This window comes from Acomys minous (assembly GCF_964271855.1).
Source record: "Acomys minous genome assembly, chromosome: 3".
Taxonomy (NCBI): domain Eukaryota; kingdom Metazoa; phylum Chordata; class Mammalia; order Rodentia; family Muridae; genus Acomys; species Acomys minous.
Window position 1 is genome coordinate 101752721 of NC_140485.1, and position 72089 is coordinate 101824809.

General features: G+C 43.4%; 1 protein-coding gene across 4 annotated transcripts; it reads left to right on the forward strand.

Annotated features, from left to right (window-relative positions):
* The first annotated feature begins 3604 nt into the window (after window positions 1-3604).
* DSE (dermatan sulfate epimerase) lies at window positions 3605-57781 on the forward strand. Of its 4 annotated transcripts, none has more exons than XM_084775373.1 (6): window positions 3605-3743; window positions 29787-30255; window positions 48365-48618; window positions 50356-50595; window positions 53011-53218; window positions 55169-57781. In XM_084775373.1, the coding sequence occupies exons 2-6, from the start codon at window positions 29840-29842 to the stop codon at window positions 56928-56930; spliced, it is 2880 nt and encodes a 959-aa protein (XP_084631499.1). In that variant the 5' UTR covers window positions 3605-3743; window positions 29787-29839; the 3' UTR covers window positions 56931-57781. The 4 variants fall into 4 exon arrangements, with proteins under 4 accessions (XP_084631499.1, XP_084631500.1, XP_084631498.1 ...); XM_084775374.1 differs by lacking the exon at window positions 3605-3743 and adding an exon at window positions 4620-4806; XM_084775372.1 differs by lacking the exon at window positions 3605-3743 and adding an exon at window positions 16093-16192.
* The last annotated feature ends 14308 nt before the right edge of the window (window positions 57782-72089 follow it).

A 72089-nucleotide genomic window follows, 5' to 3' on the forward strand; every position in this document is an offset into this window, starting at 1 on the left:
AGGATACAGCTTTCCCCTGAACTGAGTACTAGCTGCAGATAGGGTGTTATGTCTATGAGCACTTGACTGCTGTCAAGTGGCTTCGTGGGTTTGAAGTCAGCAAATGGCATCACTGGTGTTCTGAGCACTTCCATTTTCTGAATCTCTGTTTCTTCATTTTGTTTTCCTTGTTGATTCTGGTCCAACAGAACCCAGCTACTACTTCCCTATTGCTGCTATAATTCACCAGTCTGATAGCATGATGCTGACACCAGTGTGAGGACAAAGTCAGACGCTCATGGCCTCATGATTGTGGCTGGAAGTGGCTATCCCTGCTTTGTCACGATGAAGACAAAGCTCGGGAAACTTGAGTGGGCCGAATTAGCAGCTGCCGAAACGGGGCTGACAGGAGAGCAACAGGTCAGGGATGGCAAAGTCAGGCCCAAGTAAGAAAGGCTGGAAAATGCACGAGGTGGGGCAGTGTGGGAGGGGGAGGGGTCTGGTCAGGACCAAATGCTTGGAAATGGAGAGGGCAAACTCACAGACATCTCCACGCATATTTAACTCCAGGCAAACATGGCTCCAACAGTCAATAACAATGCTACTTTTCCAATGACCCAAGGATAAGGTAGCACACAAGTTTATGTTAGGACAGTTTACAAGTAGAGTAATTTTCACCTGGGAAGGGAACCTGTTGGAATAATTGAAGCAGAGGCTTGGACCCAGAGTGGTCAGTGAAACCTTCAGAACAGATTTCAATTTAACTGAGTGGATTAAACTCAAGGTAAAAAATAGAAATGACGGACCTACAATCTGTGTTATATATTGGTTGGTGTCTACTCGTCTAGGACAACAAAAGAATACATCTTAAAATATTTTATTCAAACAATAATGCGGAAGGAATGTCTTTGCCGGGTATAATGGATGTCAAGAGGAGAACAATTCTCTTTTCCTGTCTTGTCCACAGTGAAGGGGGAGGGAGTGGGGGGGTGCAGGGGAAGCCACAAGCACTGGAGTTAACTGTGAACAGAGAGGGATGAGGAACTTGCAAGGGAATAATATATTTCTCTAAGGCTTAACTTCTTTTGATAAAGCTGAAGTTTACACTTCAGCAAGAGGATTATAGTAAGGACTTTTGGCTTGAGTCAGCAGAAAAGGCAGTGAACAAGGAAGGCGGAAGACAGACAAGCGGAGGGAAATAAATAAATAAATGAAAATAAGAATTCTCACAGAAGCAGAGGAAGATGGATGCACTGTTACTAAAGTCACCCATGGTCACTTAAAAAAGGAAGGGGCAATTTAGTAGAATTAGCAAGAATTCACTAAGTAGTCATTTCCTTTTTTGACAATGTTGCTACACCAACAGGGCAGATTTCTGATGGAGAAACCACAGGCTGTTGTTTGCAGCTATATGGGAGGGGCCAGGATTACTTTCCGCTAATCTCTCACCCAGGAGGGTCCTTTTCTGAATCTATAAGGATGCAATGACCCACCACTTGTCTTTCGGCAGGAGATGAAAACACAAGAAGGTAATGTAGGGATGGAAATATTCAGTGAGAGGGCTGGAGAGATGGCTTAGAGGTTAAGAGTACTGGCTGTTCTTCCAGAGGTCCTGAGTTCGAATCCCAGAAACCACATGGTGGCTCACAACCATCTATAATGTGATCTAATGCTCTCTTCTGGCCTGCAAGTGTATATGCAGGCAGAGCAATGTATACTTAATAAAAAAATTTTTTTTAAAGAAAGAAAAAGAAAATACTCAATGAGGATCCATCTGCATTTGTGGTTGCTGCCCCTGTGGCTGCAGCCACCACTGCTGCTCCTGCTGCTGCTGCTGCCCCTAGCCAAGGCTGAAGCCAAGGCAGAGTCTAAGGAATCAGATGGGGATCTGGGATTTGGTCTCTTCGACTAAATCACTTCTCAAAGCAACCAATTCAGCCAGCTTAATTTGAGAAACACGGGAATAAAGGCATACTTCTCTTAAAAAAAAAAAAAGAGAGAGAGAAAATACTCTGGTGAAAATGCTCAGCAAGAGCATTCGTACTCAGTGTGAACTGGAAGTAGAACATGACCAAGAACTTACAGGATGATGTAGGATACAAACTTTCTATTCCATTGGGTGGAACATAAGTAACCATTATGTTCCCAGTGCTGACCATGCAACAAACTGAAAGAACAGGCCGACTTCAACACAACAGAACTCAATAGAATAATATGGAGTGTTAGACACAAGCTGCAGTGAATGTAGGTTGAAGAAAGCCTGTGGTAGCATCAGCTATGAAAATCAATCACTCAGACCAACAACAACAACAAAAAACAACCCAAAACTTCAGTCAACAGAAATACAGAAGTCCATGCCCCATGGCTACTTCAGAACAAAGCCAGCACACAGCTTCCTACTCTGGCTTTTAAATGATCCTTTGGTGCAGTTCTAGGAATCAGGCTTAAGACGGACATCCAGCAAGGGAAAGCTAACAGAGATGGGTGTGGACTCAGACAACCTGAAGCATTTCCCAGCAGAGTCAAGAACAGACACGTTGCTGCTGGAGAATGTGGCTAAGAGTGCATACTACTCTTGCAGAAGAAGACCCAAGTTCAGCTCCGAGTCCCCGTGGTGGGCAGCTCACAACCACTCTACATCCACCTCCAGGTCATTTAGTGTCCTCTTCTGGTCTCTGTGGTCATCTGCATTCACATGCATATACCCATAGGGAGACATACATGTACACGGAATTAAAAATGCAAATAAGTCTTTTTTTTTTAAAGTGTGTGGCTTATGGACCCCAGAAAGCAGAAGTGTGGATCTCTTGAGAGGTACCACGGTGTTCTTTGCAAGTTAGTGTCACCCATAGATTTCCAGAGCATTGCCATCAATCAAAGGCAAATGGGGGCTGGCAAGCACAAGGCAGTGGGTACTACTTCCTTTGAAGAAATTTCAGTCTTGTTTGCATATTATGATCAATGGTCCAAGTCATCCATCAGGTGTGGGGTTCCATAAGAAAGAATGGATTAAAACTCTACACAGAGAAACCCTGTCTAAAAAACAAACAAAAAACAAAAAACAAAAACAAAAACAAAAAACCGGAAAACAAACAACAACAACAACAAAACTCTCTTTAATGATACTGAGGTATTATTAGCGGGGCATCAGTGACTATAAGATGACTTGCTGGGAGGTTCAGCAAGTTAAGGGAGATGTCTTCTCTAACGCCACTTTCCTATTTGAGAAGACAAATGGAAGTGAACTCAGAATTATATACTACAGTTAGGTACTGACACAGTTCACTCTACTAAAACAAATACCTTAGCACGGTACCTGGCATATAGCAAACTTTCAGCAAATACTAGCCATATTGTGTCTTCTGTTGCACGGTATTATAGTGACTTTATTATACAGACCAGATATAGGCTTTGAAGGTGGCTTAGCTTTCTAAGGCCCTCAGTAAATGACAGAGTAAGGATTTGAATATTATGTCACAGCTAGTGCTAGGCTAGCCAGATCCTTCTCTCCCCACAGGGCCCATATCAACACCAGGAAGTTTATGCAAATCAGTGATTTATCCGAGTTAGGATTTTCAAAGACTAACAGTAGTGTTTATTTTCTTTTCCTTTCAAATCTGTGGCGAGGAAGCTCTTCTGATTGCAAAATCTGTACCCTTTCCTAACTGGGTTTGCCTGGAAGCGCCCTCGGGTCTTCAGACCCTCTCAGGATGCACAGCACTTGGTAGCAGAGAGCCTAGCGTGGAGCCCTTTCTGGTGAGCCAGTAAGTAACACACACCCTTGCCATTTCATAGAACCTAGTAGGTTAATTACCTTAACGCTGGGGAAGGAGATCCAGCCGGTCCAAGTTAGACAGCCGAGCTTGAACTGGATGGCTACTTTTCATTGAAAGAATAGACAGAAGTTGGGTGCAAGAGCACGCGCTCTCTCTCTTATACACACACACACACACACACACACACACACACACACACACACACGAGATAAGATAAAGTTTCCCTCGTGAGCTGCAAGCTCCAAAAGATCTGCCCCCAACCCTTTATCTTTGATGATTAAAATCAGTTCAGTTTACAGAGTTCCGAGCGGTAGGATTCCCTGTGTTTTGTTGCTCCACTCTAGGCGACAAATGCTTCGGATTAGGTGATTTTTATCCCTTCTCTTACAGAGTAAAACTGAATTCAGGAAAAGAGGGGGTGGGGGTTGGGGGAAGAGAGGCGACGGGAGTGTAACTATTTTGGAGCCTGGAAAGTGGATTGGGCCCTAGCGTCGGTAGTGGGATTCTTTAAATTCTCAGCTTTCCTCTTCTAGCGCTTTGCAGACACCTCGGCCCCTCCCCCCAAGGCCTCCAGAAGTTATCTTTCCTTTGGGTGTGATTCCAGAGTAGAACCTGAAGCTCACGGGTCACGAGAAACCAGAGCAGTAGAAGCCAAAGCGGCGGGGCTGGGCAGTGTGTGTGGGGCCCCGGCCGAGGCGGCGGGAAGGGCGAACCGAGTGCGGAGTCCAGTACAGGGGCAGCGGAGGAGTGCTCAGGCGGAGGTCGGGATTGGGCCGGGCAGGGGTCCCGTTCTCCCCCTCCCCATCCTCGCCTCCCGGGCTCTGCTGACGTTGCGGCTTCCTCCGCCCCAGGCCGAGCCCTGCCGCGGCCCGCCCTCCGCCGACGGTCTCCGCCCCGTCCTCACGGCCGCCGGAGGCTGCAGCGGCGCATCCCGGGCGCGGCGCCCTGGGCTCGGATGGCGCGGCGCGCACGCTGAGGGCCGGACTCCAGGGGTCCGGAGCCCCGGAGCTCCGCGGGGACGCTGAGAGAGGACGCCCGGGAGGACGGAGCGGTGAGAACCGGGCGGGGATGGGCGCCGCTCTGGGCCACGCGCGAGTCTCCACGGGATGGGTCCCCAGCCAAGCTGCTAGAGCCACGTCCCCCATTGCGCGTCGATTTCTTGTGGACCGAGCACGCCTGGCCGACTAGGATCGCTCCCCAGTCTCCCACTCGGGTGCCCAGCACAGAGCCCCGTGCGACAGGAGCTCAGATCAGGAGCGAGTGGCGGGGACTAGACAGGCACCTCGGGCTCCCCGTTGCCCCGCAAGTTTGGATGGCACTGCCTCCTCTTCCTTTGGTACACCAAATATCGTGTGCACCCTTGCTGGTTTTGCCTGTCGGACCTCGGGGCTGCAGGACTCCAGAAGGCCGGTCCCGAGCCCCCGCCACCCCCACCTCCCCAGCCTCAGGATTCCAGCGCCCCTGCACTCCAACACTCCAGGGTGACTGGGTAACCTCAGCCCAAGGCGGCCAGGGCCGTACGGGGGCCGAGCGAAGGGCGGGCTTGACGCGCGGGCTGGGGCTGGGGAGCGCTGTAAGCGATGCCACATGGGCTCAGAATCTGTCGCGGCTGGATCTTAGCTAACTTTGTGAACTGAGAACTTTCTCATCTCTCCTTTGAGGGAGCAGCCTCCACTTAGGCCAGCTGGCATCCATAGTGAAACCGAATCCCTCGCTTCCAATGCAAGAGGCCAGCCTCATTCACCTGGAATTCTTTAGGTCAGGAATTGACGCGTTGGATTCTAGAAACTTTCTAGTAGATTCTTGAAAACATTTGGTGTTTATTGCTGCTTAAACAACGATATATTAAGGAAGGAAAAAAAACCCTCTTCTAGGAATATTTTCATTATCTTTCACGTTACAGAATTTTCACTTTTGATAATTTCTGTATTCTTCAGTTTTTACATTTAATAAATGATAACATTCATGACGTTTTAAAAAAATTATTTATTTTATTTGTAGTGCTGTTTTGCCTGCATGTGTGTCTGTGAGAGGGTGTCAGATTCTCCGAAACTGGAGTTACAAACAATTGTAAGCCGACATGTGGATGCTGGGAAATGAACTCAGGACCTCTGCAAGAGAAGCCAATGCTTTCTGAGCTATCTCTCCAGTCCTGCATTCATGAAGTTTAAAAAAGATTTATTTAGGCTGGGCATGGTGGCACACGCCTGTAATCCCAGCACTTGGAAGGCAGAGGCAGCGGATCTCTGTGAGTTCAAGGCCAGCCGAGTCCGCAAAGTGAGTCCAGAACAGCCAGGACTACAAGAGAAAACCCTGTCTCGAAAACCCAAACAATAAACAAATAAATAAACGATGTGTCTATCTGGGAGTATGTGCCTGAGAGTACGGGTGCCTGCAGAGGTCAGAAGAGGACATCAGGCCTGCTGGAGTGGGAGCTACAGGCTGATGTGAGCTTCCTAGTGTGGATGCTGGGAACTGAACTCTGGTCCTGTACAAAAGCAGTACCCGTCCCTGACCACTGAGCCATCTTTCCACCCCCTATGAGTTGAAAATTTTGGGATAGGTATTTTGTAGAAGATGTCACACTGTACTATTAGAGAGAACTACAAAATGTAACGTGCATGGGAAAAAAAATAAAGCAGCATCACCCAAGTATTTGCTCACGTGTTACTGTTTTCCTTTAAGGTCCCTGTACAGATGCCCCAGCCCCCTCCTTTTTTTTTTTTTTAAGTGTAGTAAAATCTATTTTAGGAAAGGGAGAAAAAGTTGGACTTAATATGTGAACAACCCTAGTGGCCCCTCCTTGTGGGCTTAGCCCTGTGCCTGTTAGTGGGGGATTGGGCCTAGGTACATGAGAGACAGCCCCAGCTTTCTTAGAGTGCCTCTGGCTGTAGAAAGGGAAAATATATGACTAAGCAACATGGAGAACTTAAGTGTCAGGAGAGTCATTTTACTCTTTGACTAGCGCATGATATCAGTTTCAATAATTAAGGGAAAATGCGGGCCTATAGAGCAATTGTAATATTCGGACCAAAAAGATAGTGAAATCACCTTGTAAAGGATTTGTTGTTGTTGTTGTTGATGGTGGTGGTGGTGGTGGTGGTGGTGGTGGTGGTGGTCTTTTTCAGGCACCTTGACAAGGAGGATGACTTGGCAGCAGGATACAGTAGGCCTTAGCGTGTGGGGTTTTTAGGTTCTGCTCCTGGTCCTGCGGCCTGGACATTGTTTCACAGTTCTTACTTACTCTGAGGTTGATTGGACCCTGAGAGAGAGAGAGAGAGAGAGAGAGAGAGAGAGAGAGAGAGAGAGAGAGAGAGGAAACACATAAGAAGTCAGCTGGGTTTGCGTTGTAGTAAGCGATACCTGTGGGTCTACTTTAGTCTTAAGCAGTAGTTCACACGTAAGCCAGTGCGGCACGTTTCAGTGAGAGAAGTCATGTGTCTGGTGCGGAAGGTTGCAGCACTGGGCTGGAGGGACCCGCAGGTCATCCTGACACGAAGTACGTAACTTCACATAGGTTTCTTACTTTCTCATTATAGAAAACTATTTCAGTCCCAGAGATAGCTTTGAGACCTATGAAAAATCCGTTCTGGAATGAAAACAAAGATCTTTTAAATTTTTTCTTTATATTATTTGTGAGAGAATATTTTGCTGTTTATTTCTTCTTGCCTTGGCTCCTCAGTGTTGCACGAGAGAAACATTAATTCTCAATCTTATGATTTTAACAAGTGGAGAAAAAAGGAGGGGTATAATTTGGGTAAATGCACTGAGAATCTTTGTTTTCAAAACAGTCAAATCAGCAAAAGCGATTGCAGCTTAATTAAAAAAAAATTTTTTTTCCCAGCCATTAGGATGTCCCAGTCCTAACTATGGTGTTTTAACATTCCTAACCCTTCCATTGTCCTACGTTGGTTGTGTTTGTGGCAGGCCTTTGAGGGAGACCAGAGCCTGTGATGGGGCAGCGGATGTTTGTTTCCATTCCTGAGAGGGGCTGGCTGCTTGCTGTTTTGAAGGCAGGGAAAGGTACCTAAGGAGACAACTCTATTGGGGGAAAAACATGTCTGCCACAGGGCAGGCCTGTTCCCATTGCTGTATATCCTGCCCTGGGATTTTCTCATAATTGGAATTGCATTATCTCTTCTTCTTGTGATTTGTAGACTCAAAGGTCTCTGGAGGGCACTCAACTACTAGCAGATGTTTGGAGTTCACAACCCAAATCTGTATACCTGCTGCCGGGGTGGACATGGGAATGAAGCCGGTGTCTAAACCCAGGGTAATCGCAGGAGACATTATCTTCCCATCAAGTCCAGGTGATGAATTAGTGTCAGAGTGGGAAGCACAGGGTAGACTCCCAGGCTCCCGAGACACCGTATGCAGCTGCTTGCTGGTAGCAAGAACTGGAAATGGATGTTTCCAACGTCTTTCTCTACTGTCCTGTTCCATGTGGAAACTCTCTTTTTTTTAAAAAAAAAAAAATCAGACTTGTTTTTCAGAGAAGGTATTTCTATGTGTACGATAAATAAGTGTAGCACACAGGCTGCACTTTGTGGTGTCCAAAGTTCAGTATTATGTGGAAGGGTGATTTGATTAGCTGATTGTGAACTCTTTCAGAAATGGAAGAAAACCAGGAAATATTGGACAGTTCTGGCATTGCTTTTACTCAACTGTCACCTGCAAACTCATAAGCGTTAGTCAGTTGAGGGACTGACAGACAGTCCTGACTGATCAGGCACCTACCTGCATATTGGATGTGTTCAGATGGACCAGCACTCTTGCATTTGCTCAGAGTACCCTAATTCACACTTTAGCCTAGTGGAGCTGGAGCGAGAGACACTGTGCACGCCTTGTCTTCATTTTAGTACAGTGGAAATGCTGAAGGCAAGAGACTCAATCTTTCATCTTATAGGCAACCTGTACCTACCTTAAATTGAACGACGCAAACATAAGTTGCACGCATACTGCTGCGTTGTCCTCTGTAACTCCAAATCCTTAAAGGCATGTTTCCTATAGATCTGCTTTATTATATTTTGTAGTTGCTGCCCATGAAGTGTCAGCTCCCTGAATGCGTGCACAGTTCTCAGGTTTCTGCAACTGTTTACGGATCCCATTTTGTCCTCAAGCCTTCCCCTTCCTCCCCGACCCCATCTCTGCTTGGGAAGGACCTCAGCGCAAGGCCTCTGTGAACGCCTGCGGAGCCCCTGGCTGCTTGCTCAGCTCTCTAAGCAGCCTTGATGAGCTATCAGAAGTGACTCCAGGTTCTTTTCCACACAGCTTCTCAGAGACTGTTAGGGTCAGAGAAGAAAAAGGATGATTTTCAGTTTGGAAAGAGAAGAAAAGATGGTGGGGCCGTCTGTTTATTTCTTGAGTGGAGTCGTCTGTTCAGTTCTTAACTCAAGAATAACAACACTGAATTTTAATGTGTGTTAAGATCATCCCGGGGTTTCCTTCTGTGTGTTTCAGTTCTCTTAGAATCATTTGGAAACACGATCTTGGTAGAAATGATAAAAGAGCAGAACATAGAATATGTACACGTTCTGAAGATAAGCATGGTTCTGTATTTGAGACTATTAGTTGGGTGAGTCGTTATCAGGCGACGAAAAAGATTGCTATAAAAACATGACAAATAAATATACTGTTTAGATGGGTGCTGGGAAATCTGAACACAGGTCCTTAGGCTTGTGTGGATGTTTTACTGACTGAGTTCTCTCAACTGGCCCCCTCATTAGCTTTAATTACACACCCCACATATCAGCCATGGGCTATTTGCGTCTATCAACTTTGTCCTAGACAGGAGTTTGTCACTGAATGTATATGTCTGCAGGCCAAAACAAAACTTTTTGGGGGCTTATTTGTAGAATTAATAAGTGACTGTCCTCTTCAACTATTGTGGAATATACCAGCTAGTCATATTAAAATACCCAGTATTTTACTTAACTGGTATTCACACTCTTTTAGCAAAAATTGAAGACTTGTGTCATGGTGATGATGCTGATGCGGGAGGATTGCCTTGAGTTCCAGGCCTGGGCGTAGAGTGAGCGCCAAGTCTGCCAGGGCTACTATATAGCAAGACCGCTTCCCAAAAGTCAAAACTAGACACAGATTAAAAAAGACTTAAAACAAAACAAAACAAAACAAACAAACAACGCATTGACTAGGCCCCAGCCAATTTAAAGAGCTATCACTGGACTCTTTCTGCTAAGATAGTCACATCATACTCACGTGTCCTAAGGTTGTAAAGTCATCTCCCTGTCCCCACCCCTCCCCCTCGGGCAAGAACAGTAAGTATTTAACACAGACGCTACTAAGTAGTAGATGTGCGATAGACTGTAGCACAGATGGAAGAACATACTCTGTAGGAGAGTTGAACCAGCAGTTCGAAAATCCTAGGAGGACTTTGCGAAGGAGATGTGCTCACCGCTCGTTTGTCTATGCAGGTGATGGTCCTGGGCAGGTGGCCGTCTCGAAGAGGGGGTGTGGGGTGTGTGTGTGTGAGTGGGGGGGGGTTGCTGACAGCTCTAGTGTTAGTGCCGGCTGTATAAATCTTGTGGAAAACCCAGCAGTGTTCAGATAATCTGCCTTTAATACAGTAGAGGTTGTTCCCTTGCAAAATAACTGAGCAGAAATAGTTTACAGAGTTCTCGTCTATGCTCAGGTTTGGAAGAGGGGGGGCACTGCGTTTCCGAAGCTACTTATATCCAGAGGTTGCCAGTGACAAGGACCCCAAGAACTTAAGTCACTGAGGTAGGTCAAAAGCATTCAGTGCCAAGGTTCACTCCAACACACAGACCCGGAGTGGAACCAGGGGCCCTCAGCACAGTGCTGACTGTAAACTGTTCTTGAGGCGCTGGCGGTTTTATTGTTTGAACATATCTGTTAAGCAGCGGGTTTCTAGAATTCCACAAATTCTTGGAAGAACCTTTCTTTTAGCAGTTTAGTGACATCATTCCATGGGGTGTAAAGTAGCCTCCTTTCTCCAGCCCCAGGGACAATCCAGCAGGGGCCAGCTGGCCCTTGGAATCATCTGCTGTATTTCTCTCAAGGGATGGGACGGACCAAGCGGGAAGGAAAGTCTGAAAAGGGAAACTGAACAGCTATTTTTCATCTTCCCCTAGGAAAGAGAAAGGGAAATGGACACAAGGCTGTCCACAGGGGTTTCTGCTGACCACAGCAAGGCTTTCCTGATGTTTTTATCCTTTTGGATGATTTCTTGAGGCCTTTGAATTCTCTGGGAACATTTACATCCTGAAAAGATATGAGGTGTGGTCTCTGGGACTAGGGACATCTGCTCATTTGAACTTGAAAGTTATTGAAAATAAAAATGATTATTTATATGAATGTAATAAAAAGGGTCAGTTTTACTACTTCAAATGAAAGTTGCCACTACATTATTTTTTCTTAGCATTTTTTTACTACAGCCTAGTAGTAATAGGCTGGTTAAATTAACCCTGATTTTATAAGGTTTCTAGAGCCTTCATTCAGGCAGACACTATAGACTATGCTTTATTTTCTTCCTCAAAGAGGCCATTTTTCATATTTAAAAGAATTTAAGTAATGTTTTATTAACAAATATTGACTTGGTAGACACATTGCGTGATTTACCGCCACAGTCAAATTGTCCAACTCACCCATTATTATCATATACCAGAACTTTCTCACATTTCTTGCATTTTTTTTTCAGTTGTTTTTAAAAGTCTTAGCACCAAGCCCCACTGTTCCGTTGACCTTTCATTTATGGCTTCTACTTTTCTCTGCTCCATTTCTATATGGGAGTTTTTGTTTTGTCTTGTCTTTGATGAGTGTTGTGTTTTAACAGATAGGATCTCTAAGCCAGGCATGGTGGTGCACGCCTCTGATCCCAGCACTCTGGAGGCAGAGGCAGGTGGATCACTGTGAGTTCGAGGTCAGCCTGGTCTACAAAGCTAGTAGAGGATAGCCAAGGTTACACAGAAAAACCCCAAACTGGCCTGGAACTTGGTGTGTAGCAGAGAAGGGCCTTGAACTTCTTCTGACCCTCGTGCCCCAGTTCCGGAGTGCACACGCCACCATACCAGGCTTATTTGTACTGCCTCTGGTAGACTCATTGGCGGCAAGGAGAGAAGTCATCTCAGTGGTCTCATGGGCATGTGGGACCTTCACCATTCTCGTGGTCACATTAGGGAGCTTGCCACTGTCAGAATGAGCCTCTGGAAAGTTCCTGTAGAAGGGCTCTTTTAAGCTGGGCGTGGTAGCGCTTGCCTGTATCCCAGCACTCGGAAGGCAAAGGCAGGTGGATCATTGTGAGTTCGAGGCTAGCCTGGTCTACATAGTGAGTCCAGGACAGCCAAGGATACACAGAGAAACCCTGCCTGGAAAAACCAAAAGAAAAAAAAAGAAGACGAAGACGAAGACGAAGAAGAAGAAGAAGAAGAAGAAGAAGAAGAAGAAGAAGAAGAAAGAAAGAAAGAAAGAAAGAAAGCAAGCAAGCAAGAAAGAAAGGCGGGCTCTTTTAAGGCCAGAAGAGGGTGTTCGATCCCCCAGAACTAAAGTTACAATGGCTGTGAACTGACTTGTGGCGCTAGGAGTTTAACCCAGGGCCTCTGGAAAAGCAGCCAGTGCTCTTAACTCCCTCTCAAGACACCATTGAGAGGTTCTTAGAGTAGTGTTTATGATTAAAAGCAAACAAAAACAAAACCCCAATAATACTAGTTTTTAGAAACATTGTGAATTTCCCTTCATATTTAAAAAGATAATTTTTAAAAAATATTGATTCCATGGCTTCCAGGTGGCATTTCTAATGAAGATGTAATTATGTGGAAATCAGCAGTTTTTGTGCATGTCTCTTTTTTTCCCTACAAAAAGTGGGAACTATGCAGTCAGCTGAGTTGAGCTCAGTTTGGGGGACACCGAGGGCTAAAGCAGGTCAGCACTTGCCCTACGTACTACCGTACTTCCGCTGAGTGGCAGAGCCTGTGCTTGCCAGTTTCCCTTTTCCAGGAGGGTCAGTTCCTGGAATCATGGAAGCCCTCCCTCCGTCTCAGTTCAGAGTACCTTCTTTGGGTCTCCCTAGCTTTACTCTTTTTGCCTTTCTCTGTTTATGTCATGTCTTCCAGAACATAAAGCCCCTTTCCAGGAGACTCCAGTACCACTAAGGACTGACCTGTTGACTTTATTTAACTGTCCAGTTATTCCTTTTTAACACACTCATTTGAAATGTCAAGATCTGCCTCTCCCATCCAAGGAAATTACTGTTATGGGGGGGGGGGCACACTGTGATCCATGCGCTAGGTTTTGGTCTGAAGGCTTTTCATCATGGAAGTTTGTGGGTCTAATGTCATTTGCACAGAATTAGTCTATAGATTTCAATGAAAAGTAGCTGGATGGGAGATATAAAAGAACAATTAAGCTTTAACATGGTAAAAGTTTCATCTTTGTAGTTTGAGGTCATTGGATCTCTTCCAGGATCTGTTTGTTGGGGAAAGCTTGTATGGGAGCGTGACTGACTCGCCCTGGAGTGATAAGCTCCGTGGCTGTGGTACAGCTGGGCCAGCAGCTCTGGAAGGAGGTTATAAGGCAGATCCTTCTCTGTGTGTCTGCATCCCTCCCTCCCTCCCGACCCACCCACCCCCAGCCAGTCGGTGAAGCTACTCACTGTTGATTCAGTGACTGCACGCTTTAGAAGCAATGGGTCTGTGTTATTTGGGAAAGAACACTTTGATGTCTAATTTGTCCAGTGCACTTTTGAACTTGGAGGAATCGGATGAAAGACTGTGAGACCTGTGGGATAAGGACATCCATCGGAAGGCCTTAATCCTCAAGCAAGGATCAGCCAGGAACTTTGTGTGTGTGTGTGTGTGTGTGTGTGTGTGTGTGTGTGTGTGTGTGTGTGTGTGTGTGTGTGTGTGTTTGAGGGGATGTCTGGGTGGCAGGAACCGAGCAGGCGTGCAAACTGGATAGACTGTGGATTTTGGCCTTGAGGAATTTAAAGTCTGCTTGGCAGATAATGACTCTGAAGCTTAATGAGGCCATCTGAACACTGAGCTCAACACCAGGGTGACAGGAAGGAGGAGACTTGAGGAGATGACAAGGCAGACGGATAACATCTGCGAAGGGATAAGGAACTGGGCCCGGAAGGGTTTTAATGCAATAAAGGGAGGGGGTAGGACAGCGCTGCAAGCAGATAGGAGAAGGAGCCAAGGGGCAGGAAAAGGAGGGAGCGGAAATGGAATGGCCGAGTTACAACTTGTTATCTCCTGGTTTGTCATTCTCGGTTTCCCCTTCTGCTCATATGCTTCTCAATGTTTCCCGTACATATGGTGTGTGTGTGTGTGTGTGTGTGTGTGTGTGTGTGTGTGTGTGTGTGTGTGTGTCCCCATGTGCACTCCATAGTGTGCATAGAGAGGTCGGAGTGCAGCTTCAGGTGTGGGTCCTTCCCTTACACTTTGTTTGAAGCCATGCCTCTTCTTGGCTCTTTACTACTTCCTGAGCCTGGGGTTCCCTTGTCTCCGACCCACACCGTCTTGCCGCAGGAGCACTGGGAATGTAACCATATGCTCCATGCCTGGCTTTTAATGTGACACAGACTCAGGTCCTCAGACTTGTGCAGCAGGACCTTTGGGCCATTTTCTTAGCCCTGCCACACAGACCTAAAGTCCCCTAGATCCCAGCAGCATGTCCCTGAGTAAGTGAGATCTGCCTCACATTCCTTTGGGAGCCACAGAGGACAATGTGAGGAGGAGAGGTAATTACAGATGTAAAAATACTCAATATGTATATAATTACCCATAAGCGTTTACCAGAGACAGTTAAATCTGTGTGCATTCTTGCTTAACCCCTTGTAAGGCCCAGCCCAGATACCACTTCCTGAGTGTGTCCTTTCTTCCTCATCCCTGCAGAGTGCCAGTCAGTGTCTGTCTCCTGCTTGGCCTGGACCTGCACCACTTTCCACATAGACATAGACAACCATGCCAAAGAGGGCCTTGGGGGGTATAGGCATGCTCCCATTTCCTGAAAGCATCTTGTGCCTGTCTTCTTTTTAGTGTGGCATGCTCTGAGACTTCTTTTTGTTTGAGGTTTAGTTGAGGATAGAGTTCTTAGTTAAGGTTTCTATTGCTGTGATGAAACGCCATGACCAAAAGCAACCCGGGGAGGAAGAAGGTTTATTTCCTCTTGCAGCTTGTAGTCAGTCACCCAGGGAAGTCAGAGCAGGAACTCAAGGCCACACAATCTGGAGGCAGAAGCTGATGCAGAGGCCATGGAAGACTGAAGCTTACTTTACTGGTTTGTACCTCACGGCTTGCTCAGCCTGCTTTCTTACAGCGTCCAGGACCACAAACCCATTGCTCACAGTGAACTAGGCCCTCTACCATCAATTATCAGTCAAGAAAGTGGACTTAGAGGCTTGCCGTACAATTTTTTTGGTGGAATTTTTTTTAATCAAGGTTCCCTTTCTAAGAATGACTCTAGCATGTGTCAATTTGACATAAAACTAGTCAGCACAGATAGTAAGATACATTTGTAGACATCACACCTGAACTGGATACTCTGACACGTCACTGTCCACATTATAGGTGACAGAGGGAGAGCTGAATGCTTCTGGGAAGGGGCAAAATAGGAAGAGTCGGTGGTAAGGCTTTACTTAGGAGATGAATTAGTAGGTCGGTTTGCAGCTGTGCAGTAAGAGAAGTTGCTGCTGGGCGCACAGTGGTGCACACCTGTAATCCCAGCACTCGTGAGAGGAGCAGGCAGATCTCTGTGAGTTTGAAGCCAACTTGGTCTCCAAAGTGAGTACCAGGACATCCATAGCTACACAGAAAAACAGAGAAGGGGGGGGAGGGAGAGAGGGAAGAGGAGAGGAGAGGAGAAGAGAGAAAGAAAGAGAGAGAAAGGGAGGGGGAGAGAGAGGGAGAGAGAGAGAGGGAGGGAGGGAGGGAGGGAGGGAGAGGGAGAGAGAGAGAGAGAGAGAGAGAGAGAGAGAGAGAGAGAGAGAGAGAGAGAGAGAGAGATTCCTGCCTTCCAGTTCCAGCTTATAGTTTAGGATTGAGGTTCCTTAAACAAATTGAAGAAGCTGGAAATATCCTTCAAACAAAAAAGTTCTTATGAAGACTAAGGAGAATATGCAGACAAATGGCAATTTCACATGATGAAAGTGGAAGGGGCCCTTCTAGCATCACTTAGAGAACCAAAGTGTGCCCCCTGGATCCAACTGGCTGGGTCCAGCTTGCTTGTGGATTGGGAGAATGTGACATTGGCCTTTGACTCGAGAAGCAGGACAGGGTATGGGTGTCACTGAAAGAGTCAGTTACTTCCTTCCTAGAGCTGTGTCCATTTGATCGCCTTTCCCACTTCCTCTCCCCACTGAAAAGAGGTGGTTTATCCAACCGTTGCACATTTGAGACAGAACCCGAGGAGAGTCTGAAGAAGGGAGTCTCCTTCAACACAGGCAGAGAGGATTTCATCAGGTTTGATCAAAAGAATTAGCTGGGGGAGCAAGCTGTGAGTAGAGGTGGGGTCTACAGGGGAGCGTGGAAGTTTGGGTAGACGAGTTTACAGAGGAGAATAGACTAAGAGGAACAAACAATGGCGCCGACTTTGTCAGAATAGGATGCTAATGACATTACAGAGGAGGGTTGCCTCGTTATGATGGAGTTACAGACACCAAGGCCACAATGGCTGACCTTGTACACACCCACAGAGACATATGTATTCACCATTTGGCTCTTTCCCGCTCTGAGTTGGACTACTTCTCCTCCTCTTCCCTCTCTGCTCTCTCCTTCTTCTTTTGATCCCCCCTTCTAATTCCTCCTTCTTCTAGCCATAACTTTTTAGTAAGCTCCTGCTGGGAACCTGGCTCATATTATCACTGCGCTGTGGCAGGGGCATGTCAGTCACTGCCTTACAGACAGGGCACCGAGCTGGACCATGTCTGAGGGACACGGACATCCAGGTCACTCATCCACCCTTCTTCTACATTCCTTTGTTGCCTCAAAACTTGTTTCCTGATAGTAACGTAGCTGTAAATATCACAATAACGTTCTTAGCACAATTTAATGGTAGTGAGGATGGATTCTCTAGCTAGCCCTTCCTGAATCTAAACCTTGAGAATAGTAACAGTAATAACACCTCTCTAACAAACCAGTAAATGATGGAAGTTATCACTGGAGATAGAGTGAAAGGGGCTGACTTTAAATTTCAAGTTAGACTAATGTAAATAAAAGCAATTAATGCCAAAAATCATTCAACGGAGAGCCCATTAGAAGGCAACGGGCTGTATTAAACCTCTGCAATGGGTTAAAAAGACCAGAGGAGACTCATGAGAACCCCCTGTAGGATGCAGGGAAACAGGGAACACTATGGAAGTGAACTGTGGTCATGGGCACAGCAGGCTCATTGTTGATAGTGTGAGGAGACATAAGGGTAAAGCCAACCACAAGGCAGCCTGGGGTGGACTCACTGGGACCACTGGGAAGACACTGTATGACTTTAGGAAACTTCGGTGATCATCCCAAGTAACCCTGGAAGTCCCAGCCTTGTGGTTACGTTTTTACCCCGAAATGGTTTGTTTTGATAGTCAAAGATTTTTATTGCTTCTTTCTCTAGAGTTCTATTTAAGTAGCTGTTGAGTTATATAAATAGTTATCTTGGAGTATTTAAAGGCTTACTTCTTGACACACCAATTAAATGTATCTACTCGGTAAATTGTTGCTGAGTGTTTCCTAAACGCTAGCGACTCTGAGGTACACCCCCCCACCCTCACCCTTCACCCCACCCCCACCTCCCACCCCATGATAATCTAATAACAGGTGAAGAAGCCCTGGGAAGGCTTCAGGTGACTGTATTGAGAACAATGGCAGGAGGGAAGAATTAAGCCTTTTTAAAGCTGGTGCCTGTGAAGCATGGGATGGGCCAGGCTGTTACAGCAGTGGTGAAAGTGGGTGGACTTGAAAGAGCCAACAGAATTTGCTGTCAGTGTACTTACGAAAGGGAAGGTGTGAACTGAACTAGAGGGGAGTTTAGCCTGAATTCCTTGCAGAATTGGTTCCCTGCAGAATTGGCTGGAATCGCGGGTGGAGATGGGTGAGATGGGGGCACGGCTGGGAAAGTAGTGCTGTGGATATTGTTTCACAGACGGAGTCTGTGGAATTCGGAGTTTGATTATGATTCCCAGGAGAGTGTTTGCAAAGTGCTTGGGGATTTTGAGATTTAAAGAGCTGTAATCTGATGGAAGGGCCCAGAGGGTTCAGGAGCCTCACAAGGAGATTGATCATCGAGGCGGGTGGATCTGGACTCAGGGGACCTGCACAAACTGTTGCATCAACCAAGGACAATGCTTGCCGTGAACCTAGACCCCCCTGTTCAGATATAACCAATGGACAGCACATTCTCCACAGTTGTGTGGACTACCTCTGATATAAACTCTGGTACCCCCAATTTGATCACTTCCCCTTGGCGGGGGCCCACAACGGGAAGCAGGCTAGCTGGATGAGACCTGATAGGCTGTGGTCATATGGTAGGGAGAGAGGGCCCCTTCAGCCAGAGGTTTAGGGGAGGGGTATAGGGCAGAAGAGGGAGGGAGGGAGGGTGGGAACAGGAAGATACAAGTGAGGGGATAACAATTGGGTTGTGATCTTGCTTCAGCAGCACATATAACATTTTAAAAAAGGGTTAACATTAATAAAAAAGAATTTTAATCTGGGAGACAAAATTGAAAATGAAAACTCAGTGTATGTAAAAATATTTAATATAAAAATGTAACAGAAGAGGCAAATTTATTATTTTATTTTTAAAAAATATTTATTTATTTATTAAATATACAGTGTTCTGCCTGCATATGTGCCTGCCCACCAGAAGAGGGCACCAGATCTCATTATAGATGGTCATCAGCCACCAAGTGGTCGCTGGGAATTGAACTCAGGACCTCTGGATGAGTAGCCAATGCTCTTAACCTCTGAACCATCTCTCCAGCCCCCGAAGCAAATTTATTATTGATAACTATTTGAGGAGTTGGGAGGGAGGATTGCTTGATATGGCTTAGAGGATAAAGGTGCTTGCCTCCAAGCCTGACAGTCTGGGACCCACCCACCTGCCGGAAGGAGAGAACTGACTCTCAGGTTATCCACTGACCTCCACATTCACATTTGGTCTCCTAATAAATAAATAACAAATATGCTTTAAAGATTTTCTAATGACAAAGTATTGGGGCAAGATGCTCAATCCTAATGTAAATAATTCTACCAAAGGGATGAAGGAAGAACACGGCGAGCATTTGGAGGTCCTTACAGCACCATTTGGTTCAGTGGCTCATTTGCTGGACAGTGAAATTTATTATAATCATAGTTTTGTTCAACATAACCAGTAGGTAGAGGCAATTGAGCATACAGAGCATACAGAGCAAATTCCCAGAAAAGCCCAGGACAGGCTTCCAGGTGCTCTCTCCGCTGTAGCACCCTGTGCAGTGTTGCCGGCTGGGGAAGGGCGGGTTCTAACCAGAGTCCTGTCATCTGTGCTGCAACACCTGTATGCTGATCCCAGCTCCCCGGACTCCATCCCTCACCCCACACCCTTGCAGCACAGCTATCTGATCAAACTAGTGTCACTTGAGCACTAAACGTCTACAAAAACCGAACCTTGATATATCAGGGAGAGTAATCCAGGATCCCGGAGCTACCTCCCATGGGCTGTTCACAGGTCTGGAGTCTGGCTTTCCTCCAGATAGTGTGAGCTTTGAGCAGTTAGGGTCCCCGGGGGACTTAACCCTTTCCTGAACAGCCTGATAGGCCATGATGTCGTTGTTGTTGTTGTTGTTGTTGTTGTTGTTAGGGGATAAACTGGCAGATCCCAGAAGAGATGCAGACATCATTTGCATATGTAGCAAAATTCATAAGTGAGTGAACGTAAGAGAGGTTAGATGTGTTTCACAACATTTCCCACGAAAATCTGTCATAGAGGAGGTTATGACTCATTCATACAGTTTTGAGCATTCTAGCTTAGAAGAAGGGAAACCTGCCCTGCACATATGTATGTGCGTGCGTGCGCCATTGACTGGATTCAGGAAAGAGCCCAGAAGATGGGAGTCCAGTCTGGAAGTTGATTAGTCCTGGAATGGAATTGGCATCAGGAACCTTTTTTTTTTTTTTTTTTTGGACAAAGTGGAACAATGTTGAATGTAAAACTGGGTGTAGAAGAAGCTGGTTTCGAATAACCAGAGTGAGAAAGCGTGGTAAGTGAGTTTGTTTTGAATGGAAGATGAATTTAGTTTTAGTTAATGTATGTTCTCATGGACAGATGGTGGAAAATGCATTTCAATTAAATGTGACATCTCTAAAAAAGCAAGTCTCTCTCTCTCTCTCTCTCTCTCTCTCTCTTTGTCCCCCCCCCCTCTGTGTGTGTGTGTGTGTGTGTGTCCTCTCTGAGACAGAATCTCTTTCTATAGCTCTGGCTGGCCTAGAACTCACTACATAGACCAGGCTGGCCTTGAACTCACAGAACTCCTTCTGCCTCTCTTTGTAACTGGGACTTAGGGGCTTGTTCTGTCTAGGTACATACATTTCAGCAATCTTTTTCTATAAGCTGTGATTGGTGAAGTAGCACTAGATTTAAAAACCTCCATTTCCCGTGGATAGATTTAGTTATTAGAATATGAGGCCCCAAAGTTGTCAATGTGCAGTTGAACAGGAAGAACTAACTGTCTTGGAATCAAATGATTTATATTTGCCAAAATATTTGGTTGTTAAGTTCTTGAGGAAACTGAAGATTTTTAGTAAACAGGCACTGTACCTATTTTGGGAGTAAAGCTCTCTGAGTTTTGTGAGTGCTTACTTCCTCGTGGGTCATGGTGCACTTCCTCCATTGTGGCTGACATTAATATTCTCCTAGAGAAGATAATGACTGCTCGTATTCATGAGCCCTTTCTGAATTCTGCACATCCTTTCTTATTGTTGTTGTTTTGTTTGAGAAGGGTTTCTCTGTGTAGCCCCAGCTGTCCTTGAACTCACAGAGATCTGCCTGCGGGCCACGCCCCACCCCGCTCCAAGTGCTGGGATTAAACGTGTACACCAGCATGCCCAGCTCCTGCGCGTACTTTTGGTACTTCAACTATGTCAGCCAATTAAGTCTACCCAGGCACCTTGTGATCTGGTGTAGATGCTGTTATTTTAAACAGGAACATAGCTAAGGATGATGCTAAGTTCAAACCAGCTCTAACTTAGACCCTCAGCCGTTCATGTGTTCTGAGACGGCTTAGAACTTGCTTATGTTAAAACACTTACATGGAATAAGAATTTTATAGATATTAGTTCATTTAATTTCACAACCAGTTTAGGAGTGATAGCCCATTTTATATGGAGTAGGTCTAGATAGGTTGCCTTTAGCAAGCCATGTTGGCCCCGCATGAGGGCTTTCTCAGTCTCTTCTCTACCCTCGTGAATCTGTGGGAGGGAGGAAGTCTTTACTGTAGTTATCCTGAGCATTTCCTGGCTTAATTAAACTAGTATTTGAAACTGTAAGTTTAGCCTTTGGCTTCATTGTCATTGACTTTTCTGCCTGCCCATTATTTTCAGCCCATAACTCACTGATGCGGCTAATACCGAGAAAGGCAGAGCTGCTCGCCCTTTGAACTTTTCTACAAAAATCTTTGGTTGTCACTTACAGAACTTTAAAAAGAAAATAGATTGTGTTTGCTCTTCTGCAGCTAGGAATGATGGGTGAGATAAATAAGTTGCTTTGGATTAAGGGAGAATACCTATTTTTCTTGACTGCTGAACAGGAATGCAAGCACTGCAGATTACAAATCCCAGAAATGCTTATTTCTTTGCTTTTTGTTTGGGGATGGGGTGTATTCACTAGTTTTCTAGTTAGCTGTGACATAGTGCCCGACTACTTGAGGAAGAAAGAAAGGGTTCAATTGGCTCCCAGTCTGGCCAAAGGTGCAGTCACTACGTTATGACTGGGAAGAACATGGTGGCCAGAGAAAGGCACTGACTGTGTAGTTGGAGTGGGGGGCCAGTTAATCACACTGTGTGCACATTTGGGGAGCCGAGAGAGATGGATGCTGGTGCTGAGCTCTCTTTTCTCTTTTTTCCCCCTTTTTGTTCAGTCTGGGCCAGTGGAAGATGCTCAGGACATTCTGGGGAAGCACCTAGGGGCACTCAAGAGTGTGCTTCTCTGTGGTTAGTCAAAATCTATGCAAGCGAGAAGGTTAAGTGTCATAATAGAATTGGCTTTCCTGCTCACTCATGCTCTCAAGGCCTACCACGTAGTTCTGAGTTTAGTAGCCACTTGGTAGGTAGTGGAACAAACTGACTTGTGTAGCGTTTTTATTCCCGTCACAGAAAAGAAGTTGATATCTCAGTTCTGAGTAACAGCTATCGACCCAGTGTGACTTTTTAAAGTTTCAGGATTTACACATCCATTTCATTATGCGCATTCTCAGTTTACTCTGTACGTAATAATCATAACTAAAGTTATAGAAATATTTTTGGCTCCTTCTGTTGCAAGATCACTACTAAGAAAGTCAGTTAAAACTGTACAGTACACCAGTCAGAAGAGACGGGTAAATGAACTAGAATTTACTTCCGGTGTCTCTTGACTTGTCTTGAAATCCCGACAGTTTCACTTTCATTCTTTTTTGTAAGTAAAATTCAATGCCCAGTAGCACCGTGACTGGCTGTATTCGCCTACCTCAGCCTTGATCTCTTTGCCACTGCACAAATGATACAGGTTTTGCTTGCTTCCCACATTTGAAGTGGTAAACCACTCTTTCAAAACTATCTTTAATTTTATTTAATTAGTAATGATTAGTTACTTAATGGATGTGTAAATGGATGTGTGTGTGTGGGGGGGAGAGCACAAACATGAGTGTGCTCATCTGTGTGTGCACATGTAGAAACTAGAGTATCTCTTTCTCTCTTTCCACCTTATTTATTCACTTGTTTGTTTGTACAGATAGTCTCTCTCTGAACCTGGAGCTCACTATTTTGGTTAGACCATCTGGGCAGCGAGCCCTGAGTGCAGAACAAACACTTTTACTCACTGGATTATCATTTCTGCTCCGAGATCTGGATCTTAGTGGGTCTTGGCTTTATAGTCATATTTACTAGCCCTCTTTATACACCTCACTCTTACAGCTTGGTAGCTATGGGCTCACCTTCAGATTTACATTAGACACCATTTCAACATAATTTAGAAGAATTCCTGGCCTCATATAAGAAAGTTGATAGAGAAAAATGGACTTCAAGTTATGGTCTGGAAACACGTGTGGTATCTGTATGAGATGCAACCAGGAGGCAGGGAGAAGAATGCTTTTTAATTGCAAAAAAGGCTGCTCTTAAAACGTAAACTAAAGCATCTCTGTTATGTGATGATGTCGGACACCATTATTACTTTCGGTGTGGTTTTGCTGTGTGGCCTCAGGGTTATAATTACTCCTTCAGTAGCATGTGCAAATTCTAGAGGGTTCCATATGCTGTCATTTTACGTTGTGGGTTTTGTGTGAGAATGGCTTTGGGGGAAAGTTTATTTCATTTTACCCTTAAATAAGGAAATAGTAAGTCTGCATGGTGAAAGGAGCTTTCAATTTTGAAGTTTCTCTTTTTCTGTCTGGTTCTGTCGGCTTCACAGACTGGGGAGCAGGGTCTCGGGATCCTGGGGATGATTATATAGTACCCAAACCATGTTTTCTTAGGATTTGGCATAGGTGAGAGTGAGGGTAGATTTATTTCACTACAAAAATTGACCAGACAGTTAAGGTTTCACTTGATGTTGAGGATTTGCTTTTCAGAAATTATTTTAATTATTCACTTACTAAAACTGAAACTTTAAAAAAAAAAGGAATGAGATCGTTAAAAGTATGTACGTCCCTTTAATTAAATTAAGTGTAAAGGAGTGCACAGGAGATGACAGCGAATGTCCTCCAGACATGTGGAAGGAGGTATTTCCAAGGACTGTGCCCAAAATGGAAGGCAGGAGAATGGGCATCTCTGCCTGGCGTGTGTTACAACTCTCCAGCTGGTCCATCATTGCTGGCCTTAGAGGCTTCGTGGAGATTTATCAAGGGAGGTGGTCTATCATCCTTGGCCTAGAGGCTTATTGGAGATGATGTATCAGGGGTGAGAACTTCGAATAAATGAAAATATGAGCAAGGCAGGGGCTGAGCACTGAACTCAGGTGCCGACGATTCCTTGGAAGAGGCTGTAACTGACAAGACTTTATGCTGATGGTCTGGCTAATTTTACCTCCTGTAAAGATGGACAGGCCAGTGTTAGATGCGGCCAAGTGTTCTAGTCATGAACTAGTTCTTGGGACCACTCATTTCTTTGTGCAGACCAGAGAAGAGCAGCATCCCTGGGCAGAGCATGGTGGCTATGGGTAGCAGGAACTGTGAGCGAATGTACATGCTGTCCATTTCTGTCGTAAAAATTGCCCTCGATGACCAGGAAGGAGTCTGTGAGAGATGCTAGCAGTGCAGCCTCCTTCCATGTGCTTTAAAGATACAGATCTTGACTGGTCAAGGTGGCCAAACCCTAGGCCCTTCTTGTTGGTTTTGTTCTGTTTGGTTCTGTAATTGCCTGGCAGGTATCTTATAATTTTACTTTGTGTCCATTTCCTTTGAATCTAGAAACATTTCCCAAACTGCTAGATAGAGTCTAGAAAGTCAGCATATTCATTTACTTAAGTACATATGTGGAGGTTGATAAAACATTAGGCAATACCTCGTTTCCCAAAACTGTGAGTCAGGAGTACATCCTTCACCAAGAATTGTGATTGGTTGTCACGGAGACAGCAGCTGTCACCACATAATTCGTGTTCCATTTCCATAACATAAATGTGTTACTGGAAAATAGCTTCCCAGCTATACTGTATTTCCCAGCCACTGTAGTATTGTTGAGCCTGTCTTTTGAAAGCATCCAGTAAAAAACATTTACTTTATACACACCAAGAATTACTTGCCTTGGAAAGCAAGTAAACTCAGGGTGTAGTCTATTTATCTGTTATTCTTTTCTGAGAGGCAAGAATCCTAGATACATTCAAGAGTCAAACGCTTTTCTTCCCGGTGAGAGATGTGCCAACTATAAGTGATGCATTGAGGACTCGGTAGCTAGCATTGGACAGCATTCTTGTTAAGTGTTGGGCAAGCCTGATGATCCTGCCTGGGCCAGTTAACAACTCTGATTCTCAGTTTGTGCCTATGAAATTTGAAGATGCAGATTCTTTCCTATACGTTGTTGAAATGTTAGTATAGTCTTAAACGAGTGGAACTTTTCAGCTTTTATTTCAAATAAATACTTACTGAGCTCTCCCTCCAGGCAAGACCCCAGGTGAAGTCCTCTGCTTGTATTTAGTCACCCCATGAGATAGATGCCATCCTGTAAAAGAGAGATTGGAGGCCCTGAGAGTGAAAGTCTCGAAACCTGCAGACAACAGAGCTGGCTTTCCCACTGGTGTCTACACAAGTCCATGTGCCATGCAGCTAATCATTACGTTGTGTTCCTAAGATCTGGCACCTAGGAGGGCTTCTAATCCATCTTCATTTGGGACATATTTTACTCTCTCTGGGGCCATTTTTCTGATCTGTCTGCTCTGCTGTGCATTTTCCAAAGAGTGAGGAGTTAAGGGGCTTTTGTGGTACCCTGTGCTGCGTTCTGTACCTAGTCCCAATTGGTGCACTGGTTTGATGCACACTTTGTCTCTTTAAGACCTTCTTTCTGTGCTTTCTGTAAAGCTAGCAGAAGTGAAACTTCCATGTTTCAATGCTTGAAAAAAGAATCTGTTTGGTTAAAGAAGAAAACAACAACAAAAACCAACCAAACATAAACCCTTGGCTTAAGATTTGAATTCTAGTTCTGTTTCTGGAATGTATTCAGTTTCCAGGCGCACAATGCTTCTTTGCCACATTGTTACTGTAAGATTAACCATCAGATATGTGGAAGGCATTTAGATCCCAGAGCCACAGTTTCTGTATTGGCAGTCGGAACAGCTGTGGTGGATTATTGGAACCAGAATTAAGCAGAATAATTTTGGACTGTGTGGCATTGTGAAGATCTACTTAAGATAATTATAACTGGTTTGGCTGGAGAATAAAACTGAACTTGGGTTGCAGCTGGTGGCTGGCATCACAGCCCTATCTGAAGTATCTTGTAGCAACAGTGTTTCTTAAATTACTACACTGTATCCACTGATTAAGTAAAAGCTTAGGAATGTTTTAGAGATGTGTAGTGTGGGAACAGTAGAATGGGAAAGAGAGCTGAATTCTGCGAGTTAGTGTGTACAGGGCGAAGACGTAAGAGAACGGGAGAAATGAGGCTCAGAGGATCCTTCAGAGACACCGTGGGGACTGAGTTCTGGGTACACTATGTCTTAACAGAGTGAGTTGCTAAGTGTGTCTAATCATTTTGTCAAATTCAAATACCATGTTCTTGAACTAGACGCGAGATTCCAGCGAGCTGGCAGAGCTCTGCTGTCCCTGCAACAGCGAGCCAGAGTGAGGATTGCTTGTGAGGTCATTTCTAGATGTCTCCAACTTCAGACTTACTTCTCCAAGGCTCTGTGCATTGGAGGATGGGTGGGGGAGGAGGAGAGAGGGGGGGAAGTGAAGTAGTTAATTAAACCCTTCAGTCTTTCTTAGTCACTGTCTTTTTGAGCATCTTCTGTGTCTCCTAAACTGTTCGTTAAAGTACAATTGTCACCAATCACACTCAACATCTCTTCTGTTCATCTCAGGGTGTGTGTATGTGTGTGTGTGTGTATGTGTGTGTCTGTGTGTCTGTGTGTCTGTGTGTGTGTCTGTGTGTGTCTGTGTGTGAGCTTCACTTTGAGACATATAATCCCAGGTGTGTTGTTTGGAAGCTACAGCTTTTCCTCATGTGAAGTAAGTACATGACATTGGTCTCCAGCATGCCTACATTGGGCCTACTTTAAATTATCTTGAAAAATGCTCCTTTCTTTAAGTCTTAAAGTGTGCACACAGGATGGACAGATGTTAGAAAAAAAATCTGATAGAAAAAAAAAAGACTGGAACTGGGATTCTTTTTGGTAGAATTTGTTAGACATTTACAATTGATGAATGGAACCAGGTGTCTCTGTAGCAAGTTTTAGGTAGCCTTCAGTTTTGTTTCACTTTACAGCACCACATTTAGGTTACTGAAGTTTCTAGACCTTCTGGGTATTTTTCTCCTATTACTTTCCTGGCAGAGATTTTCTTTTTCTTTTTTCTCTTTCTGGAAAGTTTTAAACTTGTCTTGGCTTCACATTAGGAAGAACAGGATTTCTTCTTGCTCATCTTAGTGGCGAGACTTTACCAACTCTCAAGCTGGAATTTAGTTCCGTGTGGTGTCAATGACCAGTCAGGCATCAGATTCAGTGCTGAGCTCCACGTGTGCAGAGACCGCTCCCAACGCCTGGGAAACTTGAAGTGTAGAGAGCTGAACCCAACTAGTGTGATTGTTTGTGCCAATGCCCAGGAGAAACTGTGGGTAGGTAAAGGAAGGTCTTGCCAGCTGGGAGGGCAATGGGAACCCTGCACACTGAGTGAGACATTAGCAAGGCAACCTGTAATTTGTGGCTGGCATTAGATGCCAGGCCCCTTGCTCCTTACCCCGTCTCTGCCAATCATTTCGTTCTGCAGAATGTCTGTGGGTTCTGCACTGGCCTGAGCGATTTTTCCAGCATATTTTAAAGTGTGGTAAATCCCCACCTTTCTGCTCTTATGCCCTCTCATGAATGCGAAGCAGTAAGTGAGGAACCTTCCAGAACAGTTGGCAGAAGGAACTGGTATTCAGAGTCTTGATTGGGTTCTGTTTCTGGGACCTCTTTTATTGCTTAGGTGTATGCAGGCAAAGTCCTGAGGCAATGTGGCAGAAGAGTCCTGGGATCACAGGGTGAGCTTGGTTACATAGTTTATGCCTACCCCACAGCCTCTCAGTGACTGACTGGGTCGGGGGTGGGGCGGGGTATGTAGAGAGGAAGAGGCAGCAGCAAATAAACATACCAGGCTTTTACAGAATGCTTGCACAGGAGTGGAGATGGAAAAAATCTTGATCTCCACATTGTCTTCTTACCTCTCCCCAATAGCCTGAGTCACCCCATTCCTGCTGTACCACCAAGATAAAGATCCAACCTTTTGAGAGAACTGTAGATGTGTGCATGTGGGGCCAATTAGGAAAGACCACCGGACCTGTCCTCACCCAGGGCTCCTGGATCCCCACTGTGCTAATTGCAGTGATGACAGCATCTTGTCTTAGACTTTTGAAGGCTCGCAGCAGCCATGATTTTTTAAAAGAAATGCTAGCACAATTATTCTCTTGAGAGAAGCAGAAAAAGGCAGTCCCCTGGGGGGACTGAGCGTTCTTTCACACCAGCCACCTCTGTGTAGCCAGAGACCACACCCTCCTCTGACACTACAGAGGACTGTTTCTTTTGGCTAGGTCTCTGACCTTGAAGGATCTAGCCAGCCGCCTTGAAGCTTTGGGTGCTAGACATAATACTGGTGGACTCCCAGAGCTCTTTCTCTTTTACATATTTGATTTAATATGACTGTTGAAAAATTTTTTATTCATCAGAAATTCTGTTCTTGAACCTAAAATGTGTCACTAACCACTGTCTTTATATTTCCTCATATATATTTACATCTAAATACATTTAAGAGTAAAAGCTACCAGAATAAGCTAATAGCCCCCAAGTGATGCCACCACACTCTGCTCCTTGGGAGATGGAACAACTTGAGAATGTGGATTGAATTTGGTGTCAAGTTTTTATTTTTTTCTCATCTGTGTGGGATGAGGCCACTTTTTCCTTGGAAAAACCTCTTGGGTTCACCATTGACTTTTTCCTTTAATAATTGAAAACCACTGCTCATTATTTGCATAAAACTTTTTTTTCCTAGTCTGCTTTCTATAACCTTTCCTCTCATAAGAATTTTAGGAATTCTCTGACTTTTCTCTGAGGGATTTTATGCCTGCTTTATCCCAGATGTGGGACATGGACAATGCTGAGTGTGTGTGTGTGTGTGTGTGTGTGTGTGTGTGTGTGTGTGTATGTGAGTGTGTGTATGCATGTGTGTGTGTGTATGTGAGTGTGTGTATGCATGTGTGTGTGTGTGTGTGTGTGTGTGCTTCTTTCTCTGTGTGTGTGTATTCACTTCCATTTGAAGGTAGTTCTTTTAACTATTGTACAAGTATGCCACTGGGGGAAAAAAGAGCTATAAAGAAAAACAACTAGATAAGATAATATGTAAGCCTGCTTTAAGTTTTAACTTACAGAATGATGGCAAAACGCTATATGCAAAATGAAAAGGCATATAGTGGTTTCAAGTACTGAAGGGAAAGTGCATTCACTAGTCATCCAGTCTTTCAATACTGGAGTTTTTTAAAAAAACTGGATGAAGGCATGCCAGCTTCCCAGTTGCAGAGCCCTGAGTCTGGCCTTCATGGACAGCTGACATCAGCCCAGGGAGCTATTTGCAGATTCACCTGTCTACTCTGGTCCACCTCCTGTGAAGAGGACAGGTAACCTTCCTCATACCGTTTTGTCTGCGTGGGTCCCCACAATGCGCAGATCCCAACGCCTGATTCAGAGCAGAAACTGTGAGGATGAGAGACGCCATTGTGGTGAAAGAGACTGGATGAAGAAATACAGGATTTTCTCCCATTTTTAAAAAATAAAGTCTTCTCACATATCCAGAAGACAGTTTGCCACCAGCTTTTGGGGTTAGTGGTTCATGCATTAATGTCTAAAAATGCTATAAACATCTCAAATTTTCTGCATGATAATTTATGAGAAAGACATCATGTTTTTTCCCTCTCTCTGTAAGCCCAAAGTTGTTGTTTTCTCAACGAATTCTATCTGCTAGAGCATGTTTAGGTCTATAAGATCAGACCCTGCTGGGGTCCAGTAAGTTTCTGCCTACTTCAACTCTTTGTTGCGTACTAAGAGACTCACATGCTTAAGTCTTTATAAGACTTTATAAGACTTTATAAGTCTTTATAAGAATGTGCGATAGAGCCCTGTCTCCCGTGTGCTTCAGACGTGACTGACGTATGTTCTCCTCTGTGTCTCATGTAGGATCGTTCGAAGATGGTTTGGCTGCCTTGGAGATCTGGAGATCTGATACCACGATGAGGACTCACACACGGGGGGCTCCCAGTGTGTTTTTCATATATTTGCTCTGCTTCGTGTCAGCCTACGTCACTGACGAGAACCCAGAAGTCATGATTCCCTTCACTAATGCCAACTATGACAGCCACCCCATGTTGTACTTCTCCGGGACGGAGGTGGCAGAGCTCCAGCTAAGGGCCGCCAGCTCCCACGAGCATATCGCTGCCCGGCTCACGGAGGCCGTGCACGTCATGCTGTCTAACCCCCTGGAGTACCTCCCTCCCTGGGATCCCAAGGAGTACAGTGCCCGCTGGAATGAGATCTACGGAAACAACCTGGGTGCCTTGGCCATGTTCTGTGTGCTGTACCCTGAGAACATTGAAGCGCGAGAGATGGCCAGAGACTACATGGAAAGGATGGCCGCGCAGCCTAGTTGGTAGATTTTGGTCTTTTCCTTCTTACGGTACTAACCTTGCCACTTAAAGAGATGATTCAAGAGCTAGAGGTCTAGCTGAGTGGGTAGACTGGCTGCCTAGCACGCACGAAGCCCTGGTTCCCACCGTCGTATAACCCAAGTGCCGTGGCACTTGATCGTAATCCAGCCCAAAGAGATGGAGATAGGGCGGAAAGTTCAAGATCTTTTTCAGCTGCACAGTGAGAGGCTAGCCTTTCGAAACCTGACCTACTGCTCAGATTAATAAGAGAAAAGAAAAAGGGAGGCAGAAAGAAAGACAAACAAACAAGAATGTCTAACTGTTCTAAAAGACCTAATATGTTTTTCAGCTTTCGACTTAGAAGGAACATGTTGAGAGGCAGCGTAGCCAAAGGGAGGGAAAGTTGCAGAACTCAGCATCCAGTGTCCTGTCAGTAGCGGAGAGTGTCTTCCTTCTTTAGGGTACATTTGCACTTGTGGACCACTTGGTGATGGAGTCACACTCTGAGGAGTGTGTCAATAAGTGATGATTTTTGTCCTTGTGTGACGGGCATGGAGCGTATTCACACAAACCTAGGTGCTATTTATACAGCATATAGCCTGTTGCTCCTAGGGCCAGGATGAACAAACAGTGTGAAGATGAAATTAGGCATAAGGCAAGTGTTACACGGTGCATATGGGAGGCTGCTGCTTGCATAACCCGCTATGCATGTCCATGGTTAATTTTGAATAAGTGGAAGGAATATACACCAAAATGAAGTGTATTGCATAAACACATGAATAATAATATAGTTGCTTATCTGGCTTTATGCTTTATAGACAGTTCTGTGTGCTAACTTTTATATGATTGGCAGTGTAGTAGGCTTCTTCGTACCAGCACCCCCATGGCTGTGTGAGGAAAGAGCGCATCGTACTGATGTTAGAGTGCTTACAGCATCATTAGGCACTAGGACTTTCCAACTTGGTTGCAATCCTGCTGGATTACTCTGATAAGTGTATGCTTTTCCCTGGAGCAAAACACTATCTATATGATACATAACTGGTTCTGTTATTTGGTCTTAGGTTTTGATTGACAGCCTTCTGCCATGTGGACTGAAATGCTTTGGCCTATAAAGGCACTTCAGCCAGTTAACATTGATGTGCAGTTTGTGACAGTGAGAAGGTGAAAGTCATTATGGTGGGACTGACTGGCAGCTCATAAACAAGATTCTGTTTAATAAGCAGCAGAGTGCTCAACCCTGTGGGAAAACTAGTGCTGCAGTGAACATGTGTGAGGAATTCTGATTATGTCATAGTTTACTGCTAGAAGTCTAAGAGTCAAGAACAAACTTCCCGTCTCCTTTTGGCTAGCTTGAATTTGTTTGTAATTCATGAGTCTATCTATCTGCTTTTTTTTTAAAAGATAAAACTTGAACTGACTAAATTCGGGATTCTGTGGGTATTTATTTCTAGACTCTAGACTCTTTTTCTAGACTCTAGCTCAATTCACAGGCCTGCTGCTAAAAATGCTTACAAATCATATGAAACATCGCCTTAAAACTGCAAGTTGCCACTTGCCATAGGCCTGGACAGGACAGGTTTTAAATGCTTAGGGGTATCAGTAGCAGTTACATGGTGAGTGTATCTTACATGAAATACATCTTAGTGTCACAAAGGTAAAGGTAGAAATTTGCAGCCCTATGATGTCTTCATCTTCTGGTAGACAAGATTATGGAAGAAGTGGCGATGAGACATTATCAGAGCTGAATTTGTAAAATTGTTGTTAAATACATGTAGTTTTCCAAAGCTGATGGTATTGTAGGCTGAAGAGGCCTTTTCATGTGGCTTGTCCCAAACGTAACACTTAGCCACGTGTGTCATATGTTCTGACCTAGGCTCACATTCATCAGATCGCATTCTAGTTCTGGTGCCAAGAAATAAATTAACTGTGTATGAAAACATGCCTGATACCTGAGCAGTAAGATGACATTATCAAATATTACAGTAACTTGGTATTATGCTAGGTAGAAAAAACAATCCCCTTTTGTCTGTGTTTGCTCTTTTATTGCATTTTTATTTTACATAGTTAAGTGGATTTTGGTAGATAACGATGACCATGAAATATCCCAGAGAAATAATTACTATTAAAAAATGGAATTATTAAAGCACAAGTATAACAGTATAACAATGTTAGAAAAATTGTACAAGACTAGTATAATTTCATTAATACATACATCTGGGTGTATGTATTTAATAAGTGAGCACTGTCACTGGGATTAAATACCTTCTCTAATAAAAGAAGGAAAGTAAATAATTTCAAGTAAAAATTTTAACATTCACATAGTCTCTTTGAGTACAGATTTAACAATTGCTAGGGGTGGAAAGAGGTTGTCTAACTGTGCTGTTATCCAGTGGCCAAAAGCCAATCTGTCATTTAGTAGGTTGAACTGAACTTAGTAAGACTGCTTTCTTTTGATCAGGCTAAACTGGGGTTACAGATTGAGACTGGGCCTTGATATCTGAATTTTGGTTTTAGATAATTGAGTTTTTTTTCTGTTGTGCTTTTAAAAACTCATATAGAAATCTTAGCTAGTTATAAACAGCCACATTCAAACCTACATTCCTAAACATTCCTTTAGGCATGTAACTGAACGTAATCATTTTATACAACTTAAAATATTACTAAAGGTTTTTATATTCCAGTTACCTTTGCTTAAATTGCTCACTTTCATCCCATTCTTGGTTGTATACAAAAAGTATACTGTATTGTCATTGTCTTAGGATATAATATGCCCATATCCATTTCAGAAAAAAAGGGCTGACTGTATTCATAAATCAACAATCAGTATTGTAGGATTTATTTTTATTTATTTATTTATTTATGGTTTTTTTGTTTTTTGTTTTTTGTTTTTTTTTTTTAGTATTGTAGGATTTAAAACACCTCCCTACAGGGGCTTCATGTGTGGAATGTATTTGCCCTTCTCTGAAGAATATTTCTCCTTTTGAAAATGATGAAATTGTGTTCATTTACTTAACATTTTGAGCCTGTCGCTATTATATGTGGTGTACTGTGCTAATGATGTGGATTCTGTGTTGAAGAAATGGCCCAGCGGTTTTCTACTTTGTACCTCGGGTGTACCTTCTTACAGTGAGTGGGTCCTCCTGTTCAGAGGGGAATGTGAGGATAGCGCAGGCAGCATTTTTATTCATGAGCTGCTTGGACCACAGTGGAAAGGGGCCGACTCCGGAGTCATTCAGCCTGTGTCCTGACTCCAACCCCCTACCCCAGCTGTGTCACCTCAGGTGAATTTCTCAGTTTGAGCCTTGGCATCCTAGTGTGTGGCATTATGTCACTAGTATGTCTCCCCCACGGGGACATTAGTAGTGAGATGATCAATGCCTAGAACTCTGAAAGTTCTTGCTTCAATAAAGAGCAATGGTAGGTGGGAGTGGCGGCTGCCTCTGCTATGCTTTCCCTTTTACAAGTTTTAACGAAGGAAATGGGTTTTTAAAGGGACTCCTTCCCCCCCTCCCCCCTCCCCCCCCAAGTTGTTCTCAGAGCTGGAACAATCATATAACTCACAGAATTTGCCTTTGAAAATGTTCCTTTAAACCTTGCCTCATTTGCACTCCAGGATCTCTTTTTATGTGTGCAAGAGTCTAGTGGTAAGGCCAGGGAGAGGGCTTGGGGGGGAAGTAATCGTGACACGTCTTTTGTTGGATGTTGAAGCTGGATTTCTTTTCTCCAGAAAATACGTGACAAGCAGCAACCTGAAGGGAGGGGTCTGTTTTGACTGACAGTTCGAGGGTTTGGTTCACTGTGGTGAGGAAGTGACTGTAGGCAGTCATGGTGCATCCAAAAGGACAGATGCCATGGTCAGCAAGCTCTTTCCGGTTCATTCGATCTTGGACCTATATCCAGAATGGTGCCACCACTACTTTTGCGGCAAGTCTTTCCGTGTCGACCGAATCAAGATAATCCCTCACAACAGCTCCAGAGGCTTCTCTCATTGCTCCTGTCAATTTGACATAATTAACTATCACCTTTATTGAATATCATCTAATAATAGTAAATAGATTTAAGGGTTCCATAGATTTACTTAAGAATTTCAGCCATTCCAGGCATGGTGGTGCACACCGTTAGTCCTAGCACTCGGGAGGCAGAGGCAGAGGCAGAGGCAGGCAGATATCTGAGACTGAAGCTAGCCTGGTCTACAGAGTGGGTTCCAGGACACCCATGGCTACACAGTGAAACCCTGTCTTGGAAGAAAAGAAAAGAATAGAATTTCAGCCACTGTGAAATAAAAGTTCAATTCAAAATGTTATTTAACTGTAGTGTTTGTACAAAATACACTATGAAGTAGAAAGAGATTCTGAAAGGTTGTCAATAGTGGGATGGTTGAGAAACGTATAATAATTGTATGGGTCGAGAAACAACTGTGCGCCTCAGAAAGACGAGGCTTGTTTGCGTACTCTATCTATGTGGATGCGCCCACATCCTTTCCGGAAACCATCTCCTATCTTGTTTTTGTTAATGCTAAAGTTGTGCATTGCTTACTTTGTAAACGCAGTTTAAAATGTGGTTTGTTTGTTTTTTTTAACCTTTGAGATGCCTAGAGGTAAATGTACTTCCACCAAGCCTGATGGCCTGAGTTCTGTCTCTGAGACCCACATGGCAGAAGGAAAGAACTGATTCTGGCAAGTTATCCTTTCATCTCCACATGTATGCCGTGGCATGAGTATATACATGTACATGCACAAATTAAAATATATATATATATATAATTTTAAAAATCACAGCAGTTACTGTACATACACAAAATATTTTTTTTTTCATCAAGAGTTTAAAATTCAAGTCAGGAAAATAATAGTAAAAAAAAAAAAGTATTTCATAGCAACTTTAAACAGATTTCCATAAAGATCAATTCAAAGATATTCTGAAGTCAGCACATATTCAGTTTTTTTCTTAAAGTTTTCACATTTCTCCATGTGATTTTATTTTCTTACTTGTGCTTGCCTTTATTGTGCCTCTACCTCTACATCACCCAAATTAAAGACACATAATTCAAGATTCAAATTGAGAGTAAGGAATTGCTGAGGAAGTTGCAATTGAAGGGTTGGGAAATGGACCGGGAAAGGATTACGGGTCACTAAAATGCATCACACACCATGGCCATGCGTGGGTCACATGTGGACCCTGAGCTTGCTTTGTTTTACTTTTCATGTATTATTTATTTAGCAGAAAAATGATAGGCTTCTTCAGTCTTGACGTTTCACAGTGTCTGTGAAAACAAAAATCAGGTCAGTTGCTCTGTAAAATGACAATTATTCTTGGCCCAGAGATCACAAAGAACCTTCTAGATTTTCACAGGGGCGCAGTATGCTCATTAAACAATCCTGTAGCGTGTGTGGTGAACTATGGCACGCTTTCACACGGCCCTGGAGGGAAAGCAGGGAGCATGTTGTTTGGTGCATGCATAGATTCCTTAATAAGGGATCTTGAGCCAATTTCACCAGACCCTGCAGGGAGGAAGGGGCAAAGATGGAGGAGACAGGGGCATCATTTAGCCTGCCATGTTTTCTCCCGAGGCTAGTTGAATGCTTTAGTAGACTTTTGCTTGTGTTAGAAAATGAATGACATGACAGCATGCTTGTCTGTCAGGCGGCATCGCTTCATATAACGTGTCTCATCCAGGTCTTTGGTGGATGGATTGCTGTGTGCTTGATTTAGTCAGTATGTGCATTTGGTGGTCAAGCACTTAATGCAAATAAAACAGAAGGCTCGGTCAGTTATTGGAGACCACCACTGTCTAGTTAACTTCGGGAAAGTGTGAGCACGTCTTCCATGCTTCACTTAAGCGTGCATCGAGGTGAATGCATTGAAAAGAGATTTAAGGTACCATTGTAACAGATGGGATTTGCTCAAGCTGGGTGGTATCCAGTGTGCAGTTCCCAGCAGTGGGTTTTGGGCCTTTCCTCTTAAATTGTGAACCCTGGGAACACAGGCCTGACACAGTGGTCTTGGCGGCAGATCTGTGCCTTGCTTGTGTCCTTACTCTGCGATTGTAGTTAGCCGTGTGTCCTCTTGGCAGATTTTATAGCTGCTGTAAACGTGTTTTTTGTTTTTGTTTTTGTTTTTTTTTCATGTGTAAAATGTGGGTGAATCTTTGCCTCCATGCATGGAAGAAAGTAATGCCCAGGAAGCTGTTAAGATTATGTACTTGGGCTGGAGAGATGGCTCAGTAGTTAAGAGCACTGCCTGCTCTTCCAAAGGACCCGGGTTCAATTCCCAGCAACCACATGGCAGCTCAAAACTGTCTGTAACTCCAAGACCTGACACTTTCACACCAATGCACATAGATTAAAACTAAATAAAATATTTTTTTTAAATTAAAACTATGTACTTGGCACATAGTTTTACTAAAAACACTACCATTTTTGTTATACAGAGAGAGGTGGAGATGCAAGATTGTCAAGTCTTGGGTGCAGGCTCCTCCGTGTTAGGTACTCTGGTGCTCCGGGGTTGTGTTTTTGAGAAGGATTTGCTGTGAGTCACCATTTCTCCCTTTCCTTATAGTATTTTTCTGCCTTATCATGCGACAGAAAATAAATCAGAGAGGAAAGAAATGACTTCACTCTTGTGTTAGAGCCAGTTGGCTACAAGGGATTGGGAGAGCTGGTGAGGGGGAAAGAACGAAAGTTGAATATTTGGACAGAGAAGTAATTGTCCCTTTTTTTCCCTTTCTGCAACAGATTATTAAATCCTTGCTTATGGATTGCAAACCTCTGACATCCTAGGGTGTATTTGTAAAACAATATGAAACAGCGAGAGATGAAAAAGGAAAAACCTCTGTCACACTGAAGTGAACCAGTCAGTTTTGCTGCTCTGTGCACCAGGGATTGTGGGCCCTGCCTCGGCCTTGCCTGCAGGGCTCTAAAGCAGTTCTTTGCAGCGGCTTCCGACCCTTTTGCTTTTCTAAACTGTAAGCTGAGGCTGAGAATCAAACGTGGGAGGAAGTGTCTGGGCCCCAACTCAGGGAGCCACAGCAGTGAGTGAAAAGATCAGGCTTTCTCTCTCATGACCTTCCAGTGAGAAAGGCGGGGAGGCTTTGCCCAGCAGACACCCGGAATCCATTAAAGAGGACCGGTGCTGGAAACAAATGCTGAGCTGTCAGAAACCCAGCCTCCAGTTGTGGCTCTTTTCTCATTCATGTTCTGCGGCTCTCTTGCCTTTCCCTCCCACCCTTTCTACCTTTCTACCACTCTTTCTTTCCCGTTCCTTACACTCTGTGACAATTTCCTCATTCTGTGTAGTTTAGTACTTGAAAACAGATGGCTTCAAGCCTTTTATTATTATTTTTTTTTTTTATTTTTTTATTTTTACATTGGTCACTTTCTTTAAATTGCACAGAATCTTAAGGGGTAGGACCCTGACAATTGGGACGCCTTGACGGGCATTTCATGAGCAGGTTGCTGCCAGCCAGCATCATTCCACGAGGGTCTGTGGGCAAGGGGCACACAAGCTGCAGAAGAAGCTGGCTCAGGTCGGCAGGTAAAGGCGAGCTGAGCATCCCTGGAGTACAGCTGGACTTGTGTGAAGTCGCCCTCTCTGTAGGATGCTCAACTCACTCAAGTTCTTACTGCTCAGCTAGCTTGAACTCTAAACTGGTCTCGGTCTGTTTCAAATGTGGGGGTGGGGGTGGGGGGGATGAAACTGCTTCAATAATAGCTCTTTGTACATACTTTTAAGCTATCCGATGATAGCTGCAATCACACTCACTTGGAAAGAAAGGCAGTTTTTTTTTTTTTTGTTGTTGTTGTTGTTTTTGTTCTGGTAGGATATGCTTATTGTTTAATGTTAATTTCTTTCCTTCCTCCTACACTTCAGTGTCCTTTGTTGTCTGTTTAAATGCAATGTAGGTTTTCTGAGTTGCTCCAGGCCAGAAGAAGCCACCTTCCTTTTTAAGTGGAGCCTTTCATTTCTTATATACAGCCCGGGTAACATGTATATACGGTTCTGCACGGTCTTTTCATATAACCAAATAATTAAAGTATAGCTTTAAATGTTTTCTAATGAAAACTTGGCATAATGGTGTTTGGATTTTATGCATTCCTTATTTCCTATCTTGAGGGAGAACTTTAATTAGGTGGTACTGAGTGTATCTGTAATCTAAGATCTTTAATTGCCTATGGTGTTTTATAATCAGTTTGTAAGCACTGGTTCTGTGTATTGGATGAAATAAGAACTCCGTTCTGATATCATTTACAATGTAACCTTCCTGTCAATGTATTCTTAGTAATGCTAAATAGATATTGTAATAGCTACCAAGGCTGATCATAGTACAAGTGTGTTCATTGGCTCTCTTGATAATGGTACAGGTGTGTTCATTGGATCTCTTGATAATGGTACAGGTGTGCTCATTGGCTCTCTTGGAAAGTTAAGTAGTTCATTTTGTCTGAGCTATCTTCAAAATGGCCTTTAGCTTTTCAAGTTCTATGGCTTTCTCAATTAAGGCAACACATTTTAACTATGCTTAACAGGCTCTCTCATCCTTTTTCTTTCTACCCGCTTTCATTTGTACAGCAGGAAGACACACGATCTCCCACATAAGCCTGCCATTTAGAAAGGTATTTGTGTATGATGGCTGGTATGAGGGAGTGAGGAAAAGAGACACTTGTTAGTGGCTATAACATCAGTCAAGGAGGGGAGGGAAATGAACACCACAGTTTAGATTCCAAGGGTGGGTTACAGGTTAAACTTTCTCTTTATAAAGTCATGTCCTCCAAGCACCTGGAATTCCTCTTTATGCAAATAAGGCATTCCCAGCACCTTGACCCTGGCCAATGATGTACACTCATCCCCAAAACCTCTACCGACTCCCCAAAAGTTTAAATAACCTTTGTTGTCCCCCGCGCCCTCCCCCCCCAATTAAATGAGCTGTCTCCCAAGAAGGCTGATTCTCGAGCACTCACCACCGACCGGGATCCTGCACTGCACCCACCTGTCCCAGCTAAACTACCCTCCCTCCTGTCCAGCGAGGTGCAGTACACAGTGAGCCTGGGTACCCCAAGGTGGGGGAGCAGACATGGGGCGGACACTCTACCCCATAGTTTCCACTATAATGTTCTCCACCTTCACCACAGGTCAGAACAGTAGGGCCAGTGACTGACTGGAAACTGAAACTATGAGTTAATTATTTCCTTTTCATGAGGTGATTTTTTTTTTGTGAGGCATTTTATTATTACTGTGGGAGGCTGACAGTCAAATCCTTGGCTAGTATCTTGGTGTTTATTGTTTTTAGAGCCTCCTCACTACAGCCCCTGATACTTACAAATTCATGGTCCTCCGCCCTGCACACCTCCTGCTGCTCTGCCCACAGTCATTTCCCCCTCTTCCTCTGCCTATTCTTTCTTGACTCTCTTGAATGCAGTTTTGTTGAGGCTGGTTTTGTGGTTATTGAATGACAGCGAGCACTTTAAGAAGTCCTTTAGAGAGGTTAAAACAAGACTGAAGCGAAAACAAACACCTTCCCCCTTGACACCTGCACATCACCACAAAAACACGCCCATCCGGAGTGAGCAGCTTTTCTATCTTTTGTGTTTTAAGGATTTTGTGATTTTTATTGTTTCTGTTGACTGTTTGATATTGTCACGTCCCCTGGGACTGCTTGAGCTGACATTTTCAAGTCTGCCCTGAACCTAAGCAATAGTAAGTTGTCTATGTCCAGGGAGCCAGACCGACCCACATCATTCCTTCCAGGCCTATCAGACCCTATGACATGTCCCCACTCCTGCACCTAATGTAGTTCTCATGGCTGATTATTTTTTAAAATTCAGCCTATTGGGATGTGCTAAGAACTAGAGCACACATTTGGTTGTTTGACCGTGAGTGTGTCCCAAAGGAACTCCTTTCAGAAACCTCTGGGCTCTGCCTCTACCCTGTTGCTGCCTTCAGATGCACCATAGGAAATGTAACTTTTGGTTTATATGTCAGGCTTCTTCACTGCTCTATATATTTTCTACGGGCCCAGGGAACCTAATATGGCTTTCTGAACCACAAACACCACTAAGTAGCCCCAAAGGAGGAAGTGCTTTTTTCTTTGAACGACTGACCAGGTTTACCAAGAGCAGAAATCTCGAATCTTTGTGTGGGTGTGAATGTAATTTGGTGCCTTGCACACTGTGGCTTCTCATACATATTTGACCTCATTTCCACTCTGAAGAGCCACCTGTCCCCAGCTGGTGGTCTATTCTGTTGGCTTGTAGTCACAGAGACACTGGACCTTTGGTCTACACAGAGGTGGTCGGACAGCGTCTCTCTGTTTCTTCCCAGGGTCTTGGGTTCTCTTTCCTTTGTAGTGCTGCTCTTCTACTCCCTGTTCTCTCTTCCCAGAACCCTTAAACTTTGGAGGTCATCATCTTATATGTGTTCATGTTAAAACCGCCTCCTTCCATTTGTGAGGAGACCGGTTAGTGGCGTTAGACAGTGGCCAGTTGTACATCATTGCAGGGAAGGGCTAGGAATGTAGAGCCACACGCCATGTTGTATCCAAGCTCTGGGGCCCTGGACGTGTTACTTGGCTTCTCTAGATCAGTACCTGTTCCGTAAGTTGGAGATAAATATTATGTTTGTCTCCTATTGTAGTTTAGAGGGTTCGGTGAGTTCATGAAAACACTGTTGATCTAAGTATGTTCTTCCCGTTGTATTGGCTCACCAAGTTGAAGCATTTCCTGCAGAAGGCTCTAAACCTGCAGGGGTTTGTTTTGTTTTGTTTTTTTAAAAAGTTCACCTGTGCCAGAGAAGGAAAACTTGGACAAGTTTTGGGGACCCCTAGCCAGGAGCATAAAGGAGAGTGGACAGTTGGTGAAAGGAGTCTGGACAGCCACATGGTGGCAGATGTCCATGCTGCAGCTGCATAGAGAGGTCCATGGACTGTAGGGTCTGTGTGGAGAGCCCCCAGGGCCGCTTTCGTGTTTACTGTTTTATAAATTTATATCAACAAAGACAAAATGCTAACTTTCAGACATAAAGAAATGTAAGCATGAGTTATACATCTGTCTTGCCTAGGGTTGTTTGGTTTTCACAGAAGATAAAAAAACGAATGGACAGGATTGATGCAAATGACAGTATCACCAACCAGCTTCAGTGTAATGGGAGGAAGTTGTTTTTCATACATATTGTTGTCACCGGAAAAAAAGATGAAATGGGAAGTGTGCCTTTAAATACAATATGCATGCTTTCTGTGGATGATGAAAAAGATTTAGAAGGCAAGCTCAAATGTCGGATGATCTGTGGTTTAAACGCTCTGTTTAACCTTTTGATAAACACATGATTCCCCTTCAGAGAGACCTGTGTTATTTTGCTCAGCCCGGGCACCTCCAAGTGAGGGGAAGCAACCCCTCTCTGAGTGGTCTCTTTATTCTGTAATTCTAGCGTTTAGAATGCTTCTTCCCAGAATGTACTGAGAAGCATCTTTTTTTTTTTTTTTCATTAAGAAGCCGTATGAGTCTGTGGTTAATAAGGACCTTGCCTAGATTTTATGAAGTTTTGTAAAAGAAAGATTTTTGACAATGCCTTTTAAAGCTGGTGTATCGGATAAGTATGCCATTTCTGAGGAGGGCGTCCTGAGGAGGTACAGTTCTACTCCGTGCACGCTTACACTGTAAGGGACACTTCACTCTGGGGCTAGTATTTTGGTGGTTAGTTTTAACTTTCGATGTGGTGCCATCTAGAACCACATGGGAAAGGAGTCTCAGGAAGAGATTGTCTAGATTGGATTGGCCTGTGGGCTTGTCTCTGGGACCATCTTGATCGCTTTAACTGAGCTGAGAAAACCCATCCCTTGTGGGTGTTACCATTCCCTAGGTTTGATGAACTGAAAAGGTGTGGAAAGGCTGCTAAGTACAAGGGAGTATGCACGCACTTATCTCTCTCTGCTCTTGACTGTGGCTAACTGCTTCAGATCCTTCCTTGACTTCCCCACAGTGATGGAGTATTACCTGGAATTGTGTCCTCAAATAAACTCTTTCCACTCTAAGTTGCTTTTTGTTGTTGTTGTTGTTGGGTATTTTATCACAACAACAGAAATATAACCAATATGGTATTTTTGCCCTGAGAAATATTTATCAATTTGATTACAATTTTTTGAGTAATCAAAAATCAAGTCTTATTGCCTCAGGTTGGCCTATGTTGTTGGTTCTTTTTTTTTTTTTCCATGTTAATGGATCACACGTTAAATAGGGCAATAACCAAATGTTAGGCAGCCACAGGAAGAAAGAATGGACCAGCTCTAAGAGCTGCAAGGCCAGACTCTCCTTCAAGTGATGTATTCTTGCTTCTGTAACTAAGTACCTCAGAGTAGATAAATCACTTAAAACAACAGTCTGAGAGGCCGGAAATGTGAGCACACAGTGTGTGTGGTGGTTGCTCCCTTCTGTAGGCTCTCTTGTCATTCTCTCTCTGTCCGGGGGTTACAGAAAATCATAAGACAATAAACACATCTCTCACATCTTATCCAGGTCTCTTATCCAGGTAAAAACAACTCACATACCTTTTTAATTTGCAATATCGCTCATATTTTATAGGTATATTACAATTTAAAGTATTTACAATTGTGTGTGCATATTTTAATAAAGCAAAATCTATTGGCAACTGAACCATTCTATGTTCTATTTTCCAGTTTTATGCAATTTTTTTGTTCTGAGGATAACAACAACTTTTTAAAATTTTTAAAAAATATTGCTTAGTTTTCTATTATATACTTAGCTACGAATTACAAGCCAGACATTAGGCCATCGTGTAAATCTTCTTGCAGGTCTTTTAAGCAAGCCATTCATTCTTTGTTATGTGGTCTATGTATGTGTGTGCAAGTGTACTTGCTTGCAGGTATATATGGAGAGGCCTGAGGTTGATCTCAGGAATTTTCCTTCATCGTTTTCTACTTTTTTTTTTTTTTTTTGAGCTAGGGTCTCTCATTGAGCATAGAGGTTGCTATTTCACTTAGACCAGCAGGCCAGTGAGCTCCAGGGCCCTGCCTCTCTCTGGCCCACCAACACTAAGGACATAAGCGTGCACACTACGCTTTTTATACAGCGGGGGGCGGGGGGAGCCTACCTCACATCCTCATTCTTGCTCTTTCCCCACTGAGCCATCTCTAAGCACAGCTCCAAACAAGACATTCTTGAGATGTGTTCTTAGTAGCTGACCCTGAAGAAACTGCCACAGCCTTTGGCTTGCGTTGGATCCCTTCAGCACTGGCTCTGTTGAGTTACTCTCACCTTGTTTGCTGTCTCTCATGTTGTCTTCCTTGTTTCGTAGCCCAGTTTTTTTTGTTTTTGATACACATCCTAATTTGGATAGACGGTTACTCCAGGAGCTTTAGAGAAAGGATTTGTGAGGAAGAGATTTGAGACGTTGGAAGTGTGTGTATCTCTCTCTGTATGTCTCTCTCTCTCTCTCTCTGTGTGTGTGTGTGTGTGTGTGTGTGTGTGTGTGTGTGTGTGTTTCTACTCTGATTATACATAATGATACTCTGGACATTGAATGTGAGGTTAGGGGCTTGGTCTCATTGTATTGTAGCTTCCAGCGTGGCTGTTGCGATGTCTGCTGCCATTCTTATCCCAGATGTGTTGGTGCAGCCCAGCATTTCATTCTAACAAACTTGGTGTCTTTCTCCACAGCCAGCATTGTGCTTCATAGGACGATCTTTCTGCTCTGGGATGGGCCTGTGCTCAGGCCTACATTTGCTTGGCAATGGATGTTTTTAATATGGTATCCTAAGCCCTTGAGTTCTAGGAAGATTTCTTGATATATTTGGATTTCTTCTTTCCTCTCGTGTCCTTTCTTTTATTCTGTCAATTTTCTTCTTCAGCTTCCTCCAATGTTTCTTGTGAGCTTACTCTGCTAATTTTCTTCTTAAGGGCCTATTTTTGTTTGTTTTGTTCTATTTGTATAATTAAATTTCTCTGAAAATATACTCATCATTTGGGTTTCTTTTCTCTTAATGGGATTTACTTAAATATCTTAAAGTCATTGACTATCTACTCTTATGTAAGAACAAATTTTTCTATTGGTTTTGTATAAAATGACATTTTAAAAAACCTACTACCACATTCACTGATTTACCTTACAGCTCTGTAGAAATATAGAAGTTTTCCTGGGGTAACAATAAGGTGTTGTAGGGCCTTGACTTGGAATGTGTTGTGGTGATGCACGCCTTTAACCTCAGCACTCAGGAGGCAGAGGCAAGAGGATCTCTGTGAATTCAAACTCAGCTTGACTCTACACTGTGAGTTTCAGAGCAGTCAGTCTGACAGAGAGACTCTGTCTCAAAAAACAAAAACAAAAATAAAACAACTCACAACAGTGTTAGTAGGACTATGGAAGAGCAGCCAGTGCTCTTAACTGCTGGGCCATCTCTCCAGCCCAAATAAATCTTAAAACAAACAAACACACAAAAACCAGAAAACCAATAACAGCAAATGCTGGCACAGATGTGGGGAAAGGGAAACCCATATTTATTTATCTATTGTTGAGTAATAATAATTATTAGTTATGTTGATGAATTAATAATTGAAATGCCTAACTTCCTTTATCTCAAGCATCTGTGCTAATATTAAGTAGTTGGAGAAATGAAATAGTTGCTATGAATTCAACTGTGCCCCTCCCCTCCTAATTTGCGCATATGCTTTCTTTCCTTTCTTCAAGACAGGGTTTCTCAGTGCTACTCTGGCTATTCTGGAACTCTCTCTGTAGACCAGGCTGGCCTAGAACTCAGAGATCCGCCTGCCTCTGCCTCCTGAGTGCTGGGATTAAAGGCATGTGCCACCACTGCCCAGAGTGTCTGCTTTCGAAGACGCCGTGAATGATGGCTTCACAGATGTGCATGAAAAGTATTTCAGTAATCTGCTCAGATATTTATGGATATTCTTCTTTGTCTCTACACTAAAACTATGCTAGTTCTGTAAAAGTTAGTGACAGTACAAAATCCAGTGAACATGAGAAAGAACTTTTAATTCTCTTTTTATAACCGAGTCTGTTGCTGTATGCTGACGTTAGAAGGGCTTTTTTTGTCTATGAGTGTAGTATCATACTGTTGTTATTTTGAGTATTTGTTGGTGTTTGTTTTCAGTCTGATTTGTTTAGGTGTACAGTATAAAAAAATGAATCTGCCTTATTCATCCCAATTTTATCATTAGAGTGTTATATGCTCTGAGCCAGCACCAATAGCTGCTTTTTATACCTGGCTCCCGAAGTGTCATGACATTCTGATAATGATATACATCTGATAGTATCTGAAATGTGGGTTTAGGAAAGGAAGAAATGCTTCTGAAGCCAGCCGAAAACCTTATTCTAAAAGCACTGCTATGATTATTTAGTGTGGTTAAGAGTTGTAAATGCTGAGGGAAAACTTTGATATCTGAAAGGAGTCTGCATTCCTCCACAGCATCCTTAGTGTCTCCCTGGAGTGTAAAGACAGCAAGGCTGGGGCTTATGATGAAGCCTATGTGTGCTTTGCAGGAAGGGGCACTCAAACTCCGCCCCAACACCCATATTCAGATAATAGGCTTTGACTCACCTCAGAAGACTGGTGAATGTGTTTACATATAAATATATTCTAAGGTGAAAGAAATTGTGTAACTGTCTGCTTGTTTTCTTAATGATTCGCCACTAGATGCTCCAATACATTCATTAGCTGCCGCCCAGATCACATTGAGTAACAGTTTTTTCCTGGCTTCTTCTATGGGCTAAGAGCAAACTTCTTTTGCTTTTCCATGACCATAAAAGAACAGTCCTATTGTTGTTCTTTGTAGCTGAGGTTGAGTTAAGACTGTAGAGGAAAGATTTACAGCAGCGATTCTCAGCCTTCCTAACGCTGCGACACTTTACTACGGTTCCTCATTTTGTGGTGACCCCAACCATGAAATGATCTTCACTGCAGCTTTATAACTGTAACTTTGCTACTGTTATGGATGAATTATGATATAAATATCTGATATGCAACCCCCGTGTGAGATCTTGACCCACAGTTTGAGAACCACTGACTTAGATAAACTTTCAGACACACAGCTATTACAGGCCAGCTTTGAAAACAATGTTGGGATGAACCAGAAAGAAGGTGCTATGTACTCTCTATCTGTTGGTGTGTTTGGGTGAGTTGGAAACTGCTTGAAAAGAGCAAACTCAATGTCCAGGAACTAGAAAATTTAAAATAAATTAATACTGCAAATTTTATAAAGGTTAGAAACTGTATCCCGTGTTCTATTTACAACAGTAAAATCACTGTTTACACAGGTGTATAAGGGCTTGACAGGTGATACCAAGCTATGGACATCTGCACCATTATGGCTAGGATGTATGCACTGCTATTTATAGAGATATCATTATGTGGTACAATGACACAGAGCTGGGCAACAAATGATGTGGCAGGTCACCCTCACCAGGAACCATGAGCCAGTGAAGAACTTGTTCCCAACTCCATGACAACAGCGTAGTCTTGAGTTTTGCTTTTAGGTTTTGCCTTTGTTTTTCTAGAAGCAAGGGATCTGTTTTCAAGCAGTACAATGCTGACAAGCTGAATTGCCACAGACTGGCATTCGTTTGTTTGCTTTTGTTTTTTTGAAACAGGGTTTCTCTATGTAGCCCTGAAACTCACTCTGCAGACCATATTGGCCTTGAACTCACAGAGATCCACCCGCCTCTGCGTCCACGGAGCTGGGATTAAAGGTGTTCACAATTACTGCCCAGCAAGGCATCATTTTCCGGTATGATCAAATGTGTAAGAAACTCATCAATCTTTGTCTTTTTAGTACCAGGCTAGCTAACTGGAATGGTGAGATTATAGATCCAGCCAAATTCTTGGTTTCATAAAGACCACATACTCACTGTAAGCAGTATGGCCTGGTTTTATCCATCAGTTCCTTCATTTTCCCTTTCTTTGTAAAAAAAAAAAACTATTTCTTGAGAGTAGTCTGTGTGCTACAGATTGCTCTGTACACTTCTGTGGTTGAGGATCCAATTGTGAATGCAGTAATGAAAGGACCCTGCACTTGTAAAACCTAAATTCTACTGCAGGGTGCATACACACTGTAATCAAAACACAATGGGACTGTATTTTGGAGGAGCATTGAAATTCTGACAGGGTAACAAGGTAAGGCTACACCAAGACCACTTCCCCTTATCTCTAAGCCAGTCTCATCAGTGTTTAAGCCACTTTTCTCTTCACGGTGTTGACCTCGCAACTCTGTGTGGACTGTGATGTGGTAGGCCACCACACCTTCATGCTGACCCGCTGAGGGAAGTGATAGCCAACAGCTTGTTCAGCTGTTTTCACAGGGCAACCTTGAAAACAGCATGTAGAAAGTAGGGGTGAGCAATGAGCTGCCTTGTCGCTACATGTTCTGTTCTGGATACTCTCTTCTTGTCTCTCACCGAGAATGGAAAATCTAGCTAGCCTGTGGTGGCGCACACCTTTAATCCCAGCAGTCAGGAGACAGAGGCTGGCAGATCTCTGTGAGTTCAAGGCCAGACTGGTCTACAGATCGAGTTCCAGGACAGCCAGGGGCTACACAGAGAAACCCTGTCTTGAAAAGCCAAAACTAAAACCACACACACAAACACACACACACACACACACACACACACACACACAGAGAGAGAGAGAGAGAGAGAGAGAGAGAGAGAGAGAGAAGAAAAGAAAGAATGGAAAACCTAAAGTAAAAAGAAAAAGGAGGTAGTGCATGCCTTTTAATCCCAGAACTAGGGAGGCAGAGGCAGGCGGATTGCTGTGAGTTTAAGGCCAGCCTGGTCTACACAGGGAGTCCATGATAGCCAAGGCTACACAGAGAAACCCTGTCTCAAAACCCCAAAAAACAAACAAACAAACAAACAAAAACAAAACACAAAACAAAACAAACAAACAAAAACCAAAAAAACAAACCTTAAAAGTCTAGATATATCCAGAAGCCTGGGAGAGCAGCATTGACTCTAATCCTCACATGAGACCGGCCGGCTTTGTGCTGGAGCCTCAGGTGCACTGTGTGCCCTTAGACCTCTTAGATCATGTCTTCATTTGTGTGCTTTGTGAAGAGTGGTGAGGCCGGCACTCACTTCTGGATGGTTTTTCTTTTACAGGTTGGTGAAAGATGCCCCTTGGGATGAAGTCCCGCTTGCCCACTCCCTGGTGGGTTTCGCCACTGCCTATGACTTCCTATACAACTACCTGAGCAAGACTCAGCAGGAGACATTCCTGGAAGTGATCGCCAATGCCTCCAGCTATATGTATGAGACTTCGTACAGGAGAGGCTGGGGCTTCCAGTACTTACACAACCACCAGCCAACCAACTGCATGGCCTTACTGACTGGAAGCCTCGTCCTGATGAGCCAAGGTGCGTGTGTGATCCCAGCACAGCCAGGGCATGGCCAGAGCCAGTGTCAGTCAGCTGCCACAGTGGAAACACATTTTTCTGACTGTCCCTAGGTACATGTTTATACTTGGATCCTATTTAAGCCCGAAGATGAAGGTGCATCCAGGCCATCTTGGAGGTCACTAAGGACATGAAACTCTAAATTCCAGCTAATTGTATTACCCTATAGGTTTCCCTAGTACCAGCCAATAACTACCCCAGATCATAGCCCTGTAACACAGTGTCAGGATAAATATTCAGTCTTCTGGAGAATTCTGACAGTGGACAATTGTCAACCTGGAATAAACAAGTTTTAAAAGCTTAGCAGATTTGATTTTAATTAATTGATTAATTAATTTTAAGACTGGGTTTCTCTGTGCAGCCATGGCTGTCCTGAACTCACTTTGTAGACCAGGCTGGCCTTGAACTCACAGCGATCCGCCTGCCTCTGCCTCCCGAGTGCTGGGATTACAGACGTATGCCACCACACCTGGCTGCTTAGCAGGTTTTAAGTCTGAAATGTATATTCCTGGCATGCATGTGTATGAACCAAATACAAGTGCTTCCCCTCCCCAAACACACACACACACACACACACACACACACACACACACACACACACATACTCACACACACTCCGAACAGCTAGTCTAGATCATTTGGGCCAGGTTTTTGTGGCTTGTGTACTTTTTGCATTAATATGCCACACATTGTTCTGGTAACTCTAGTTACGACCTCCGTGGAAATCTGTGAAACTTTAAAGAGAGTGGCTCTAAGATCCCAGGAAATCCTTAGAATACTGAATATATCACTGGAACTTGGGATCTAGAATAAGCGAAGCCGTGCTTATTATTGCCCGAGAGCATTTTACATGGCTGGGAACGTAGGCTAGTGGTAGGCGTTACTGCTTCCCAAGTGCGGGCATTCCAGAGAGCTCGCATTTCTCCGTCCAAAGACTTCGTAAGCAGTGGAAGAATTCAATAATGTGATCCTGGGAAGGAGCACTTGAATGCAGCCGCGCAGTTCACCCCTGCCCGCCTCAGATTCCCAGCCGGTTCGTTTCATGATTAGATTTCTACCTACCGTGAGGCCTGAAAGCACTGAAGAATAAGAGTGGTCTTCTGTTATAGGACAAGCTGAGAAAAGTAACTTTGGCATTTATAGTATTTTTTGCAAGTTGTTATGAATGTTGGAAGTTTGGCAAAGTGATGAACTTAAAAAAAAAAAACCCAAAAAAACAAAAACAAAAACAAAAACAAAAAACATATTCAAGAAGTTTTTAGCAAAGCTTACGCCAAAGTTCCATGCAGGTTGTGTGGATGCAATGTGTGTGTCACTTTAGTTTATTTAAAAATTGGAAAATCATCTGATCTTCGCTGAAGGGTGTCTGTTTAGTTAGCAAATGGCCTATTTGCTAGTTAGTAACACTTAATATTTTATAGCAAACACTTAATATTTGCTATGTTTAATATATAATGATATTTAATATAAATATGAAATAATACTTAATAATTTAATAGCAAATCTTTTAAAAAAACTTCTTAGCTTACATCATGGGCAAACTAGAAAAGGATGTTATTTTATCACGTTGACAAATAAGAGCATTATAAATTGCAATTGGTGATCGTATAGGCTACTTGGATTACTTGTAGGGTTTTGTTTGGCCATGTGTTCACTCATGTTCCGCTTCAGCCTTTACTCACTATTTTCGCCTCTCAGGGTACCTTCAAGAGGCCTACTTGTGGACCAAGCAAGTTCTGACCATCATGGAGAAGTCTCTGGTCTTGCTACGAGAGGTGACAGATGGCTCCCTCTATGAAGGAGTTGCATACGGCAGCTACACCACTCGGTCCCTGTTCCAGTACATGTTTCTGGTTCAGAGGCACTTTGACATCAACCACTTTGGCCACCCATGGCTTAAGCAACACTTTGCCTTTATGTATAGGACCATCTTGCCAGGTATAGCGCAGAGGGAAACCACTGCGTCATTTCTGCTGTGAATTATAAGCTGTAGTGGACAAAGAACTGAGCTTGTGGGGCGGAGCTCGTCTCCTGAAATTCAAGTTTCTTTTTCACCCAAGAAAAATTTTAAGGCATTAAATTTTGGGGCAGCTAGCATGAGGATGTGCAGATTCAGTATTTTATTTGAAACATGATGAATCAAGTACAATTTCTAACCCTCCACAGTACTGCCATTATATATTTAAGCTTGGTAGCATAAACTCATTTTCATGGACCTTAACAAGTTACAAACATTACTGATTGCATTCCACTTCTTTTTCTAGGATCCATACTTAAGACTATTGTAGATTTTGGTTTTACGCATTTTCATTTAAGCTATACAGATTTGAAATGAATAGTACAGTTTTATATTTGAAGCTTGGTATTTTCTTTTGAGTGTTTCATTGAGTTGAGCTATAGTTCTGTGCTAGAATGCTGGCTAAGCATAAATAAGACCCAGGTTTTAATCAATACCTAACATACGATAAAGAAAAGAGGAATAAAAACCACAATGAAATGTCATGATATACATATCTGGTTAAGTATTGTATTGAAATAAATGGCATAGGGTATAGAGATCAAAACAAAAAATGCTATAAAATTGTAATGTCATACTGCTATGTCATTGTGTATCTAAAAATGTATATAATTATTTATATGATTTGATAACTTACTCATTTCTAAAACATGTTTATAATTCTCTTTATTTATAAAGCAGGATTAACAGCAGAAAATTTAGGAGGTAAATTTTCATCAGGGTGGATTGTTCCCCCCTTGCAAAAAGCAATTTTTGGTGCTTCTGATGGTTAATGTCCTAATTTCTTTTCTGTATATGATAAAAAATACCCTGACAAAAAGCAACTTACAAAAGGAGGTCTTTTGGCTTAAAATAATTCCCGAGGGATCAAGTCCATCATGGCAGAAAAGACAAGGTGGCAGGAGGGGGAAGCTGGCTGATAGCACAGCATCTGCATAAAGAGCCAGAGAACAGGAAACTAGACCAGACTATAAAGCCTCAATGCCTGTCCCCAGTGTCATACTTCTTCCAGCAAGCCTAAAGGTTCCATAACGGCTCACAACACTGAAACCAGCTGGGGACTGAGTATTCAAACATAAGAGCCTATGGTGGACATTCCATATTTAAACCCTAACAGTTTTGTCACCTTGGTACAGTGCTAAGGGAGTTTCAATGAAGGGTTATCTAGATTAGGGTGACGTATGGGCATGACTGTGGGAGTTTGTCTCGATTGCGTTATCTGCGCACTGTGGGCGGCACTGTTGCCCAGGAAGGGGCTTCTGAGTGGAGACAGCTAGCTGAGGACGGGTATGCACGCTGAGATCTCACAGCACTCTCTGTCAGGGCTTGGGGCTGCTATAAGTGTGCGTGTGTGTGGTCATTTCCTAAGCTAGAAAAGACTGTAGGAATACATTTCCAGGGGTGGAGGGGTAAAGGGGTGGGCAGGGTCTTAGCTATAGTGCTTATTAATGCAACAAACTTATGGAGCGTCTCTAAGCCAGGTATTGTAATGGGCAATTTGAGAATTAAAGATGAATGTGCCCTCTGATTTTAAGGAACTTGTCGTAAGAGTTTTGACATACATCCTTTATAATACAGTTATATTAGAATGTTGCTTATTAAGCTATTAGGTATCAAATTACTAGCTCTAAATACATTCAAGGTAGCACTTGAGAAGAAATTCTGATTTTATTTTATTCTCTCTCTCTCTGCTATGGTTGATATTACACTAAAAAACCCTTCCTTTCTGCTCTGACATCTGAGTTTGATTTTGATTTTCCTCCCAAACTCCAGCAATGACACCTGGCTCCAGGATTCTTGTGCTTTTTTTTTTTTTTCCTCCTTTAGTTGAGCAGTCCATATTAGCAGCAGCTTCCCTGGGATCTCGGTGTTTTGTCTTCTCCGTTGCATGCAAAATAAAATTTCACTTTACTGGAAGCCAAGCTGCAGCACCTACATGCTTATCTTGGCCTAGAATTAAAGTTGAGCATCAGAGAAGCCTAGTGCACACTCCAGCTTCAGGACCACAGCTGCAGAAGACGGTGTCTGTCCTAGATGCAAGCATCGTCATGTGTAGTGTGGACATGGGAGAGTAAGGAGGGGCAAGTGTGTACATGCTAACAGGTGCGTCTTATCTGCTATCAACTACAGAGCCAAGCTTGCACACAGTGGAACACTTTCAGGGCCATTATGGTAAATTGGTGTGTCATCGCCGCAAACATCACAGTCTTGTTTACTTTTATCTAGGATAAACTAGTGACTGTAATTTTAAAACAGGCTTGATGATCACTATTTGGACCTTCATAGGAATAGTGCAGTTTTCAGTTCAATTTTTTTTTTCAAACTTCTTTCCGCAGGGTTTCAAAGAACCGTGGCCATTGCAGATTCAAATTACAACTGGTTCTATGGTCCAGAAAGCCAATTAGTGTTCCTGGATAAATTTGTCATGCGTAATGGCAGTGGAAACTGGCTGGCTGACCAAATCAGAAAGAACCGTGTGGTGGAAGGTCCAGGAACACCATCCAAAGGGCAGCGCTGGTGCACTCTGCACACAGAGTTTCTCTGGTACGACATATTGAGCTCGCTTTTTAGTCAAATGGTACCCAGGTTCACATTGTGCACTGTTTCCCCCTATAAAACAAACAAGCAAACCCTAAAGGCCCCTGCTCCATCCCACCCAAATAGATACAGCTTTAACTCAGCTCTTATCAGCATCAAAATCTCGGCTTGAACCAGTTCTTCCTGTTGACGATCTAATTACCAGTTGCATTCTTGATTTTCTTGTCCTAAAGATGTCCTAAGCATAGGCAATTTCATAAATGCACCTACTTTGCTTAGATTGCATAGCATTCATTTTTTTAAATCATAGAAGGAGAAACCTCACAATTATGGCTGGATTAATCTGATGATCATACTGCCCTCCCCCCCCCCCAAATCAGTAAAATATTTTGTTTTGTCTTGGTAAATGGAGCATTATAATCCTGTAATGGCACAGCTATTCCCAAGGTTCACAGCTGCACAAAGTGTTTACAGTATTTGACAAGTTCACTTTGATAGTAAAAAGACCATGTAATTCTTTTTGTTGTAATCTTTTAAGCCTAGAAGAAGCTTTGGTCTCTCCCCGCCCCTCTTAAGTATTGCCAACTATGTTGGCTACAAATAAGTTAAAATCAAAACGACAGTGAATCATTGAGTTTTCCAGAGCTATTGAAATTCATACGGAAACCCCAGATTAGCTTCTGTAGAATTTTCTTGACTTTTCCTCCCACCTCATGCGGACAAAGAGAAAAATAACAAGGAGTAACTGCCCATCGTTGTAAAACCCGTTTTGAATTAAAGGCATTATATGCAAGTACTCCTTTGCTCCTTTGGGGGATATGCACAATTGCACAGTTGCTTTTCCACTCATTCATAAATAAGCAACCAAGAGATTCTAGCAAGCTAGCTATACGAGTTAGATTAATGCTACATCTAAAGTTTAAAATCTGCCTTTGTAGGAATATTCAAACATACTAAGAGCTGAGATGATCCTCATTCAGCTCTGCATATTTGTTATGTTACTTTAATTAAGCAAATACTGTAGTAGACCTCAGAGAAGATTACCGATATCCTCACACGGAGACTCTAGAAACGGAGAAAACCAAAGACAAGTTAGACTGACTCAACTCCAGGTGACTGGTTCACTGGGCAAAAGTGCATGTGAGCTAGTAATGAGTCCACTTCCTCTTTCTTGAGCAGTGTGTCACATGAACTTTCCAAGGAAGTTGTCCTAGCTCATCAGAAATAATTATCTGTGTTCTTAACCACTTCAGTGTTTTTGTATTAAGTATCATATTTCACTAATGAACATTGAGCATGAATAAAAACAAGCTATTTCTTATCATAAATTAAAACAAAGCAAAACCTTTGGCTCAGGGCTCAGCAGTAGCCAGAATTTTTAAATGTGCCATTATTAGTTTCTTGTAATTTGACCCATTTATGTTTTTTGGTATGCTATCCGCAGTACATTGTGTCTCCTCTGTGAAGTTCTACCCTAGTTTACAGTTTTAGAAGAAAAACCGTTTGGCAGAGGAGCAGAATCCAGATTGAGCATCAACGCCTGTAGAGCCGCTTTGGTGCTGGTCCAGCAGGGTGTCAGGATCCAGACCCTAACGTGGGGTTCTCAGTTGTGGGGTTCCCCAATGTGGGGCTCTCTAGAGTAGGAGCCTGCTGACCAGAGTTGTGAGGAAATGCTTAAATCTATGAACCCCAGCGATTTGGGTGGCAACTCTCAGATTGCCAAGTAAAGAGTATCCAAGAATGTTTCCATCTCCAGCCAAGGATTGTTAGTAACACGGTGTGTTCCCTCAAAGTCCTGGGTGCTTGACCTTGTGCATGCTGACCTGGTAGTGTTTCGTGATACTCCTCTGGGTGGCTCCCGTAGATTCTGTTTTGCAACCAAATGAATAGTTCTAGGTAGTTGCTTTTACCTCCCATCAGAAAGCCGTTTAACTTTTAAAAACTTAATCCCTTCAGGTATGATGCCAGCTTGAAGTCGGTCCCACCTCCAGACTTTGGCACCCCAACGTTGCATTATTTTGAAGACTGGGGTGTCGTGACTTACGGAAGTGCGCTACCAGCAGAAATCAACCGATCTTTCCTTTCCTTCAAGTCAGGAAAACTTGGGGGGCGTGCAATATATGACATTGTTCACAGAAACAAATATAAAGACTGGATCAAAGGCTGGAGAAACTTCAATGCGGGCCACGAGCATCCAGACCAGAACTCTTTTACTTTCGCCCCCAATGGCGTGCCATTCATTACTGAGGCCCTCTATGGGCCCAAGTACACCTTCTTTAACAACGTCCTCATGTTTTCTCCAGCTGTGTCTAAGAGCTGCTTTTCTCCCTGGGAGGGTCAGGTCACAGAAGACTGTTCATCGAAATGGTCGAAATACAAGCACGACCTGGCAGCCAGCTGTCAGGGGAGAGTTGTTGCAGCGGAGGAGAAAGACGGGGTTGTTTTTATCCGGGGAGAAGGTGTAGGAGCATATAACCCCTTGCTCAACCTGAAGAACATTCAACGGAATCTCATCCTCCTACACCCACAGCTTCTCCTCCTTGTAGACCAGATACACCTGGGAGAGGAGAGCCCTCTGGAGACAGCAGCTAGTTTCTTCCACAATGTGGATGTCCCTTTTGAGGAGACAGTAGTAGATGGCGTCCACGGAGCTTTCATCCGGCAGCGGGATGGTCTCTATAAAATGTACTGGATGGATGATACTGGTTATAGTGAAAAGGCAACCTTTGCCTCGGTCACATATCCTCGGGGCTATCCCTACAATGGGACCAATTACGTGAATGTCACCATGCATCTGCGAAGTCCCATCACCAGGGCAGCTTACCTCTTCATAGGGCCATCTGTGGACGTTCAAAGCTTCAGCGTCCACGGAGACCCTCAGCGGCTGGATGTGTTCGTAGCTACCAGCGAACACGCCTACGCAACTTACCTGTGGACAGATGAGAACGCCGGGCAGTCTGCCTTTGCGCAGGTCATTGCAGATCGTCGGAAAATTCTGTTCGACCAGAGTTCGGCCATCAAGAGCACCGCTGTCCCTGAAGTGAAAGATTATGCTGCTATTGTGGAAAAGAATCTGCAGCGTTTCAAGCCGGTGTTCCAGCTGCTCGAGAAGCAGATCCTTTCCCGAGTCCAGAACACAGCTAGCTTTAGGAAGACTGCTGAGCGCCTGCTGAGGTTTTCGGATAAGAGGCAGACAGAGGAAGCAATTGACAGGATTTTTGCCATATCCCAGCAACAGCGGCAGCAGCGAGGCAAGTCGAAGAAAAGTCGAAGGGCGGGCAAGCATTATAAATTTGTGGACGCCGTCCCCGATATTTTTGCACAGATCGAAGTCAATGAGAAGAAGATTCGACAGAAAGCTCAGATTTTGGCGCAAAGAGAACTGCCCATAGATGAAGATGAAGAAATGAAAGACCTTTTGGATTTTGCCGATGTCACTTACGAGAAACATAAAAACGAGGATTCTGTGAAGGGTGGTTTTGGACAGGGCCGGATGGTGACAACAAGTCGCAACAGAGCCCCTTCACTGTCGGCCTCATACACCAGACTCTTCTTGATTCTGAACATTGCCATCTTCTTTGCCATGTTGGCAATGCAACTGACTTATTTCCAGAGGGCTCAGAGCCTCCATGGCCAAAGGTGTCTCTATGCGGTCCTCCTGATAGATAGCTGTGTCTTGCTGTGGCTGTACTCCTCCTGTTCCCAGTCCCAGTGCTGACACCAAAGTCATGAGCATCTTATGATCATAAGAGTTCATGCGAAAATATATACCGACACCCCCCCAATTTGTTATAATTCCTCCCCCAGATTTATTGGACAAATTTAAAGGAAGACATTTTCTCACACACACACACACACACACACACACACACACACACACACACGGATGTAGAGAACTCAACTGGACTCACAAAGGATGTATCTAAGGTGTGAGAATAGACTTGGCTGTCCCCTAGTGTTTCTGGGAGTCTTTGGCTTTGCTGACTGACCAGCTCCAATTAGACAAAATACCTATTCTATTCTTGAAGTCATATTTCTCTTAGTATAAACAAAAAATGATTTGTGCAGAATTGGACTTTATTGTAATTAATTTAATGTTGTTTGAAGCTTCCAGGTGCTGTATTATGGAACATACCGACACACATAGTTCCAAGCAATACAGGCTTTTAACATGTAAATGATGGTAACTGTTACTATATAGGGCCTGGAAACTACTCAAAAGCATGATCGAATGATGGTGGAATATCATAAATGCCTTTCAATGGAAAACGTGTGCAAATGAAAATTTCTTTGATGGTGTTGGTCAATGCAGGTGTGTGATTTATGGCTTTATACATTTGCTGGATTTTTTAGAAATCATACAAGAACAGGCAATTTCATATTATCTTTCCCTTTTATGTAAAATGTTTGTAGACCCAATGGCTAAAGTTTTCAAAATAAACTATTTTATATCTTGAATCTCAATACCAAAGAACACGGGGCTAACATTTTTGGTGTAATTCTTAAGTTTTCACTAGAAAACTTTCTTCAAGTTTATTTTGCTAAATAAACAATTATAGTTATGATTTGCCCTCCGCTGTTGTGTTTCTTCTGTACTCCATTAAATTCAGAGTGCATTTACGTTTTCCAGAATCTTCCAAGAGAGGTCTTCATTTGGATATTCATTCATGGAACTTACTTGATTTGTCTTTTTTTTTTTTTTTTTTGGCGGGGGGGGGGGGGATTGTTTTTGTTTTTTGTTTTTTGTTTTTGTTTTTTGTTTTGGTTTTTGAAAAACACAACTTCGCTGTTTATATTTTTCTAGCTTAAGCAGGATCCGAGATCTGGTTGCCTAAGTGAAGCAAAGTTTCTCTAATTATGAGCAGTCAAGTCCTCAGGAGCTACCCGCAATATAAGATGTAGTCCACATTTTCTGCCTGAGCAGAGGAAAATGCTATTACCCTTGGACTAAAAGCATAAGTCATCTTACATATAGTGTTTTTGAGTCCAATATATTTCTCCTTTGAAAACCAGGAATGCATTGAGCATACAATTTTGAATAAGAACGTGCTCACTGATTTATGGAGCTAATTGTAATAGCAGCCCTGCTTCTACCCAGGCCTTCTGTGTTCATAGAAAGAGCACTAAGCATCAAAGCCTCAAAGCCTCAAACCCCAAAAAAGCCCTGCGAGTATCTTTCGGTGCTTCTAATATGAATATTTTGCATGAGGAAAACTTAAATTTCACTTTGAGCAATGCTACCCTTAAGCCCCAAGCCTAGAATCTGACCTCTGAGAAAGAAGTCTGTCCCTCTCTGGCTGTCTCTAGGGAGAGTGTCATTGCACACTGTTTAAAGACCAATGTTTTCCCTGCACGGCTGCTCTTACTAGGATTTAAACTTACTTTATTTGACAGAGTGTCCGTTTACTTAACCTCATCCAACATTCCTCTCTTCTACTCTTTCTCATTCAAAAAGATGAATTGTCTCAAACGATCAAAAAGGATTTTTTTTTAAGGAGTTGGGGGGTGGGCTGGATTACTCTTTGAGGTTACCAAGAAAACCTGATCTCAGGCACAAGACACAGGCGTGGTTTGTAACAAGGATAGAAAGTCCAATTGAGAGCCAAATCTAGCTTTCCTTTTAAATAATTATAAATTGCGTTCAAGCTAGATGATGCATTAGTCTCCATTGCATGACCCTATTTAACCAGAACATGACCTCCTCTTTGAAGAAACTTTTTCAAATATGTTAATATTGCATCTTTCAAATGAATAAATCCGTTGCATGTGTTTTCTCACTTCTAATAAGTAGTGTCATTCTTTAGTATTTTATTTTAAGAGAAACTTCTTAGATGATTTTAAGTGACCAAGAAAAAGATCATGCTAAAACAAGTCAGATCTTTTCATAATGAGACATATTTTATGTCAGGGATACAGTATACTTGGGTCAAACTAAGGAACTCTTTGTATCTTTAATTAAGCCAAAGCAATGCTAGATCTCCCTTGAAACGGAGCAGTCAATATGGACTCTGTCTCAATACGGCTAACAGTGAAAGGAATGTTTCCAGTTTGTGGTTAATCTATGAGCTGTTGTTCAGGACTGAGCAGGACTTTAGGTCCCAGCCTCTCAGGAAATATGAACGTCACATAGTTATCTGTGTGGTGAAAGCAACATATTCTGCGTTTATGGATGCTTGGCTTTTAAGCTATGAAAACATTCTTCGGATATAGTTGTTAAAGTCACTGGGTGTGGTAGTGAACGCCTTTAATCCCGTGACTTGGAAAGGCAGAGGCAGACAGATCTCTAAGAGTTCAAGGCCAACCTTGTCTATATAGTAAGCGCCCAAACAGTCAAACCTACGTATAGAGACCTCGTCTTTAAAAAATAAAAAATGTTACAAGTCAGAAAGTTGGGCTAGAGAGATGGCCTGGTGGGTGTGTGCATAAGGACCTGAGTTTGAATCCTGAGCACTCTTAGAATCTAGCCGCAGTGGCCTTGGCATCTAGACCTGTGACACAGAGGAGGTGGGAATGGATGAGTCCCTGGAGTTTTCCAGCCAGCCCTTGTCTAGCAAAAAGGATGCGCTCCAGGTCCAGTGAACTGTTGGCCTCCGAAATCTAATGCATGAGCATTTGTCACACATACCACAGCTGATAGAATTTACTCTAGAACTGGTTTAATAATTAAAATGTATTGTCTAGACCATTAATTCCTTCACAAAGGTTTAAGTCATAATTTTTGAGTGCCACATTCCAAGACTACCAGAGAGAATGTTTTAACAGTATTTGCACACCAGACAATAAGACTTTAAAGCAAATTTTACATTATGAATTGCTGGCTTCCTAAGGAAATTCTTTTTCAACAGTAGGGCTTGAACCCAGGGCCTTGTACATGCTAGACATGTGCTACCCCTCTGGGATAGATCCCCAGAACTTCTTTAATTTTGGTACAAGATCTGAGTAAATTATTCTGGCTGGGTTTGAACACATTCCGTAACCCAGATGGGCCTTGAACATGTGCAGAGGTGCGAACTGAGAAATTCCTATTAGTTTGTAAGACACACACACACACACACACACACACACACACACACACACACGAATCTGAGATCTGAGATTCCTCCAAGTTTTAAGAAAAATTCAAGTGAATGAGCACTGTATAACTTTAAAAGTCAGTTCAGGACCATCAAGATGGTGCAGTGGGTAAAGGCGCTCACTGCACAAACCTGGAGTCGGCTCTGTACCTGGAACCTGCATACTGGTGGAAGGAAAAAACCAACTTCAAAATGTTTTCTACTCAAATGTGTCACAGCATACACCCCCCCACACACACACACAGATTCACACAGATGCAAACACTAATAATAGTTTTAAAATTAAATCTACATATTTACTTAGAATTATAAAACAAGATTAACATGGCTATAGTCGTAGATATAACATGGATGTACACCTGCATAGAGTGAAGCATAGGCTTGGATTATGAGGTATAACACCGAGTTTGACCCCAACCATTGAAAACATGCAGATTATGAGGTTTAAGTCATGAGTCTTCTGCTAGTAGCCCCAGCTGTTTTGCTGTTATTCGCAGGGGATAGCATTGTACATTACCAGAGAATAGGGAAGACACTGTACTGGTCTTCAAAGGATTGCTAAAGACTTTAGACTTTGTTCTGTAGCAAGAGCTACTCAAACTTTTTGATGTCTCAGCAAAACTGAGATATGATAATGATCCATTGCTGAGAGAGCTTAGGGGAATTTTTATGGTACAAAAATTGTATATGGAGGATGATTTTACACATCCTCCTGTTCTGAAAACTGGAAATGGCTTTGATATGCCCTCACATCTTAGCTTGCTTTCTGCTGAATTTAATATGATTCTATAAACTGAGGAAATTATAAGCAGTATCTGTCCATTTGACTCACAGTCTGACAGCTGTGAGATTCTGCTGCCATGTACTATGAGGAATTTCTTGGCACAACAGGACATGGCCAAAGCTCACATATCTTGGAGAAAAGCAATGGAACAAGCTGAGGAAAGGGCCCACACACTGCATCCTTGATAACTAACCTTTTTGCGGAGGCTCATTCTTCTCAAAGCCAACAGGATGGCATGTAGTGACAATTTTGGAGTTTGGGGCTTCTTTGAAAAGCAGAAATATAAGAACATGTTTTCTTTTTAACCTCAGGTGTGGGGATATGAGGCTGCTTCATAGCAGCTGACTATGGTTTGCCTCCTGGTCTGGTGGGCACAGGATTTTGCTAGCTGCAGATAGTTTCTGCGATTGAGTGACATTCAGAATTCTGGAGACTTTTTGGCGGTGGCTGCAAGGGGGGTGGGGTATATAAAAGCTAGGGCCCTGAGAGGTGGAGTGAGCTGGTTGGTTGGTTCTGGCCACATTTGGTAAGTAGTCCTGCTCAAAGATGCCCCTAATCAGCAGGAAGTAGCCTACAATAACATCGTCCCTTTTCTGACCCCTGACTTTATTTAGGGATCTCTTTCCTTTCTCTTCTATCCTGTTTTCTCCCCTATCTAGTGTTAGGGGTTTGAAAGGGTGGGGAAAAGGGGGGAGGGTAGAGAAGGGTGGAAGGAAGAAGAAGAACCCGCAAAGTAGCCAAAGAGCAGCTACAACGGTGGTAACATTTCAACAAGTATTCTGGAGGGGGCATTCAAACTACACACACCATTCCATATCCCATATTCTAAGGGACGGTCTCCCTCTAACTGGAACTCACTGTAAGCAATGGGGAGACACTACGGAATTTTCTCTTTAAACAACAGGACTTGCATTATAGGAAGACAGCTATGGCTTCAATGTAGATGAGCCTAGTTGGGAGGATTAGAGACTGTTTCCATGTTCTAAGCAGGAGACAATTAGCTCCTCCACAGCTCATAGGCAAAGCATTTGACTGAAGACATGTTTTGTGGGAATGTTGACCAGACAAAGGGTGAGTCAAGATCAGTCATGATGTATGTGTCTGAATCCTCTCTGTCGTACAAGAATATGACTTCCTGTGTGTTCACTTCACCTCAGGCCATTTTCCTGGATTGTCTTGTTATTTCTCTTTTCGGGCCTCCTTCTCCAGGGATTAAATTTAGATTGGCATAGCAGGAGTGTTGGGTGGGAAATGGAGAGTGAAGGAAAAAGATACTGGAAGGGCAGACCAGGCTAATTTTAAAAAGAAAGAATACAAGGGCTGAGAGATGCCTTGGTGATTAAGAGCACTTGGTGCTCTGGTAGAGAACCAGGATCCTGTTCCCAGAACCCAGAAGGCAGCTCTCAATGGTCTCATGACCAGTTCTGAGAGACGCAGCCTTCTTCATCTGGTCTCTGGGCACCAGGTACTTGCGGTGTAAGTACACGCCTACAAACAAAACACCTATACTCAAAAAATGAAAATACGTCTTTGGAGGCCTGTATGGAGGAGATCTCGGTGACGGATGCCCCAGTGCTTTGAGTGTGTGAGGCCTGATAGAATGGGCTCCTGAGGTTTTGAGTTAAGGTAGATTGGCTTGATGCAAGAGCTTTGCAGCCAAGCCTCACACATTCCAAATTAAACAAGGAGCTCTGCTTTGGCTTCTGAACAAAAGGGTTGAAATGGCTTGGGCATCTTCTTTTTCTTCCAAAGAAATGGAAATAATGGGATATGAGAAAAACATTTTTTGTGAACAGGGGACATTTTGCGTTGTTTCTGCTACCTTTCAAGTCACTTGGCACTGCTGCTTCAGAGTCAGGGGTGTCCAGGAAAGTCTTTTTTTTTTTTTTTTTTTTTGTTTGTTTGTTTGTTTTTCAAGACAAGGCCTCTCTGTGTAGCCTTGGCTGTCCGGGACTCACTTTGTAGACCAGGCTGGCCTCGAACTCACAGCAATCCGCCTGCCTCTGCCTCCCGAGTGCTGGGATTACAGGCGTGCACCACCACGCCTGGCTAAAAAAAGGTTTCTTTATGTAGCCCTGGCTGCCTGGAATGTAGTCCAGGCTGGCCTTGAACTCAGAGATGTGCCTGCCTATGCCTCCTGAGTGCTGCGACTAAAGGTGTGCACCACCATTGCCCAGTTGAGCATTCTTATAGATTTTTAAGAATCAAAGTTGCGGTCTTAATGGAATGATCAAATTCAAACTGATTGTTATTGCTGATCGCTGCCTTTGTGTGGCTCACACTTAGGGAATTCAAGATCTCTTAAAATTATGTATGTGTGCACACATGCGCACAGACGGGGACCCACAGGTGTAGGTGGGAGAGCAATATAGAAGTTAAGCAATTTCCTCTTCCACCCTGTGGCCTCCCCAGGCATCTGACTCGTCCCGTCAACTGTCAGAGACTTTAATAGTAACCGTTCCTCTCTCTTCAGCAAGAGACTAGAGTCCCTTAGAGGAGGAAGGGTGGTGGCTGCTACACAGTGCCTGGCCTGTATTACACTTTTTATTTAAACAATGCCTGGTGAAGTAGAGACTGAAGGACTGAGTGCCTGGACTATGGAAGAACGTAATCCCACAAGATTTTAGCATCAGTCTTGTTATAAACTAAATGTGCCTCACACTCAAATTCACATGTTGCAGCTGGATGCTCAGTGTGATGGTACTGGGCAACTGGCTTTGGGAAGACGATACAGTCACGAAGGCGGGGATCAGCTCTCTTGTGTAGAAGTTAGCAGTCTTATACAAGAATCTCCAGACAGGTCCCTTGTCTCTTCTGCCATTAGAGTTGACAGTAGAAAGAAACCCATATATAAACCATTGTGACTGGTCCCAAGCTGCCAGTTCCTTTATCTTGAACTTTGCAGCCTCCAGAACTCAGGAATAAATAGCTCTTGATTAAAGTCCATATTTTTTTTTTTTTTAGAATGGCTGAGTCAACTAAAAGCAAAATTTCTTGTAATGAGCGTTGTTAATCAGCCACAGAGTGGCCTCAGGAAGTGTCTGGAGCAGATTCAAGGCCATCATCAGCTCTGAGCCACACTGTAAGCCCTGAAACTCCATCTCCATGACAACGTGCACATGAAAGATGGCTGTTAACAAGAGCCCAAGTGGGTGCCACAACACTGTGATGTGTGACATGTCAGGAACGGACAAGACTGCCCAAGATGCTACACTGCAACCTAAAATAACACACGATCCCTGCAGGATGTTGGAAACTCCGGGTAATCCACCCACCCATTGCTACCAAACATCAGCAGCTGCCCGGGGAAGTACCTCCGAGGTTCCAGACTTGTGCAATCCCCAAAGCAGGGCCAGCCAGCATCCCAGACTCCTGCAGAACACAGGACAATGCGCCGTGGGTGTGGAGAAGTGGGCTGCTGCACAGCAGGCAGGCTTGGTTGTTCAGCTGGCCTTTCAGCCACACCTGTGTGAGTTCACAATTTTCTTGAAAAGGCCTGTGGCAAGAAGGTTATCTTGTGTAAGTTACCATGTGTTTTCTTTGCAGCTAAATGGCGTTTCTGTGTTGCCCCAGGGTTTAAGGGGCCTTATATTCTACCTCATGAGAGGATCTTTGGAAACTCACTACTGAGAAGTCGTATTTCATTTTTTTTTTTAATTAATTTAGATGCCAGAGGAGGAAGTAGGGAATAAAGGAATATTTGATAATTTTGCAAAATAAGACTGTTTTTAGAGATAGCTTATAAAGAGTTCATGCACTGGACTTATTTTTATAAAAATAGGCTAAAATTCAGAAAATATTTACTCAGTCTGGATTCGTATCCTGATTGCTTTAAGCACCCTGGGTGACAGTGGTAATAACACTAACTTAGTAAGGGCTGGCAGGGTTCAAGGATTGCTACCAACAGTCCCTTATTACAAACAGGAAGGTAGGCTCAGAGACACACAGCCAGCAATGGCTACAGGCCATGGTATGAATCTCAAAATAAGTTCCAATATTTGAATTTTAAGTATTTGGAGTGCACAAAATACCAAACGATAACCATTTAAAATCTCTTTGAGCTACATATAGTCATATGGAAAGTATGAAGTCTTTACTATGCTTTAACCTTTTAATGGTGTAAAACTTAACATTCATCTTTTTTTTTTTTTTGGACAAAGTAGGTTATATCGTTATTAAAAATACTTTAAGTGAATTTTCACAATTAGAAACTAATGCGATTATGAGCCGTAGCCCAGAACTCCACAGCACAGCCTATGGGAAGTACAAAATGAAATACTGTGTCAGCTTAAATTAGACTTCTGTTTTTTGCCCCTAGCTCTAGCTTGCATTCAAACAGAGACTCGCTTTGACCTCCGCAAACATAAAGTGACATCCTGATTTGTCTCCATATCTTAATTTAATACTTATTATTGTAGAGATATTGCTCTTAAGTCATACATGTATGTGGTTTTCTCAAGTGGTTGACCTGAATGGAATCATTGTAAAAGTGCAATGATTTTAGTTGGCTAATACCATATATAAAAAGCATCTACTTATACCCTATGAAGACAAGGTTTGCCTGGGCTCTTAATGTAAGGTGTGGAGATACAGATAGGCCAGTTATTTTTCACCGTCAGCACACCATGCAGACAGCCAAACCTCTGTCACTCACTTTTTGTTTGTTTGTTTGTTTGTTTTCTTTTTTGTTGTTGTTAAACACATTAGACAGGAAGAAAAGTAAGGCCCCAATTTTGGTTTGATTTGCTTAGTTTTTCTTTTGTTAGATTTAATTTTTAAAGCTTTTCATTGAAAATTTTCCACTTATTGCGGATATGTTTTGTTTAATTACCCAAGGTCTTTCATGGTTCCTTCTTAAATTTTCTTTTTTTATCTGACACGTAACAGTTGTACATTTGTGTAGGGCACAGTGTGCTGCTACTGTGCGCGTATTCACTGTGTAATGATGACATCTAGACGATCGGCATTTCCAGCATCTCTCGCATTTCTTCTTTCTCTGGGCTGGGAGCAGCTGGTCCTCTTTTCTAGCATGTTAGAAATACCCAGTGAGATGTTGATATTATTAACCAGAGCCACTGCTGCACTGCGGGATACCGAAGCTCACGCTGCCTATCTAACTGCAGTGCGCATGCGTTAGATTCCCCCATAAGGTCAGCTTTTCAGCGTCCTCTTACCAGAGCCTGTCTTTGCTGCGAGCCCATCCTGAGTCGTTTAACATACTACCCTCCAGGATTGCTGTAAAGAACAGGGTTTCGTTCTTTTATAATTTTGTGGATCACAGAATGCTGGAATTGAAAGCTGGAGGATCTTGTCCAACCTTCCCACTTCAAGGCAGGGCAGGTCTCCAAAGATTTTTCTGCTTTATTTTTCTACTGCTTATTTGAGCTCACATAATATTCAAATAAATAGTAACCAAACATTGAATGATTTTTTTCCCCATTAAATCTAAGGCTCTAAAATTTTGCTTCCTAAACATCTGATTCTTGATTAGATGAGGACGTCAAATATTAACATCAGCGCCCTCTAGCTCCGCCTGAGAAGAACAAACAAACAAAATCCTGAACCCTCTTTGTTTTTAACATTGTGCTACACCTCTCAGAGGATCTCATTTTAACTCTACCAAGACTGTAAGGGTGGACAGAGGTGGCACTCTACAGGACGGTCATCCACACCCTTTCAGTATGTGCTGAGTCCAGGGCTGTGGACAGGATGACTCCACTACTGTGACATGAGAGGACCAGAGAGACTAGCTCTGAGCTCTGAGCTCTGTAGATTTCGGAAAATATATGCCATTGCCCAAGGAAGGAGAGTAACAATGGTCACAGTGAAAGCTATTGGCCTGTTACTCTTTGGTAAATGGCCTGAGAGCAACGAAAGCATTGCCAAGGGAACGCAAAGATGGCCCGAGTGGATGCACGGCCTGGGTATCAAAGGGAAGGGTAGTTTGTCAAGCGAAGAACAGCGTGATCCCATCCAATGCAGCAAGGAAGCAGACCGCAAAGTGTGGTGCTGAAGAAGAACGGGAAGTCTAATTGGTGAACGGCCCTAGAAACCAGGTACCTGGATGAAGTAGAGCGTAGATGCTAGGCTGGGCAGAGCGCCCACGCCAACGCAGGGCATACGGAAGTTGTCCCCCTGAGAGCTGAAAGCGTGGTCATTTCTGATTGGCAAACAATGTTTTCTCTCTCTTGCCCTATAAATTAAGCAATAGAAACTGTAGAAGTGACAAATACTAAGACATAGAACATAAATCACTGGTTTAAATCAACACACCTGTGATCTTCACAGTGTGTTTTTAGGTAGTAAAATGCCAGCACCCCTGTATTATTCCCAATCGCATGGTTCCTCAGGGTACAAGGATGAAAAGTGCTCTTCTGGTTCTCAGTCGTTGCCTTTGTCTTTCTTTATAGCTTTATTATAATAGACACACACACACACAATTTCAGAGATAGAGTTTACTTTTTAAACTGTTTATAAATTAAATTATACTAGTCGGATGGCGTTGGTCCACACTTTTAGTTCCAGTACTTGAGAGGCAGATGCAGGCAGATCTCTGAGTTTGAAGCCAGATTGATCTACAGAGAGATTTTCAGGAGAGCCAGGGCTACACAGGGAAACCCTGCCTTGAAAACAAAAACAAAAACAAATAATCCCCCCAAAAAACAAACAAAAAAATCATACTAAATAAATTTTGGTGGTTTAATCCTATCATCCAAATCACATCCTACATCTATATGTATGTATGTATGTATGTATGTATGTATGTATGTATGTATATGTATGTATATATGTATGTATGTATGTATGTATCTATCTATCTATCTATCAATCATCTATCTATTTATTTATGGGACAGGGTTTCTCTGTATGGCCCTGGCTCTCCTAGTACTCATTTTGTAGAGGAGGCTAACCTTGAACTCAGGGATCAGCCTGCTTTGCCTCTGAGTGCTGGGATTAAAGGTGCATACCACCACCAGCTCCAACATCACATGCTAAAGATTTATCTTTGTTACTTGTTGCTACAGTAGTAATATTTATTGATTTATGTTGCTACATAATGCTGACTTGTTTTAAACACTATATACTTTACAGCTTGTCTGATGTTGGATATTTGTTATTTGATTTCTTCACTAGTTCTTATCTAAACACCAACCCCCCCAAGCCTTTCCTAAGGGTCTTAATAGCAGTCTCCAGCCTCTCACAGTGACAGAGGGGCCAGCTCCACCCCCTACAGAAAAATACACAAGAACGTCCCACCCTGCAAAGCTCTGCCCCCTACCCTCAAGAAACACTATATAAAGCCTATGGAAATCTCAGTTCTTTGCTGGTCTCTCCTGTGCGGAGGCAGCCACCCTCCCATGTCTTTCTCAATGCATCTCTTGTGTGAGGTTTGTTGCGCGCTGTGACTTTGTGGTATTCCTTACCTCCTGACTGCCAGATCTTTCCCCTCAGAGCTGCAGCACTTACATTACCAGTTAGTATTGTAACCAGCTTTATTTACCTGCTGCTGTGAACAACACCGCTGGGTCCTTTTATACCCTGTATCCTCCTCACATGTGAATAACCACCTCTACCTTACGCATGCCCTGCTTGTTTGTTTTAAAAAGAGTTTATGTTAGGTTAACTGAAAACTCACAGGAAGGTAAAGGGTCTCAGGCGCTCCCTGTGGCACACAGGTGCATAGCCTCCCATTTCTTTTTCTTTTGTTTTGTTTTTCCAAGACAGGGTTTCTCTATGGAACAGATCTGGCTGTCCTGGAACTCACTCTGTAGACCGGGCTGGCCTCAAACTCAGAGAACCACCTGCCTCTGCCTATTGAGTGCTGGGATTGAAGGCAGGCCTCCCCATTTCTAAAAGCACCTTCCAGAAAGGGACATTTGTTTCAAGGGTTTGGACAAATGTGTCATGGCCTATACATACCCTGGTTGTATCATCCAGAATTTTTATTTCTTTTTCATTATATTGCTTTTCTTCTATTTGTTTTCTCTCTCTCTCTCTCTCTCTCTCTCTCTCTCTCTCTCTCTCTCTTTCTCTCTCTCTCTCTCTTTCTCGTGCTAGAGCCTGAACCTCAGATACGTGCACACTAAACATCCAGTCTACCACTGAGCTCCAGGTCCAGCTTCTCTCACCAAGAGTGGACCTCTAGGTTTCTTTCTGTACTCTGTGCACTCAATTCTCCTCCTAATCCTCATCACTCACTCATGGCCTTACTGTCTCCAGAGTTTTGTTTTTCCAGAGGTCATAGAACTGTACCAGCCAGTGAGCAACCTGTCCAAAGAGTGCTTTGGAGTTTTATCATCTTTTATATCTTTTGGGGGAAAGGAAGTTTCCTGACAGGGTTTCTCTGTGTAGCCCTGGCTCTCCTGGAACTCTCTCTGTAGACCAGGCTGGCCTCTGCCTCTGCCTTTGCCTCCCAATTGCTGGGATTAAAGGCATGCACCATCACTTCCTGGCTTATGTCTTTCATATCTTGACTAGCATTATTTTAGAGATGTGTAATATTCCATTGTCTGCATGTACATTGCTGGTCTGTTTACTGAAGAACAGCTTGGTTGTTTGTGGAAGTATCTCAAAAGCTATTATAAACATATGTGTGTAGGTTTTCAGCTGGAGACATGTTCTTGCCTACCAAAGAGTCATAAATACTGGATAACAAGGGAAGATTACTCCAGTTGCCTTAGCAAGGGTTTTTACTGTTGTGAAGAGACACCATGATCATGGCAGCTCTTATAAAGGCAAATACTTAACTGCGGGCTGGCTTACAGAGGTTTAGTGCACTGTCATCATGGCTGGAAATACAACAACATGCAGCCAGACATGGGTTTGGAAAAGGAGCTGAGAGTTCTACATCTGGATCTGTAGGCATCAGGAAGACAGTCACTCTGGGCCTGGCTTGGGTATCTTAAGCCACAAAGCCTGCCCCAAGTGACACACTTTTTCCAACAAGGCCACACATTCTAATAGTGCCATTCCCTATGGGCCTATGGGGGACATTTTTATTCAAACCACCTCACCAATTTTGTAAGAAAATGTCAAGAAAGTCTCCTGAAGCAACCGTGCCATTTTTCAGCTCTGACAGCAGTAACTCACAGTCGTTTCTCAAACAGTTAATGTTGCTGAAAGTAGGTGTGAGCTGCAGTGGAGTGAGGTGATGAGGGTCAGGTCCATATTTATCCTGGAACAGAATGAAATTGCATAGAAAACTGAACGGTGCCCACCAGCACCTCAAGTTTTCTAATTGAAAGCCTAATATTTTTAACATTAAAATGAGAGAGAGAGAGAGAGAGAGAGAGAGAGAGAGAGAGAGAGAGAGACAGACAGACAGACAGACAGACAGACAGACAGTGGTGACACAGGCCTTGAATCCCAGCACACAAGGAGACAGAAATAGGAGAATCTTTGTGAATTTGAGGCCTGCCTGGTCAACAGCTTGAGTTCCAGAACAGCCAGAGCTACACAGAGAAACCCTATCTTAAAACAAAAACAAAACAAAAATTTAAAAAAGAAATAAGTTTGGGGGTAAAAGCATATGAGTACTGTTGAAAGAGTGAGGTAGCTGCTGGATGTGGAAGTGGAAGTGGAAATATCTACTAAGCAACTGGAAATGCCCGTGCAGAGTTTTGGAGGGGGAAGGAATGAGGAGACAGATTTGGGCCATAGTAACCATGGTAAATAACACTGACAAGGTGCAGTACAGTTCAACATTTACCATGTGCTGGAACTTTTATAAGTATGCTACATAGTAGCAGGGCATGGTGGCCCAGGCCTTTAGTCCCAGCACTCGGGAGGCAGAAGTAAGGCAGGTTGCTATGAGTTCGAGGCCAGCCTGGTCTACAAAAGTGAGGCCAGGACAGCCAGGACTGTTACACAGAGAAACTCTGCCTCCTCGTAAACCCAAAAATCAAAACAACCCAAGTATGTTGCATATATCAACTCATTTAGTCTCCGAAACTCAATGGGCCAAGTAAATGCATTTTCATCTTATTGGTGAGAGACCAGAGGCACGGGAAGATTGCCTTGCTTGCCCAAGTTTGGTGGCATCAAGAAATTAATCAGGTAAGGATGGAGCTTCAGTGGGTAGCAGTATTACTGGTAGGAGGAGGCACAGCTTGGGAAGAAGACCTGGGTGAACAGTTAGGAGCCAGAAGAGAGACATAATAGCCAAATTTGGATTAGCTGAATAAGGAAAGTACCGCAGGGGTGTGTGTAGCACACAAGACCAAAGTAGAGTCTGGCTTAGGGTGTGGCTGTGAAGAAAACCTCTTCTGCTTCAGCTCACTGCTTTTAGGAAAGGAAGTAAAAACTATTTTTAAAAAAATCTCTCAAAAACAAAGTACAAAAGTTAGTTACTGCTCTTTGGTCACTTTCTAGAACTCAAGTTAAAATGAGCATCCTTCTCTGGAGAGTTGAGTTATGTATAGTTATGGGAACGTGGTAGGAAAACAAGGGAACCAGCAGGGAAGACACTGGTGGTAAGTGAACAAAACCGAAGCAATCACAGAAGCTCACAAGAGGAAGTCACGGGAGATGCCTGGTTCTGGCCACGCCTCAAGCTTCACCAACCCCCACTGGTGACTGATGAAGGAGAGTGGGAGTGGGTTTCCAGGTAGCTATTCACCTGCACCTGGGACCTTCCTTCCCCGGGACTCTGCCTTCTGAATGCGTCTCCATTTCTCTGCGGGTAGTCAGTCTACTGTTTGTCACAATGTTGACATTGCAAGGTGTCCTCAGCTCTGAGCTAAGTGGCATGCTCAGACAGGCATGACCTCAGCCAAAGGGCTTGAGTGTGAGCTGAGGAAAACAGGTGTAGTCCTGACTGCAAAAAGAGAAGAGAAACTCTAAGTAGTCTGCCTTTTGTCATTTGCCCACTAATTATTCCCACAAACATTTATTGGCCATCTACAGAATTATAGTTGGCTTTGACTTAACAAGTTAAGTCCAATCTGACCTTCATCCTCATGGAATTTATAATCTAATTGGAGAGATAAACAAACAAAAAATTAGAATGCAACAAATTAAC

What these genes read in the sequence shown, in the direction of transcription:
- DSE (XM_084775373.1), top strand. Translation starts at nt 29,840, where the DNA reads ATGAGGACTCACACACGGGGGGCTCCCAGTGTGTTTTTCATATATTTG. An exon ending in CCTCGTCCTGATGAGCCAAG is followed by an intron (nt 48,619 to 50,355) that starts GTGCGTGTGTGA and finishes TTCGCCTCTCAG; the next exon opens with GGTACCTTCAAGAGGCCTAC. An exon ending in CTGCACACAGAGTTTCTCTG is followed by an intron (nt 53,219 to 55,168) that starts GTACGACATATT and finishes TAATCCCTTCAG; the next exon opens with GTATGATGCCAGCTTGAAGT.